Genomic DNA, 56224 nt, shown 5'->3' with positions numbered 1-56224 from the left:
AAACATGATTATACATTTAGTCTTACTTTACGAATACAATACTCTACTAATAACCAAATGCTGCAGATGAAACAAGTCTGGATATAGCGTTAATATCATTTTAGTGAATAATGTAGTCTTACATAAATGTGTAGCAACTTGACATCACACAAAACTATTTTTGCAAATCTATTCACCTGTGTAAAGCGCATGTTCTCGCATATTTCTTTAAGCGTACACATATTTTCCGGTTTGCGGTAATTTTTGTATTTTTTACACGTTTGCGCATTCCAAAGCTTGCACGCCGCATCGATTCTACAACACCCCGTAAATCATTTTTTTTTTTTTTTTGGGGGGGGGGGAACTACCGACGTATGACAGCTTTTGTAAATGGTCAACAAACTTTGGTTCAACCAATCATTTTAAGTCAAGGTCTGGCTTGATTTGCCCTACTTCTTCTCGTGATCTCGAGGAGTAAACTTGTTGATTGCATGACGTAGGATATACATGTAAATAACTAACCTCGTGGTTTACACACTATATACTGGATTTTCATATTTGGAGTTCTAACGTTACTTCTATCTTGGATGTTACATATTCTGGAATAGCATCTGTGGACACATAATGTGGATTATTTCATTCGTTCATTGTGTACCATGGTAAAATATTCGTTCGTTATTTATCACGGACAAGATAACATCGACAAGTTTCATTTTCATGGGATTTGTGCAATAACTTTGGACTTCACTTTCGCTGCGATTCATAGATCATCCGCCAGTTAACAAGAGCGTGAAGAACTAGCTTTAAGTTGATCGCTTCCTCCTTTGTTTAGTAACTTTAGTTAAATATCTACTGGATAATTTCGCTCCGAACTTCAGTGGAGTTTTGACTTTTGTGGACACATTGCGGATAAAATTGAAGCATGAGGCACCTGCGTCGGTGAGTAGACCAAGTAGGGAATTAATTTTACACCACAGAACACACAATAATGATAATCAATATCCTAAACATAAATTTCATTACATTTTGGAGAAATCAAGTTCGTTCAATTGAAAACCAAAAGTAATACACCTATTGTAGCAGTATTGACATGATAGACGAAAACGTCTAGATTAATCAACATTTTTTTTTTTTTTGGGGGGGGGGCATACAACGCTGATAATATTTGAAATAAATTTGAACATAATGGCGCCGCTTAAACAAACTATATATATGTATACAATAAGACATGTTATCATTAAACACAGCGTTTCAAGATTAATACCCCAGTCACATTTGCTCTACGGCAGCCGTATGGCGAGTCGAAAACAGCCGGTTATTTTTTTATATTCAAACCACCTATGTATATAGCTGGTACAAAAATGTATTAATTAGGTATTTTCACATATGTAATAGAAATGGGGAGCCCAAATGCAACGCTTGATTATATTATGTGAAATACGGTAGGTTATGAAATACATTTCTGAGTATGATTGTAATATTACAAAATCATAAAATCAATATTGACTCAAATGCTATCGTGAACATCTATACTAGTAATATCTGCAGATCGAGATGAGACATGCTAACAGCTATCCCTCGTTTGGCATCTTTTCTGTGACCGAATCCAACTGTATAAAAAAGAGAAAAAAGTATAGATTCACCTTTCATATAAACTGTGTAATTTATCTATACACACATTGTAATAAGAAACGGGGTGAAAGTGGGCCCATTGTCATATCCCGCTCGTGTTTACAATGATCTTTGGAAAGCGGGCTTTTTAATGAATGACAATTTTTGTCAAAAAAAAATGCTGCCAACTATTAAATCTAACACTACTGACAATCTTTTACTTTTATTGATAATCAATAAAGGTGCTGGGAACTTTCTGCCACTTTGGAAAGCGGGCTTTTAAATCAATGACGATTTTTATCGTCTAACAAATTTGCCAACTCTTTAATCAAACACTGATGATAATGTTTTACTTAACAAAAAAAATTGAATGTGCTGGAAAATTTCTGCCATTCATGCTCTTGTAGAATGAATCTCGTTTAACTTGGAATTTCTACCAAAATTAATAATTATGAAGTAACACATGCAAGTGTCATAAAAAGCTACCACATCACTCATTTTACCTAAATTGATTATTTTGCACAAATAATAATTAATTCGAATTTGCTACTAAAACGACTTACTAGAGAGCCTGCATCATTAGCGGTGAAGTCGTACAACTTTTTAAGGGTTGCTACTCGACTGAACAGACCAGAAAAATCCTACGAGATGGAATGGAAACAATTTCTTTTTACAATGCTTACACAAGGATGAAAACACACATAGGGTAGCCCTATATTCCTTTGGAATATTACTAGAAAAATAGTCAGGCTGAAAGTAAAAAAAATATTTTTCACATATTTCTATGGAAATATGATTTATATCTCTATTATTCTTTCTCATGTATACTCGAAAATTAATACAAGTAACAAAATATTGATTAGATAGATTCCGGTAATTTCAGATTTCATTAAACACAATGACACCCACAATAAGGAAGTAATTAATAATGTCACAATTTTCATTGTAATTTATTATTATTGCCAAGTGTATCATTGTCAGTTATTTCATCACATTATCATTAAAAATATTTGTTACTGATATCGCTGTTGTTATTTTTTCATCGAATTGTCATTATCCCCAATTACCAATTTAACATGATTATAGAATCGGATGACTCGTGTTTGTTATTATTAGTCGATAACTCTGCGTATCTTCTTTACATATTGAAACCAAAGCAAAACTGGATACGAAAATTAGACTTTAATTCTAGTTCTTCTTTCGATAGCGGATGAACCATTTTCGTGTTTGCAAAGTCATTTTCCATTTTAGTTTCAGTATTAGGGATTATAAGAGAACACTAATAAATGTAAAATTACATTTGCTATGGTTTGGAATTCCTCTTGGAGTTCTTCTGCCGTTGGTTGCGTCAGTCCTTTAATGCTCTCATAGTAATCGCCAATGGTAGCGATGTATCCAGGTAGATCCTTGTAAAACAGTACTCGATTGAGTGCAGAATCCTGAAAAAAAAATCAAAATCAAATAGTGATATAAATTAACAACAATTCGATTTGATTTGATCTGCTCACCTGATCCTCATCGGAAGAGCAGTCCAGAAAGAGGGAGAATAGGCTTACTTTTGTCCTAGATTTGAATTAGTCGTTTACTTAGTACAACTTAAGCTGTTTATTACTGGAGCAACAAGTTTGGTAATGGTCAAATGAACGGTGGAGAAGAGCCTCTTCGAAATAATAATAATATTGTAGGAAATTCGAGTTCCTTCTATTTGAAACAATCACATCATCGACTTTCTATTATCATTCCAAACAATCTAATAAGTAAATTAACTAATTCATGTCACTTCCAAGTTATTTAGACTTATTTTTCTTGACGCCAAATGTCTTTCCATGCTCAAGTTTATTTTCATTCGATTTTATGCAATCGACGCCCGAAACTTCATTTTGAGTATTGATGTAGCATTACCTTTCTCTCTTCTCTAAGTACTGACCTTGGTATTTTCAGATCGGATCTTCTTGCATGCATTGTCCAGCATGTTAGCCAGGACCGATACACTCTGATCAGCAGACCTTGACTGACGCATGTCGAAGACGTAAGATGGGTGGGTCAAAGTGGTCATCCAGTAGTGCAGTGGTAGACTGGAATTAGAGATATAACATGAAATATATTATGATCATGTACAATAGTCAATAAAGAGTCATTCTTGCTAAGAACGTTACTTTAACAGTTCTCTCGGAATGATTAAAATATCGCATATATATCCAATAGCTGACGTATAACGAAACACGTAGCCTGCATTTTCAACAAACATGACTAGTATTGCAGCAGCCAGCAGGAATATCAAAGCTAAGAATTAAAACTACCGTCACCCTCTAGTCCAAAATGATTACCCCTAGAGTAGTCTTCTAACTGATTATTAAGTTGCCTTGTTATGTAGGACAAGACATAGTGAAATGTCAAGGAATTTTTTTTTATTAGTTTCTGACGTCTGACGTCACAAATGGATGGGAATAAAATCAACATACCCTCTATAACCTCTATAAAGCTTTGTCAAATTGAAATTGTGGACTGGGAGAAGAAAATAAGAGGTATGCCCTTGATTGCAATTGCAATTGACCTGTAACAATTTGTCCTGTGTGCAACCGAAGGAGCACGAGACCGTGATAATCCTTATTACCTGCTGCTCTTCCAAGCTTCTGCAATCTCCTCTTGCTTCTCGTCGCAGTACTTGTCCGCCATCTTATCAAAGAAGTCAAAGAGATGCTTGATGGTGCGTCGTGTTTCGGCCGGCTTTATGAAGACGCATGTCAGGAACCCGTCAAGGCGCGGTTGGATTGTTTTCTAGTCAATAAACGTTATACAAAAGTAATAATGATGATGATAATAATAATGGTAATAACAACGATTACAAAAAATAATAACAATGATGAAAAATAATAACAATGATGAAAAATAATAGTAATGATAATACTACTACTACTACTAATAATAATAGTAACAACAACAACAACAGTAATTAAATTATCTCCTATTTACTAAGGGTAGCCACTCTCAGCTGTAAGGTGTTCTTCCAGCAGGCCCTCCATAACATAGTTTGTAATTACTACCCTTTTCCATTCTCATACGTCAAGCGCCAGACAAGTAGGCAGAAGGTCCCATTTTTAAAGTCTTTGGTATATGACTCGGTCGGGTTTGAACCCAAGACGGGTTCATGAGGCGGGCGCTCTGCCACTGAGCCACCACATGTAATTTTATTAGAATTCATTTGGGCCGTTATGTTTTCGTTGTGTCATATAAAGGTATTCCTATGTCATTGACTATTGGACGGTTAATATCAATGCCACTCTAACAGTTCTCAATAAGATTTCAGATGGTACATGTACACTTAATACAATGTGACATGTGCATGCATATTTTAGGTAAGGAAATAAGGACGGCACAATATGTTTTGGGAAAATGTAGTAATAAATGATTATTGCTAACCTTGGTGACAAGCAAACGAGGTGCCAAGAATTCACGATCAAGTTTAGTCTTGTATTTACTGCTGCTGTCCGTAGGAACTTGGTTCTCAGGAACCTAGAATGTAAATAATCAAAAACAATGAAAAAAAAATCGTGTTTTCTCTGACAGAGTCCTTATACAGCATATGCGAAACTATGATTGGCGAAAAGGGGGAGGGTAGTTTAACGGATCATTTTTTACGAAAAGGGGGATAGAATGATGATTTCATCTTTTGAGTTACACTAGGCGATTTTGATGATTAATTTGATTGATGTCGCAAACATTTTTTTACCTGTTCAGATAGAACTGTTTCTGAGCTAGTGTCAAAGGCTAGTCTGGCCGCCGATGAGAGCGATCTGTACCGTACTATTATTATTACAAAATCTGTATAAACAGTTATCTTAATTGTTATTAAAACAAATTCCTTACTAAGTGGATGAGTCGTTGTCCGCTGGCATCCATCGTACGGACTCGTACGTAGTCTCTGCTGGGAATATCATCGGTTCCTGTTTCCTCAACATCTTGGTAAAACAATATTTAAAGGAGATTAATGATTAAGAATACAATTTTGATTAATATACGTGGTGAATGTGTAATATTTTTATTAGATAGTTTATAAGCAAACAGTTGACTTCTCGATGGATTTAAATGAAATTTTTTGTTGGTTTGTCCACCTAAAAATCGCATTATGCAATTGAATAATGACTAAATGATTAATCTCTTTATTATTTAAATTTTTAACCTTAATCTGAAAAAGAAAAACATCGAGAAAGTTAAATAGCGGAGTCTGCGATGTTGTCTCAGATGCCCAAACCCCGTGTATTTATCGTCATTTTTCTATTATAGTTAACCCTTTGACATAAGTTATAAAGACGATGTTCATATATTTTTTTTCCTTGTGACCCCTCGGACCCATATCTTACATTGTTGGAAGAGTTGCACCCCTGGGGTCACAGGCTCGTATACCCGTGCGTCATTGGTGGATGACTTGGTAATAAGGGCCACTCTGCTACTGTCTGGAACCTGCACAAATTGATAATATCAAAGGAACGATTTATTTCCATGATACTATGAAGAGCAAAATGAACAACATACATATAAGAGCGATAACAATTAGGCCTACTAAAAAAAAATGAATGACCATTCGTAATAATAAAATGAGAGAAACATACCTACCTTTCAAGTATATTCCAGGCAATTAGGAATATCTCGTATCACAAAATCTATTTGCTTCAACCACAACCAACGGTAATTTCATGGAGCTATTAGCTCTATGGTAATTTCTTAATGATATTTGTTTTAAGGCCACACAAATTTTTTTAAGGAAGTGATTGCTGTTTTTTTTTTGTGTGTGGTCAAGCCGATAAGCCTTAAACTATTACAACATATCGACAGAATATTTAGAACGCATTGTGGAGATTATTTATACTACAGTATCCCGGCAGGGGGGGGGGGGCACTTACATTTACGAGTGTATACCATGCGCGACCCCCCCCAAAAAAAAAAACACGTAAAAAGGTAGTCTTTTTCAAGAAAGGGCACGTTACGTACGTAACGTAATAAGGGTGTCAAAACACTAAATAATGAAATATGGTATTTATTTTGATAAGAGAGCTACGTGCTTAGGGTCAAATTTGCGGGGGGTTTAAAAAAGACTAAAATGTTTTTATAAAGAATGTACTTTAATTTTGCCCCAACAGTCAACACTACGTGTTTAGAGTCCGATTTGCGCAAGGTGTGAGAGGTGAGACCGTAATGATGTACATGTAGGTAAATGTAAAACCGACGTCCGTGACATATAACAATTAAAATATATCTGTACTTGTTTAGGGGTTCGATTCAAGGAATACTTGCCAAGGGTATCGTTTTGTTTCCAATACTTGTTAAGGGTAGGGTTTCACACGCCAATACTTGTTAAGGGGTGCATTTTTCAGAATATGAAAAATACTTGTATAGGGTACTTTTCGAACCCCATGGTCGTGCATGGTATCCACTCATCAAAGGAAGTGTCCCCCCCCCCCCCGGTACAGTGTATAAAGGTAACCTTTGCATCATTTCCCCTCCCATAGATTCACACTTCTGGATGAAGCAGTGACCCAACCTAGACGGGAATTGCTTGCAGCGATCATGCTTGATGCGAGGGTATAGAGGTAAGTGGTATATACTTTTTTTGTAATACGCGCAACCCTCCCACCACTTAAACTATCGTTATGCATGTCATTACCAACTCACCGCATATGTCTTGATTGTATTGATGTAACATGCGCCTTTGGAGTTCTCTACAAGTTTGTTGAATTCATCTTGATCTTTCAAGACCCTCTCTTCCCCACCAGGATGATACCACACTGACAACAGAGTAAAGGAAGAAAAAGATTGTCAATTGTATGCAAACCAAGGCAAACCACAATTTGCTCCATCTTCTTGATGAATGCCAAAACAACAGCAAAACGTTTACGAAAACTGCAAAGTCGATCAACGTGCGCACTTGCTTTCATTTTCAAACTCGATTTATGTATGTATTTAAAGGTGCACGATCCGCGGCGCCGATGGACGGTTTTGTACATACATAGATCTACGTAACCTAGTTAGCATGCAGCTGTCAATTATCAGCCAGTCGCGTGCACACATGCACAGTACACATACCAGGGGCCGCGGAACGGTTTTCAAAGGGGGGGGGGGCTGAGCAAAAAATGTGTGTGGGGGGGGGGCTGACCATACAAAAAATCACAATCATATGGTCATTTTTACGTTTTTGTACACGGTTTTGGAAAAAAAAAATTGGGGGGGCTGAAGCCCCCAGCCCCCCCCCCCCCCCCCCCGTTTCGCTGCCCCTGCATGCGATGTGTTGATTTTGGCAACATCGGCTATTGCCAAATCATGTGCTGACGTCACTTCACAAATGAGAAGGAAGAGCCAACCAGCCATAAACTTCGAACAGCAGCTGCAGCGTACGATTTGGGCATTTGGAATATGGTATCTGCGTTCGCGTCGTATATTATGCGTAGCTTGCATCGTCCGCACCACTATTACCTGCGCGCTCCGAATCTTTGGATCGTGCACCTTTAAACCAACCGTATTAAGCAGATATAAGTTCTTACGGAGATCCATCTCGTGAGCCCTGTTTTGCTGTACGATGTGGCTGTTTCTGTACGCAGCGTCCAGTATCTTCTGTTTTACTTGAGTCATGCAATCAACATCAAGAACCTTGACGTAGTACAGGTGTATTTTGTCCCTGCCAACAACCGATAAGGTCTGTAAAAATAAGAAAGAGTAATTGCTGCAACCACTGCCACCTTTTTAAATCTTTCTTTTGGCATGAATGATATTAAGTCCATGTTTCCTTTTATAAAGAAAACATAAGAGACTGCATTCATGCTATTTGCATTACTATTTCTTTTCGCAAGTTTCTGTTATTTTAATTCCCATAGGAACTCAGCAAAGCTTGTATCAACGCCAGGCTAGTACATAATCAATTCATATTAAAGATATTACGTTAAGGTTAATCAGTCAGAGTGGCTGACCTTTACAGACAACACAATTACTCTTGTGTGTTTTTTATTTTGGGGGTGGGGTTAAAGTGGAGATAACGGCAGAGCTGAGATTTGAACTCACAACCTTTCAATCATGAGTCCAATGTTCTAACCACTAGACCACACGACTTGCGACTAGACCAAACTATCACAACCGTCTTTATCCATATTATCAACACCAAACACTTTAAATCACTGTATACAAATTTCAGCAAGTTGTTTAAGCCCATCAATCCACCAACAAGTTGTTTAACAGTGTTTAAACTTTTAAATAAGTATTAAAATTTTCTTAAATTAATTTTACAAACTTATTTTAAAAGGACGTGCTTAAATTTAAGAAGGACCTTTTTTCCAAGCAAAGACTGCAATATCTTTCTTTACAAGTGCTCACCATTATACGTAGATTGCTATCATCACATTCCATCTTCATCATTCATTGGTCCAAGTCAACTTTCACGTTGATCATAATCATGATAATGAATATGAAATATCACCATCAATTATACCACTACCAACGTTACCGACACCATAGCTATTGTTCTCTAACATTTTGTAAGGGTCAATTATGACCATGGCCATCCTCACCATCGCCACCTTTGCAATTAGCATCAGTGGCAACTGTTGCTTCACTTATAAACATTGGCTACCTGTTTCTGATAGAATCCATTATCCAATACTTGTTGAAACCTTTTAATCTCTGTCAACCACACTTCCTTCCTCCCGTTATTCATTATTTCGGCAACAAAGGTCTACATACTCTTTTCGTTCTGCAGCTGCTCCTTCCTATGCCATTCCAAAATCCAGGAAAAAAAAAATCCACTTCAACCTTTTTCATCTCTTGCCCCCCCCCCCCCTGTCTCTGGAACAAGCTTCTTCCATCTCTCCAAAACCGCTCTTCTCTTGACCTCTTCAAAAACATCTTAAAACACACCATGAACCTTCACTTGTCTTTTGCCATCGCTTTGTATCCTCCGGAAAAAAGCGCTAAATAAATGCAATTATTGTCATTATTATAATTATATTGGTTGTTCAATCAAATCGGACCTAGCAATACCCCCACTAGAAAAAAAAAAAAGAATGAATACACTAAAATAACGTCTTAAGTTCCCAACTTTAAATTTCATTTTTACGACACCAGACAATAGTTTTTGTTTTTAATGTTTACATATTAACTTGGTCATGGTCCTTCACACGTGCGTACAATGAAACATAAATATTATTCTCGATCATCACAGTTTGCAAGGCACATGAATGGGAATAAAAGTAGAATACCAGTTCGTTGAATTCCACTTCTTCTTCCAAGAGGCATTCAAAGTTCAATGAGAAGACAGACTGTCCTGTAGTGATATCAATCGGTCCTTTCTCAACCTGTATCTTGATGGACTGGTAAAGCAAGTACAGAGGTTCGGCCGCATGACGCTGTTTGGAAAATTAAATGATTGGGGTAATTTGATCATAGTTCGATTACTTAACATGCTTCCGATTATGTAGGTTTATATAAATTATGTAACAATAACAGAAAGGGGGGGGGGGTGGAAGATATCACACAAATGACAGCGCGTGGAATATAAAAGTGAATCAAGGGCGTAGACTGGGGAGGTGCACATGCGCTCTCCCTCTTGGGCAGAAAAGATCCGACAATGGCAAGAAAAACAAAATTTGTACCCCTTCTGCTTTCAACAGCTGATTTTCCAAACGTCAGTTCCACCTCCCCAAGATAAGCACCCCCATACATTTTAGTTCCACCTTCCCAGGATGTACACCTTCCGGTGCTCAAACCAGCCTACTCCCTTATGAATAAATTCTAAACAGTTGCAGTTCTTCGAGAGTAAGTTAAATATCTTTGGTAAATTGCGGGGCAGAACCGCGTGTGCAATGTGGTATTAGAGACGCAAGCAATGGTGGATGTACTAAGCAGTCATCCCATCAACATGAATAATTGTTTAATGCTATAAACTTAATAGGTTCTTAATTCTCATCAGTGAAACGAAAATATTAGCTATGAAATCAATAAATGCGTAAGGGAAACAAAAAGTAAAAACAAAGACATAATCTTTGTGTACTCGATATCTTTATTCTGAATAAAGATATCGCCTACCTTTCTCTTATAATTATGCAGATAGCAATTCAAGGAGGAGTTATTCGTCTTTTTTTTATCACATGGTAGTGTTAACGTAACTTATACAAGCTCTGATATGTGTAAACTGAAGTCTATAACAATGGGGGGGGGGGGGGTAGCGCACTAATATACCACAGTTTCTTGCACATATATTTTTCTCAAGATTTGAAAACGAGAAAGAAGTAGATAATAATTTACGACGTGTCTAAAACTTTTATTTTATCCTCTTCCATCGTTTAGGCCAAGGGCATTAGGCCAAAATAGGCTTAAAAATTGACATTTCTAGTAACAAGCTGATTTTTTTTCAAGATAGGTCCAGGAATATGTTTAGAATAACATACTTAAAGTTCTCATAAATCCTCCTTGGGGGTTTTCCGTAAACCAAGATGGCGTCCAAAAGGCTGCCATTCACATAAAGCCATGGATTAGACACTATAATCATATATCTCGGGCAGGTATCAAATGAATTATGTCCATTTGTAAGTAAAAGCACCCATTTTAGACTCCATTTTTGGAAGCCATCTTGGATTTTTGGACATATTTGCCACTGACTGTCCTTGTAACTTGTCCTTATGTACTACTTGACCATTGAAGAGAAACGAAATTAAAAAGCCATTAAAATAAGTAATAGATGATTTGTTGATTTTTAGGCTTCGGCAGCCATTTTGGACGTAATCTAAGAATTTTAGGTACCCTGGTCTGCTGATTTCGACTCTAACCTGTATCACTAGATCTTTTTACCCCTTTAACCCTAAAAGGACTGGGTTATTTGAGATGTATTGAGGACGGGGGGGGGGGGGGGGCATGATGCCCCCTTCTGATCTCCGCCGCCGTTCGCGCGATCGCGCCGAAATTTGACACGCACATTCTTTACCATATAAACTATAAGCTTGTATAATAAAGAATTCAGAAAATGATTATTTTGTATTTATTATGAATGATATATGCAAATTTATTCATGAAAAACATTATTTGCATATTGAAGACCATATTTCACTTCAAATCTCTATCTTTTTTTGCAGATGTCATCTTTGTAATCTCATTTAAAGGTTTCCACAAAGGAATATTGCGAAAGCCATTTCCCCCCTTATGTATTTATTTGTTTTTAAAATTTCTTATGTATTTCTTTGTTTTTTCAATGGAAATTATTACAGACCATTTAACTAAATCAAACCCTAAATTGATTAAGCAGACCAATTAGAACGAAAAATAATCACCATTTTATGAATTTCATCTCCCATTACATAGTCTTTGTACACAAAGTATAAAAATAAGCAATTTGCGGCATGACATTGCCTCGTAAAAATTCACGTGACGTCCAGATGCTATACCCGTATGTCGCGAACTTGGTCTCAAAAGTTGCGCAATACTTAAAAAAAAAAGTCATAACATTTGCGGCGCTGTCTTCTTGTGTGTCGGAAATATCTTGCGAAGAGTCGTGGGGGGGGGGGGGGGCATCATGCCCCAGTCCTTTTAGGGTTAAACCATGAGATATGCATCGAAATTTGATGTCTAGTGTGAATAATGATTGAGTTATGTCCATTTTCTGTGAATGGCGGCCATTTTAGACGCCATCTCGAATTACGGAAAACCCCCTTAAAAGGATTTTTGAGGACTATTAGTATGTTATTCTTGGCACGTTCCTGGACCTATCCTGAAAAAAAAATCAGCCGGTTACCAGAAATTTCCATGTTAAACCTTATGCTCATTGCCTGGTTTGAAAACGTTAAAAAGACAGTTTATAAACGACCATGTTTAAATTCATTTAATAATGTTGTTCATTGTAACTACCTTGAGGTATCGATACATGCAGATTGCTATCCAGTTGGAGAGGAGTTTTTCAACGATTGTCTCATTCCTGAAAAAAAATCTCAATAAAATGTTTGAGCCAATTCCTTTTTGTAAGATAAGATATTCATGTACATCATCGATTATGTGCTCCTCTGTAAAGATGTTGTTCCTTCTTCTCTTATTTTCACTTTCTAAGTGCATTAGAGACGTAATGTTATTACTGTGATATGCGCTTTAAGCAATGTTTATCATCATCATCATTAGGGAACAGAAAACTCCTTGATGGTAAATCATATTATTATGATTGAAATAGGCGATCTTGCATAACCTTTCAGCTTTACCATCTCTTGATTGAAAATTTTACGAGTTTCGAAATAATAACGCTTACTGTTGGGCAACAGATAAAGGGATTATCTGAGAATTATTATAAAAACACATATTAGTTATATTCAAATTAATGTATTGAGTAAATACCGTTCTATTCATTAAATATAACGCATTGCAATGTTTCAAACCTCCTAAAGAGCGATTTAGCTCTTCCGCTCTCTGCACCTTCCTCGATGCATTCTTCCAACAACTTGAAGAGAGTTCTGAAATGTAATATATATAGGTTATCATTTTGTGTGTAGAAGGAAAATAAACATTCAGTTTAAACAGAAACCGTAAAAGTGTTCCTATTGTATTTCTCACAAGTTATTAAATGATCATGAATTCATATACTCGTCGCAGCAAATACTCTCCCGATTATTGATTGTAGCACGGTTGTTTCTAAATCTTACAAAGTCTTTAAACATCTCTTTGCAATTTATCTGTTAATTCTATTTTTATCACGATTATACGAATGTACGTTGTTCATTAGAGTAAAATTCGAGTAGAAGAAAAATGCAAAACTTTACCTTCATAATGCTTTACGCTATTAGTTGGCAGAACTCGATACACGTTAAATCCTTATTTTTTCGATAGCAATTTTGTTTTCTCATTCTTTATGGGTTAACTACTGGTTAGAACAAAAGTATTGGGAAAAGTGCAATATTCGTTATTTCTTTAAATTTCTAACAGAAATTCCGCAGGGGGGGGGGGGAGAACAGTCACACCCTTTTCAAAGTAATAAGAATGGATTTGATACTTATAACACACTTACTCTGTGAAATATCCAAACTTTCCTTCTGTAATCAATACGGTGGTTATAAGAGAGGCAATGTTGACCCTGCGGTAGATTAAAAGAAAAAAAAAAGGAATATACGTATTTTAATAGACGTTCTACAGTTGTAGCAGTATGTTTGCATCTTTTTTTGTTTTGTATTACTTTGAAGTTTCGTCACAATAAACAACAAATAAATCAGCTGTCGGCCTTACATATCAGCCAATACTTTTGTAGACAATAAATCACATGTATTTGTTAATGTTTTTTTGTGCATATTTGATAAGCAAAGCCTTGTACAAAGTTTGTTGACAAAGGCATGGTCATGGACCAGGACTTTATTTCGAAATTGTTAATCTGCATTGCAATTCGTACCTCGTTATCAGTGTTATGCAGGGTAAACGACGTAACTATGCAATCATTTAGGTTTACATGTGCATATGCCTTCAAATTGACTTCTTTAATTACTATGTTGTACATTTTACTTCCCGAGAGTTTATCCATCAAACGATGTAATTTTTGATAAAACATATTTCGAACCTATCTCTTCGCTGCGTTTTCCTTTGTTCCTCAATATGTTTGATGTAGTTGGTCAAGAAGTCTGGATTACTAAGGTGCCTTGAAAACATGATCATCGCTGTCTCAAGATCAGAGTTCAAATACTATAGAAAGAAAGTGGACATAATCCAATATTATCATGTGAAATCATTTCTTTGAAGAGTTTTGATTACTCTTTTATTTTCATTGTTACGATAAGTTAATCTTCAAAATTGTAAAAATGGAGATTGAGTCATTCGTCACCGTCCATAGCAACAGTTTACTTCAGAATCTGGTGTTGCAAGGACTGCCACTAACATATGATAAATCATCTGCTTATGAGCATGTTAACGTTTAAGATCCATATATGAACTTAACAACGACCAACGTCCCCATGCAACCCCATGACTAAAGGACGATGAAACTTTCTTTTTGTATCCTCACTGTTTTCGTGAGGTAGTCTCTAGACACCTAAACACGTTAAAGACTTCCCTCGCTACTGTTTAATACTTATTAATAAATGATATAATTATTGTTTTTATGAAGTGTTCCACGGCTGACTTAATCCATTTTTTGAAGTTGGAAATCTCACTGCAACGAAAGTCATGTCTACATCAATACTATTAAAATAAATAATAGATTGCCTGACATGTTTTACCTCAGGGTCTGTGGTTGGTGGAAGAATAGCCAAGCCTGCAAAGAGCATATTCTTTAAGTAATCCAGTGCATTCGCAAATGGTACACCAAGATGACCGATTTGCTCCTCTACTTCAGACATGTCAGTCTGTAGTTCATGAAAAGCTAGACATTGAGAATAAACGAATATGATCAATACGAGTATTTGACTCCTATTTTATGCAACTTATCATATTAATTATACAGCCATATTTTTATAGGGGTACCTCAGGTTGAAATGACATGTATTGAATAAAAAGAGGGGGAAAATACTACAAGGTGAAAACCCATGGAACTGGAGGGAGGAAAGGAGACTTTGTTGAATTGAAAAACATTTCCACCATTTTAGAAAAGAAACAGAAATCAAACAACGCTATATATTCTTTAAAGAAGCCTTGTACCTGTTTGCACTCGACCTTGGATCTTCTTCTCTAACATCTCAATCTCACGGACTTGTTTGCTTATATTCTGGTGACTTCGTCTGTAGAGAATGACGCCTACCACGACAAGGACAATGATGACGAACACAGCAACACCAAGTACAATACCGACAATGAGACCAACGTTAATGGTTGTCGTCGAGTAATCTACGTAGCCAGGATAGAATACCAGATTTCCATGGAATACCTGTACTTGATTTGAAAAAAAAAATAATTGTTCTCTTTTAGATTTGATATTTTGTAGTCTTCTAATCTTTGAATCTTGTGATAAATGTATGCATGCATAAACCGGTAAGGTTTATACGTGTCATGCTTACAGCCGAGAATTTTAGGTATGTAACGAGAATTTGGCATGTTTGAGTATTCGTTTTATAAATAAATATATGGTAATAATAATCATGCATGCTTATCTGTCATTCAATGAACTGAGGCAAAACACAATCAGCTTAAAAAGAAAGGACAATAGTGTTGAAGCAGCAATGATATGATAATGATGATATGCTATGCTACAACGCCTCCTACAACATGTACAAGCTACTGATCAGGGCATGAAAGTACTTTTTGCGTTGCATATATACTTTTCTGCATTTGATCATGATGATGATCCACAGCATGTATATTGCGCCATATATCTGTTAAAAGGATTCATAGGCGTACGCTCATCCAACAAGTTAATTACTGCACATCTGCTGAAATAAGTAAGTTTTGAGGGGCGGTTTAAAAAGTTTTGACTGTATTTATCATGATGTTTTGCTATCCAGTCTGTCATCCAGATATGTTTTACAGGTCAATTTCAGTTGAGTATGTGGTCTGAGGGAAAGCTCTGAATTGTTACATTCAGAACATTAGAAATATAAAGTCAGTAGCGCAACGTGACATTATAGGGTAAACTGCCTTTTGAGTGCAAACGTGTAACATGTGGGACTGCCTATAAGTAACGACATACCGTGACAGCTGGTAACCCTTGAGTAGGTCCGGGTTCAACTGTTCCATTGATGTTACCAGGTTGAGGCTTCTTCTCCGGTAGCTGACATCGTAACACATCAGTCTCAAGATCATCTACATCACAGACATCATCAGGACCTATCAAAACTGTGACATCATCTTCCGTGCTGGCTAAGTTAAGGTTCATTCCCTAAAAAAAAGGAATAAAATATGTGAATAGTGCGTTGATGATCAATTTATGTTATCCGTCGCTGATCAATTTCTAATATAAACGCATTGAGTAAAATGTCGCACAGATAGATGTACATAAAGTAATAGGAAAATAAGCGATTTTGGATCATAATATTCAAATAGTTATGTGTATCCAAGTTTGGTCCGGCAATAACTTTTTTCGCGTGGGGCGAAGCCCAAACATGCCCAATGGAAAAGTGGTCGCATTCACGTCACTGAGGGCCCATAGTTTCACCAAGCCTCTGATCGAAGACCGTGTATATTTGGTTAATATTCGTCATCGGTATTATCATAAATACAACAGATAGTAAATATTATAGAATGGGTGTCATGCATAGTATTGACGCATGACCAGCCATACATCCGGTAAAATTGCCATGGTCCGGTAATTACTTATGCATAGTAAATTTACCGGATGCTTGGCTAGCCATGTGTCGGTAAATACTTGATATGCATGTTGTCAAAAAAAATTTAGCCTTAAAAAATTGTATAAAACAAATGATACATAGGTTCGTTTGTGCATCGGTATATGACTAGTGAGCATGCGGTAACTATAGAAACTAGTCTAAATCCAATCGGCTGCGCCTCGTTGGTTTTAACAGTTCCATAGTTACCTCATGCTTACAAAACCTACCGATGAACTCACACCTGTGTATCGCTTGTATAATAAAAAAAAGGGTGATCCCGGCCTTCGAGTGTGATATTATTAATGGAATTTAATAAAGTTAGTAGCTCACTGCGTGTACGCGGACACTGTTACAAGATCTCCATGCGATTGAGTTTTAATAAGCCACGCCCACCAAGCCGTAAAAGTTTTTTTTAAATTATTATTATTTAATACGGCTCGGGTACTTTTCCTGTATGCTTTACGGCAAGAAGTCGCGATTCTTGGCATTTTGTGCAAATTTTGTGACATTTGTTGGAACTGCATGTATCGCAGGGGGGGGGGGGGGGTACTCGACCAAAAAAGTAGTAGGTCTGTGCCGCGGGCGAGACAAAAAACGGATCGCCTGCGTGTGAGTGCGTATTCATCCTTATGGAACGTATATACGTGCATGCAGCTAGCCCGCCGGCGGCGAAATTATTTTTCCCACCGAGTTCTGGACCAACATATGAATATTCATGACTTGCGTCTTCGGATTACGAGTACGCATGCGCGTTTGACCGAAGGAGTGTGTTTGAGCGTGTGTGTATATTTGAGGGTGGGTGCGTGTGTGCGTATGATAAAAGAAAATCGGACAATAAACTAATCTTCCTAACTTCAGTTTTCGCATTATTTTAGAACATACAGTGACTGTATTACAGTCTCACGCATTGTTTTGTCATAATATTTAAGATTATGCATGATGACACCCCGGGGGCGAAATTATTTTTCCCACCGAGTTCTGGACCAACATATGAATATTCATGACTTGCGTCTTCGGATTACGAGTACGCATGCGCGTGGACTCTGCCTCGACCAGTGCTGGTCGTTTAAAGCATTCACGTTCAGTTGCTCAGAATGAATATTAGCATCGTCAAATTACCGGTACTCTTACATAGTTACATATGCCTTATATATATCCAATTCTTAAACACTTTTCAAACTAGCTGCCATTAATGGCAAGACATGTGCTAGGCTAGGGCTCGCTTAGGCTAGCGCATTAACTTTACCTCAAATCTGGACCTGTCTAATGCCTAGTACTAATCAGTGTTGTAGTGTCTTGGCCTTGAACATTCAAGCCTTGGCCTTGGCCTTGAGGATTTTGAGCCTTGACATTTCAAGGCATTTTCAAGGCATTTTGTATTATGTACTTTCATTTGTTTTATAAGTAATTATAAATGTTTCAGTTGTTTTTTTTATATTTAATGACACTATAATGGTCAATACTACCAGTCACCAGTAACATTAGCAGCAGCAGCAGTAGTAAGTGTACTAGCAGTGTCATCGATTGTAATTGTCACCATTATCAAGAATTTTCAAACAAAGAATACATCAGTTATGAAAATTAGCATTATGTATTGGTAATGTGTTGTAATCATGACTAATGATGATAATGACAGTAAATAATAATGATCAAGATCAAGATAATAGTGCTTTGATGACAATAATAAATTTGACATCTGACTGCAATTTTGACAACAATTTTCGTACTTTAAACATAGCTAACTCTAAAGCACGATAACAAGGTTGATTTCTATTCCATTATGATTTTCCTTGTATTATTTTCTTTGGCCAACAAGAATGTTTTAAGTCTTCATGATATTCTGAAAAGATTTGGTAAACTTGAACACAGTCTTCAATTTTGTCATATCCAAATGGGTTATGTCAATGGCATGATGAGCCAGAAACTTTGAGGGGCCAAGCATGGCATATAGAGCAAAATTTCTGTCAAAAAAAAGAAGAAAGCGATTGAAGCGAGCGAGTGAACAAAATTTGTCCCCCTCTTTCTATAGGAAAAGCTAATTTTGCGATAGATTGTTTAAAAAATAATATCACATTTACTCCATCTTTTCCTTTCCCTTCCCCCCTTATCTAAGTGTATTCTTGGTGGTGGAACTTCTTCTTCTCTCTATCTCTTTTCTAAATTGTATATTTGTTTTGGGTCAGATTGACAAAACAAAGGGGGAAAATGTTTACCCCTTTTTAATCATATATCGTTCAACAGTGAATTTAATTTCTCTACAGTTTCAAGGAAATAAACAACGTATTTGTTTTTGTGTCAATATGGTTTCAAGAAATAATGATTAATAAAAAAAAAGTAATTGAATAATTAATTATTATTAATATTATCAACAAGTATTAATGATGGCAAGACATGTCCTAGGCCGCATACATTCGTAATTCCGAAGCTTCGTTATTCCGAAGGTTCGGATATTCCGAAGGTTCGTTATTCCGAAGGTTCGTATTTCCGAAGGTTCGTAATTCCGAAGGTTCGTTAGTCCGAAAAAGAAATGAGGTTCGTAATTCCGAAGGTTCCTTAGTCCGAAAACGAAGTGAGGTTCGTAATTCCGAAGGTTCGTTAATCCGAAAACGAAATGAGATTCGTAATTCCGAAGGTTTGTTAGTCCGAAAACGAAATGATTAACGAACCTTATTTCGTTTTCGGACGAACAAACCTTCGGAACAACGAACCTTATTTCGTTTTCGGATTAACGAACCTTCGGAATAACGCCACAAATGTTCGGATTAACGAACCCTTTTACGTTTTCGGATTAACGAACATCGAGGTAAAGGCAATTTTCGTGTTTCGGAATTACGAACCTTCGGAATAAAGAACCTTCGGAATTGCGAAGTGTAACCGTGCTAGGCTAGGGCTAGCTTAGGCTAACGCATTAACTTTACCTCAAATCTGGACCTGTCTAATGCCTAATACTAATAGTAATAGCCGACTAATGCCATGGTTTAAAACTTCGAACCAAATTCCGAACTTTACGTTTGATTTTATTTAACATGGTTTAATATTTCTAGTCCGTATACAGAACCAGTCCTAGATCTAAAAAATATCTTTTTTTTTTGCTTGTCAATTTTTTTTCAGCTAAGAAATCCTTAATTTGGGGGGGGGGGGAAGACGGGGATCAAGATCACTGACGTTAGTTTGTGCCTGACGTTATAATACGTTCCATGCAATGCAGTGGCGTAGCTAGGATTTTGTTATGGGGGGGGGGGCACTGGGGGTCCTTGCTTTTTCGGGGGGGGGGGGGCCACCGGCCATTTTTTCCGGTGTGTGTGTATGTGTCACGAGGGCGGATCGGACTTTCGCCAATAGGGGACGGGGCCCGAAATTATTTCACCTATGTTTTCCCCGATCAGTCACTTCTTAGTTTTATTTTCATAAAACAACATAAACATGAAATAATCTCATAAGCCTTATAAAAAGTGTGAGCGCAAAGCGCGAGCTCAAAAATTTGTGATATTCCAACCTGAAAACTGGACACTCTAAGCATTTTTTTTTGTGAACGGGAAGAGAACGAGTACAATAATTGATGCGAGTGCAGGAAGCCAGCCAAAAATTTGTGATATTCCAACCATTAAGCAACATTCTATACATTTTTGTAACCATGAGCAGGATTAGTACTGTACTAAACAATAATTGATGCAAGCACGATTCAAAATCTGTGATTTTCGAACCTAAAATTTATTATGTTTTATTATTAAAGAAGGTATATTTCTTTTTTAAAAAGGGCATATTGCATTTAATTTTTTTTTTTTGGGGGGGGGGCTAGAGAGCACAAAACGCAAGTTAAAATTTTTAAATGCTTAAACTGAAAATGAGTCATTTTTAGGACTCTTGTCAGCTTTCTTTTTTTTTTCTGCTTACAACCACTTTTAAATTTCAATTCTCATTTCTTGTATCTTCTATACTTATTTTACCTTAAAAAAACAGAATTAAGAATACTAACAAAATAAAGTTATATTCAAAGGATATAAAGTAAACAGGGCGCACCCCATACCCTTAGTTGGGAGAGGGTAAATCTTAATTATTTCTTTAAACAGTTAATCAATCATTAATTATTAATACTTGTTGATAATATTAATAATAATTAATTATTCAATTACTTTGTTTTTATTAATCATTATTTCTTGAAACCATATTGACACAAAAACAAATACGTTGTTTATTTCCTTGAAACTGTAGAGAAATGAAATTCACTGTTGAACGATATATGATTAAAAAGAAGTAAACATTTTCCCCCTTTGTTTTGTCAATCTGACCCAAAACAAATATACAATTTAGAAAAGAGATAGAGAGAAGAAGAAGTTCCACCACCAAGAATACACTTAGATAAGGGGGAAGGGAAATGAAAAGATAGAGTAAATGTGATATTATTTTTTAAACAATCTATCGCAAAATTAGCTTTTCCTATAGAAAGAGGGGGACAAATTTTGTTCACTCGCTCGCTTCAATCGCTTTCTTCTTTTTTTTGACAGAAATTTTGCTCTATATGCCATGCTTGGCCCCTCAAAGTTTCTGGCTCATCATGCCATTCACATAACCCATTTGGATATGACAAAATTGAAGACTGTGTTCAAGTTTACCAAATCTTTTCATTCTTGTTGGCCAAAGAAAATAATACAAGGAAAATCCTAATGGAATAGAAATCAACCTTGTTATCGTGCGTTAGAGTTAGCTATGTTTAAAGTATGAATATTGTTGTCAAAATTGCAGTCAGATGTCAAATTTATTCTTGTCATCAAAGCACTATTATCTTGATCTTGATCATTATTATTTACTGTCATTAACATCATTAGTCATGATTACAACACATTACCAATACATAATGCTATTTTTCATAACTGATGTATTCTTTGTTTGAAAATTCTTGATAATGGTGACAATTACAATTGATGACACTGCTAGTACACATACTTCTGCTGCTGCTGATGTTACTGGTGACTGGTAGTATTGACCATTAGTGTCATTAAATAAAAAAAAATGAAACATTTATAATTACTTATAAAACAAATGAAAGTACATAATACAAAATGCCTTGAAAATGCCTTGAAAATGCCTTGAAATTTCAAGGCTCAAAATCCTCAAGGCCAAGGCCAAGGCTTGAATGTTCAAGGCCAAGGCACTACAACACTGATTAGTACTAGGCATTAGACAGGTCCAGATTTGAGGTAAAGTTAATGCGCTAGCCTAAGCGAGACCTAACCTAGCACATGTCTTGCCATTAATGGCAGCTAGTTTGAAAAGTGTTTAAGAATTGGATATATATAAGGCATATGTAACTATGTAAGAGTACCGGTAATTTGACGATGCTAATATTCATTTTGAGCAACTGAACGTGAATGCTTACGACCATCACTGGTCGAGGCAGAGTCCACGCGCATGCGTACTCTTAATCCGAAGACGCAAGTCATGAATATTCATATGTTGGTCCAGAACTCCGTGGGAAAAATAATTTCGCAGCCCGGCGGCACGGCCGCCGGGTGCGCTAGCGCAGAGGCGATGGTCGGACAGCGCTTTGCGGCCGCTTTTCACCAATATTGCGGCTCATTGTAGCAGATCAATACGGCCGGAACGGCGTAACGGAAAACATGCGAAGCTTTGGAGCGGATTTCTTTCTTCTTTTTCCTCGATAAGAAGAAAATGCTATGCTTTGCAGCAGCTTTCTTTGTTCTTTTTCTCAATAAGACAAAAATGCTATGCCTTGGAACGGAAATTTGAGTGTAAAAATGGGGGTCCCCTCCGCGGCACATACCCACCATGCATTATATACCGAGTGCCCCCCCCCCCCCGGCATGTATCTTTGCTGACATGACGAGGTTTAGACCAATCACCGGTTTAGATTATTATTATGACGGATACAACAAAAAATATATAGAGGTCTGACGTCACGCAACAGCATAGTTAAAATATATTTGGTCACATGATTCGATTTAAACCAATCACTATAATATGATAGGATATATGTAGGATGTAATGTACTATATCGAGCAGTCGGCCTAGATTCCAGTCAATTAGCTTGTAAATAGTCGCTGTTCATTTGGGACAATTTTTATTTCTGTAGCATAGTGGCATATTTGCCATACATCGTGCTATCTATCTGTCTTTAATAATATATCTTTCAATATTTCATATTCTTATGCCTTGCTATCTCTCTGCATTTGTCTTTATTTTCATTTTTCTATGCTATTTCAATCATCTCTTCATACTCACATGTAGTCATGTTGAGACAGTATAAGCTCTTCAACAGGTACCAATATTAATCCATCATAGTCATCCCCAACAAGTCCCCATTTTGTTTACAAATAAACCCCTTTGTTATGATCTTATTCTTTACTATAGGCCTTAAAGCTCCCCAATTTCTGGTAAACCTTAGTTCAAAAAGTGCCCTCTTTGTTCCCCTACACCAATTGCCCACACTATGAACAAAGTACTTTAAGACATAAATATTGGTTACTGGTACCAATGAAGCTTTACCTAGAACCTATATTAATGAGCCTTAACTAGACAATCTAATTGAAACATGCACCCCAGCCTTCCTTAAACTTGACCAATGAAAAGTGTAGTTTTATTTAAGTCACGCCCTTCAGCAGATATCCCTGTCCAATTAGATTTGAGTTTAGTGAATATGTAATTAGGTATAAAAGATGACCCCAAGCTAGTTTTCCTCACTTGGACACCCCCACCTGGACCCCTCACTTGGCGACCCCCTTTACTACCCCCTCCTTGATGCCCCTCTCTTGGACCCCGATCTAGCCAACCACCCTGCACCTTCGCCCATCATCGTCATCATCATCAAATATTCTCTATATTTTAACTAACTACTAATATATTTGGATCGAAGAAGTTCGTCAGACCGACAGAATATTATTTCGTGCAACATAAAGCGGACTGCAACAAAGAAAAGTACATTCCAAGTATTTCAAACAGTTGGCAACTGGAAATCTTCATTCCTATTGCTATAACCTATCAAGTTCTTCAAAGTTTGCATCAACGTCTTCATTTATTAAGCTCCGGTCCTCGTCCTTGTCCTTCACTGCTCCTGTCGTCGTCGTCGCCCCATCGTCCCCGCTCTTGTCGTCACCTCATCAATCCAGTCCTTGTCACCTCAACGATCCAGTCACCTCATCGGTCCAGTCATCGTCATCGCCATCGTTCAAGTCATCGTCATCGAATCGTCCCTGTCCTCGTCATCACCCCCGTCAGGAAAGTCCCCGTCAACAACTGAACTGTTTTGTAAACTTGCGATCGCGTATGTAAGTGGCCACTTAATTTACTAACATTTCCTCCATTACTAATTCCTCTCCTCCCCATCTCCCTCGTAAAATTTGAACGCTCATTCTAGTTGAGTTTGGATAATATGTCATAAAATATATACAGTGAGAAGATAGATGAAATATAATAGTTATTCGTCGTTATAAGTTTTGTTTGATTCAGTGACAGTTCTGAGGTCAGAGAATTAATTATAAGTATATGACATCTTATTTCTATTGTGTTCCAGCGCTTATGTTTGTTGCATTACTTTATAATTTGAAATATATATTCTTATTTGGTGGTCATTGAACTAGCCCCTAATCCAAGTTGGAACTCAGCGCTAACAGACCTAAATCCTGGTTCCGTCTCGGTATCCCAAACTCACTGCATTTCCAGTGAGGGACAGGTGCGTAGGGGTTAGATTTCTTTATGTATGTGTTTGACCTGTTACCTAATATACCGCGCAGAGCGATTGCATGGTTGTGTCGAGTATCTGCAAACTGTTGAAGTACCCCAATTCTCTGTAAAGTGGTGTGCAGATTGATGACCGAAATAATTTGGCAATCCTCAAGAAACTTTTCATTTTAATACCTTTTATATATTTAACCGAACATCAAAGAACATGGATGCGGGACAGTTCTCATAAGAGGTCTCCAAGTTTAGAGCCATCGAAACTAATCTTTAGTGGAAAGAGCATTATCAGTGTTTTGTGAACAGTGTGACTTCAATGGATCAATGGGAAACTCGGTACAACCAAAAACAGTGGCAATTTTATTAGAAATTCGTAACGATCTATTGATATTGGCTTATACATGTTATAGAAAATTCCCGAGAAGGTCAGACTCACTTCGATCTCAAGTCGACTGTTTCCGCTTTCATAGATTCTGTCTGATCCACCAAAGCTGTAATAGAGAGGGTCTGAGTAGTATTCAATGAGGCCGCCATCGATAATGTATCCATCGAAGTCAAAGGCCAGATTTGCCTCTATTGTGTCATTTACTGCTCGTCTTCTTCTGTTAGGTATGACGTCATCAGGGAAACTTGGAGTAGGACAAATAAGAAGAGTATCCGTTCCATTGCACTCCTGTGTGATTCAACAAAACAACAGCATCAAAACTCCATAGAGCTTGATTGATAACCGGAGCAAATTGCCATGATCTAATTAATGTTTCGCAATCGTTCACTGATTGATCGCGATTGTCATAAAACAGGAAAGTTTGAATCGTTATAGAAACCTCAACAATTATGGCAACAACATACACACATGTCCAAAAATAGAGTCATTCAATGAACATTACGAAATGTGGACGTACTGCGAGAAAACAAGAGCATGGAGAAGTCTGAATTGTAGAATAATATGAACGTTTTTTAGTTTTCCTTTATACTTTTATTTCTTGACTTATACTGGGAGTTGAGACGTGTGGATCACAGTGATTTCTCTTCAAGCACATGAGCTGTGAAGCTTAACAAAATATTAACACACACACTCAAATCTATTTTATGATTGTTTGCGTAATATACCTCGGATCTGGTGGCATTCGTCGTGAGTGAAGTAACGAGAACCCTAGGCTCCTGGATCAGATCAAATCTTTCTCCCGTTACTTTGATATCAATGCCTCCTCTGTATTAAACCAAAGGAGGGGGAGAGAGAAAATAAAACACAAATCACCTACAAATCTTTGTAAAAAGGAAACTTACATCAGTAAAAAAAAATTAAAAAAAATCCAATGTCTTCATTTTTTGTATTAACGAAATTAATGGATTTTTAAAGTTCGTGTGTCATAATTTCTTATTTTATCATTTCAATCTAGGTATCACACGTTCATTTCTAAAATTATTCTTTATAATACGTGTAATCATTTTTTCAAATCTTCGTTTTGAATGTTGTATATTTTACTAATGGTCGGATATATGAATGATGGAGAAACAACTCTAAAATAAAATCGTATCAAATGAAAATATAATAATTTTTATTATCAATCTATTTTTATTGCTAGTGTAATGTGTTATCAAATGTAATCATTATTAGTATTATTTTCATCATTATTTTCATATAATAATAATAATAATGGTAATAGTCAGTTCTTGTATAGCGCATAACACATTATGAATAACGTCTCTATTCGCTTCCAAAGGACTTGAATATTATTACTCTGGCTGTAGCTCAAGCAGCCTCTCCAGCGCTCGGCATTTCAAGGAATAAATTCCTGTCAGGTACCCATTCATTATTACTAAAATCATTATTGCGAAAAATATATAAAAAGACCACGGAATATATACTTACGACAGAATGGATTTGTGCGTGCCTATATTCATTATTACCGGGTTTACTTTGTAGGTAAAGCTGTAATCCTCAAACATTCTTTCCACTTCATCAAATGACATGATCAATTTTGCAGAGGTTTCTTCAGTATTGGTTATGCCGCTTGTAATACAAGTCATCGTCGAATTTTCGAACTTCCTGAAAGATTGGAGCAAATCGGTTAGGTAAGTTAAAGTCGTAAAAATTACTTTGTTCCAATCTGAAAAGTAATGTATTAAGTATTTGACTGGTAAGAGGTAAAGGTTATTGAATTTCCGATAATTTCAACTTCACTATCCAAGAAAGCAATTTTGTTGATCAACTTTGGAATGCCAGAGTGCCTACGGTTCTTTCAGCTTGGTGAGCGTGGAAGAGGGGTTAGTCTGAAGTTTGACCGAAGGAGTGTGTTTGAGCGTGTGTGTATATTTGAGGGTGGGTGCGTGTGTGCGTATGATAAAAGAAAATCGGACAATAAACTAATCTTCCTAACTTCAGTTTTCGCATTATTTTAGAACATACAGTGACTGTATTACAGTCTCACGCATTGTTTTGTCATAATATTTAAGATTATGCATGATGACACCCCGGGGGCGAAATTATTTTTCCCACCGAGTTCTGGACCAACATATGAATATTCATGACTTGCGTCTTCGGATTACGAGTACGCATGCGCGTGGACTCTGCCTCGACCAGTGCTGGTCGTTTAAAGCATTCACGTTCAGTTGCTCAGAATGAATATTAGCATCGTCAAATTACCGGTACTCTTACATAGTTACATATGCCTTATATATATCCAATTCTTAAACACTTTTCAAACTAGCTGCCATTAATGGCAAGACATGTGCTAGGCTAGGGCTCGCTTAGGCTAGCGCATTAACTTTACCTCAAATCTGGACCTGTCTAATGCCTAGTACTAATCAGTGTTGTAGTGTCTTGGCCTTGAACATTCAAGCCTTGGCCTTGGCCTTGAGGATTTTGAGCCTTGACATTTCAAGGCATTTTCAAGGCATTTTCAAGGCATTTTGTATTATGTACTTTCATTTGTTTTATAAGTAATTATAAATGTTTCAGTTGTTTTTTTTTATATTTAATGACACTATAATGGTCAATACTACCAGTCACCAGTAACATTAGCAGCAGCAGCAGTAGTAAGTGTACTAGCAGTGTCATCGATTGTAATTGTCACCATTATCAAGAATTTTCAAACAAAGAATACATCAGTTATGAAAATTAGCATTATGTATTGGTAATGTGTTGTAATCATGACTAATGATGATAATGACAGTAAATAATAATGATCAAGATCAAGATAATAGTGCTTTGATGACAATAATAAATTTGACATCTGACTGCAATTTTGACAACAATTTTCGTACTTTAAACATAGCTAACTCTAAAGCACGATAACAAGGTTGATTTCTATTCCATTAGGATTTTCCTTGTATTATTTTCTTTGGCCAACAAGAATGTTTTAAGTCTTCATGATATTCTGAAAAGATTTGGTAAACTTGAACACAGTCTTCAATTTTGTCATATCCAAATGGGTTATGTGAATGGCATGATGAGCCAGAAACTTTGAGGGGCCAAGCATGGCATATAGAGCAAAATTTCTGTCAAAAAAAAGAAGAAAGCGATTGAAGCGAGCGAGTGAACAAAATTTGTCCCCCTCTTTCTATAGGAAAAGCTAATTTTGCGATAGATTGTTTAAAAAATAATATCACATTTACTCCATCTTTTCCTTTCCCTTCCCCCCTTATCTAAGTGTATTCTTGGTGGTGGAACTTCTTCTTCTCTCTATCTCTTTTCTAAATTGTATATTTGTTTTGGGTCAGATTGACAAAACAAAGGGGGAAAATGTTTACTTCTTTTTAATCATATATCGTTCAACAGTGAATTTAATTTCTCTACAGTTTCAAGGAAATAAACAACGTATTTGTTTTTGTGTCAATATGGTTTCAAGAAATAATGATTAATAAAAAAAAAGTAATTGAATAATTAATTATTATTAATATTATCAACAAGTATTAATGATGGCAAGACATGTCCTAGGCCGCATACATTCGTAATTCCGAAGCTTCGTTATTCCGAAGGTTCGGATATTCCGAAGGTTCGTTATTCCGAAGGTTCGTATTTCCGAAGGTTCGTAATTCCGAAGGTTCGTTAGTCCGAAAAAGAAATGAGGTTCGTAATTCCGAAGGTTCCTTAGTCCGAAAACGAAGTGAGGTTCGTAATTCCGAAGGTTCGTTAATCCGAAAACGAAATGAGATTCGTAATTCCGAAGGTTTGTTAGTCCGAAAACGAAATGATTAACGAACCTTATTTCGTTTTCGGACTAACAAACCTTCGGAACAACGAACCTTATTTCGTTTTCGGATTAACGAACCTTCGGAATAACGCCACAAATGTTCGGATTAACGAACCCTTTTACGTTTTCGGATTAACGAACATCGAGGTAAAGGCAATTTTCGTGTTTCGGAATTACGAACCTTCGGAATAAAGAACCTTCGGAATTGCGAAGTGTAACCGTGCTAGGCTAGGGCTAGCTTAGGCTAACGCATTAACTTTACCTCAAATCTGGACCTGTCTAATGCCTAATACTAATAGTAATAGCCGACTAATGCCATGGTTTAAAACTTCGAACCAAATTCCGAACTTTACGTTTGATTTTATTTAACATGGTTTAATATTTCTAGTCCGTATACAGAACCAGTCCTAGATCTAAAAAATATCTTTTTTTTTTGCTTGTCAATTTTTTTTCAGCTAAGAAATCCTTAATTTGGGGGGGGGGGGAAGACGGGGATCAAGATCACTGACGTTAGTTTGTGCCTGACGTTATAATACGTTCCATGCAATGCAGTGGCGTAGCTAGGATTTTGTTATGGGGGGGGGGGCACTGGGGGTCCTTGCTTTTTCGGGGGGGGGGGGCCACCGGCCATTTTTTCCGGTGTGTGTGTATGTGTCACGAGGGCGGATCGGACTTTCGCCAATAGGGGACGGGGCCCGAAATTATTTCACCTATGTTTTCCCCGATCAGTCACTTCTTAGTTTTATTTTCATAAAACAACATAAACATGAAATAATCTCATAAGCCTTATAAAAAGTGTGAGCGCAAAGCGCGAGCTCAAAAATTTGTGATATTCCAACCTGAAAACTGGACACTCTAAGCATTTTTTTTTGTGAACGGGAAGAGAACGAGTACAATAATTGATGCGAGTGCAGGAAGCCAGCCAAAAATTTGTGATATTCCAACCATTAAGCAACATTCTATACATTTTTGTAACCATGAGCAGGATTAGTACTGTACTAAACAATAATTGATGCAAGCACGATTCAAAATCTGTGATTTTCGAACCTAAAATTTATTATGTTTTATTATTAAAGAAGGTATATTTCTTTTTTCAAAAGGGCATATTGCATTTAATTTTTTTTTTTTGGGGGGGGGGGGGCTAGAGAGCACAAAACGCAAGTTAAAATTTTTAAATGCTTAAACTGAAAATGAGTCATTTTTAGGACTCTTGTCAGCTTTCTTTTTTTTTTCTGCTTACAACCACTTTTAAATTTCAATTCTCATTTCTTGTATCTTCTATACTTATTTTACCTTAAAAAAACAGAATTAAGAATACTAACAAAATAAAGTTATATTCAAAGGATATAAAGTAAACAGGGCGCACCCCATACCCTTAGTTGGGAGAGGGTAAATCTTAATTATTTCTTTAAACAGTTAATCAATCATTAATTATTAATACTTGTTGATAATATTAATAATAATTAATTATTCAATTACTTTGTTTTTATTAATCATTATTTCTTGAAACCATATTGACACAAAAACAAATACGTTGTTTATTTCCTTGAAACTGTAGAGAAATGAAATTCACTGTTGAACGATATATGATTAAAAAGAAGTAAACATTTTCCCCCTTTGTTTTGTCAATCTGACCCAAAACAAATATACAATTTAGAAAAGAGATAGAGAGAAGAAGAAGTTCCACCACCAAGAATACACTTAGATAAGGGGGAAGGGAAATGAAAAGATAGAGTAAATGTGATATTATTTTTTAAACAATCTATCGCAAAATTAGCTTTTCCTATAGAAAGAGGGGGACAAATTTTGTTCACTCGCTCGCTTCAATCGCTTTCTTCTTTTTTTTTGACAGAAATTTTGCTCTATATGCCATGCTTGGCCCCTCAAAGTTTCTGGCTCATCATGCCATTCACATAACCCATTTGGATATGACAAAATTGAAGACTGTGTTCAAGTTTACCAAATCTTTTCATTCTTGTTGGCCAAAGAAAATAATACAAGGAAAATCCTAATGGAATAGAAATCAACCTTGTTATCGTGCGTTAGAGTTAGCTATGTTTAAAGTATGAATATTGTTGTCAAAATTGCAGTCAGATGTCAAATTTATTCTTGTCATCAAAGCACTATTATCTTGATCTTGATCATTATTATTTACTGTCATTAACATCATTAGTCATGATTACAACACATTACCAATACATAATGCTATTTTTCATAACTGATGTATTCTTTGTTTGAAAATTCTTGATAATGGTGACAATTACAATTGATGACACTGCTAGTACACATACTTCTGCTGCTGCTGATGTTACTGGTGACTGGTAGTATTGACCATTAGTGTCATTAAATAAAAAAAAAAAATGAAACACTTATAATTACTTATAAAACAAATGAAAGTACATAATACAAAATGCCTTGAAAATGCCTTGAAAATGCCTTGAAATTTCAAGGCTCAAAATCCTCAAGGCCAAGGCCAAGGCTTGAATGTTCAAGGCCAAGGCACTACAACACTGATTAGTACTAGGCATTAGACAGGTCCAGATTTGAGGTAAAGTTAATGCGCTAGCCTAAGCGAGCCCTAGCCTAGCACATGTCTTGCCATTAATGGCAGCTAGTTTGAAAAGTGTTTAAGAATTGGATATATATAAGGCATATGTAACTATGTAAGAGTACCGGTAATTTGACGATGCTAATATTCATTTTGAGCAACTGAACGTGAATGCTTACGACCATCACTGGTCGAGGCAGAGTCCACGCGCATGCGTACTCTTAATCCGAAGACGCAAGTCATGAATATTCATATGTTGGTCCAGAACTCCGTGGGAAAAATAATTTCGCACCCCGCGGGGGGGGGGGGGCACTTACATTGACGAGTGGATACCATGCGCGACCAAAAAACACGTAAAAAGGATGTCTTTTTTTACGATAGGGCACGTTACGTACGTAACGTGATAAGGGTGTCAAAAACACAAAAATAATGAAAAAAGGGTATCTATTTCGCAAGGAAAATTACGTGTTTAGGGTCGAATTCGCGGGGATGATAAAACAAAATTCAAATGTTGTATAAAGGATGTCCTTTTTGCCCCAACACTTCGTGTTTAGAGTCCGATTTGCGCGAGGTGTAGAAGGTGGGGTTGTACTAAACCATATAAGGTAAAGCCGACGACCGAATGACCCGGAACAATAAAACATTCCTGTACTTGTTTAGGGGTTCATTTCAGGGAACATTTGCCAAGAGTATCGTTTTGTTACCAATACTTGTTAAGGGTAGGGTTTCACACGCCAATACTTGTTAAGGGGCGCATTTTCAGAATATGGAAATTACGTGTTTAGGGTGCTTTTCGAGACCCCATGGTCGCGCATGGTATCCACTCGTGAATGGAAGTGCCCCCCCCCCCCGGGATGACACTCACAATTCGTTGCATTGTGCTGCTCCGAATCTCGCTTCGATGATTCTTCCTGTGTTTAGGTACATTCCTGCAATGGTGACCCGGGTCCCTCCCGCTGCCTGTCCCTCAGTGGGGCTAAACCCCGAGATCATGGGATCCTGTAATCAAAAACATTAGTGGAGGTTTAATTACCCATGGGATGCGAACATTTATGTTTAGAAGAACAGAAACAAACAAAACAAAATGGTCTCCAACAACTGTGTTGGAGCAGTAGGACATGTAGGAGATGACCGACGTGTTGTTGCGTCTTTATGCACAGTTAAATAAGTTGGTTATTCCCAAGTGGCGTCCCATAATATTATACCTTATTATTTTTGCATTTTTTACAATGAGCATGAATGGCATTTCCTTAATCCATTGAGGAATTTTGTATGGCACCCCAGATAAAGAATGTAGACCTATTAGGCAATAAAGAAAATGTGCATATTAAGCATGTTTTAAAGTATTGTGTGATTGAACAAAACCTTTATCATCAAATTAGAACGCTATGAATCTAGTTGATTCAATGTTTCATTTTTAGCTCCACCGAATTGTTTTCAATAACTGCCCAACATGTGTATTCGTAAAACAAAATGCTAGGTTTACTAACAAAAATTTATTAAAGCGCTTAGTATGCTTAGTGTTATGAACAAATTACAATATATAGTTCCTTTGAATGCACTGACCCTATAGTGGAACCGTTCAATACTGTTTCCGGTCCTAGTCTCACTACCAGACCATATCTTAATCGCGATGTGTCCTGATGTTACCGCGGGAGATACCCCAGTTAGGCAACTTACACTGAAAAGAGAGACGGTGTGTCATTTGATAACTTATTTACATATGAAACTGATATGTGTACTCAGACAAATAATATTGCATATATTCTTTTATACTATGTTCAATGAATCAAGAATCAGTGAAAGAATTAGAGATGAAACGCACAATGACAATTAACCAATGACGTGCACACATTGAGGACTGAATGACATTAATGCATACTCAACAACTGCCACATACTAGGAAGACTGTAGGAATACGAAAGCCAAATTTAAGTTGAATACGTGCATAGCTGCATGTTCTGGGAGTTTGATGTAATAAAGATATCACAAAAAAAAATCAGGATTATTCAATTTGTTACATTGATGTAAACAATCCTGTCTTCTTGGGCCATTTGCTAGCGGTATGATAGCACCGTAGCTGAGCTCTAAAATCACAAAATCGCAGGCCTTTTATCTTCTGATGATGACGGCGAGCGCTTTTTATTTGTCTGCAATATTGAACATGGTATCCATAGCACTGAAAGGGCCTTGCCCCCCCCCCTTCCCGAAACGACACCGTTACCTCTGCCCTGGTTGATAGTAGGAATCCATGTCAGTCAGGCTACACATCAACTCTCCTACAGTAACCTCTAGTATATCAATAAATGCCACTCCTAAGTCGGTTCCGATGATTTCCAATCTTGTACTGCCATTAATTGGACCTGATATGGGATAAAACTATAGAAAAAAGGGTTTTTGGTCTTCTGATTTTTCACATACAAAGATAACTGATAATTCGTAATTATAGTAAATCACACAAAGGTTATCACTTGACTATGTATTAGTTCTTTATCATTTTTGTTGTGGAAAACAAACGATGAAATCATAATATGATAAAAATATATCAATTTTGCTTGCCGATATCTAAAATTGCTAAATACAAAAAGATAATCTAAAGACACACTGTCAAAAATCAGAACAGCATCTTACCCTAAAGAATCTTGCAAACCGCATTTCATCGAAAATCATAACAGTAATCATATTAAAACATTGGGGACTGTAGGAAAGATGCAATGAATAAGCACATACATGTAGCATCCTTACAGCAGGAATTCTGGTATAAAAGACGCGAGGCAGACTATTGACAAGTTGACTCTTAATACTTAAAAAACCATGAACTATAATATCCTCTTACGTCAGTTATGACTGGTGCTGAACAAAGGTTGGTCTCATTCTGATTGAAAAATGGATTGCTCCGACAAACATCACTCTCAATGACATTACAGTCGTTCCCACACCAACCGCAGTTTAGGAACGAAGGTGTTGCTTCCGGAGATAGACACCGGCTACAGCTTCCACCGTTGGCAGAACACTTGTACAGGGTCACTTCAAGGCAAAATAAAGTTTGTTCGTATTACAAGATATTTTGGCAAACCGAAATACAAATCTCTCAAATTCTACGTACGGATTTCTCAAAAATTGGTTCACCAATTTTTTAACATTGCGTGCAATTCATGCTAGTAAAACGTTAAATGAAATAATAAATCGTTACTTTTTTATACTGATAATAAATAATTCAACACTTTAGGTGTTGATCACAGAAGTTGAAATAAAGCACAACTGTTTCCATTGTGCCTAAAGCTACTACACAGAAAATACTTAGTCAATACGTTAATGTATTAAGAAGTTTCAAATGAGAAGATAGATAAAGAAAAATTACTGCAGGTCTATGGTCATACCATATGCATCATTCGGGTCATCTATATAGTGTTGGTAATTCCATTGAACGGAGACGCTCACATTGTTCTGAAGGATGTCGTCAGCATACATGTACTGTAAAAAATGAATATAGTTAAAAGAAAGATCTAGGCTAGAGTATACTTCATGTGTTTGACTTTGAATATTTAGTATTTGCTTCCCCAGAGGATTGGGAGGTGGATGTGTAGGGAAATACTCGTACATAATCTAATTTCTTGTTAGCTTTCTTGTTAGCGCATTCTTTTCGGTCTAATTAAGCATCCCCATTGAACTGTTCATATAAATCCTACTCCATGGTAATGCCATGGAGCTACTAATTGTTAGTAACTCTATGGTAACTAAGTCAAAAGTTCTTCGTGTACCGACCTCACTCTTGTATTGAAGAGATGTGCTAATCGGCAGGGGACGTGGGCGAGATTTGAATGTAATAGGTGTTTATTGATAAAGTAAAGCTAAGACATAATATATATGGGAGTGTCAATGTTCGCATAGTAATAGCTCGACAAGGATGCGGTTGAGAATTACACGTTTACTGAGCGATTCTGTGATTTCAATTTGTCAAAGATATTAAATTTAGTATGCGAAGCATGATATTTGCGCTTTAGATATTAAGAAACCGATGATGTACATCGGCAGGTATGAATTTAGAAATAATTTTGAAAGTAATTTAATACCTTTAGTTAGTAAATTATAGAACATCTGTATTTCGCAGGATAATGATGCTACACGATATGACTTGAATGATGTAAATAGGAAATGTTTACCTCTTTAGCCCCACACATAACATAACTTTCATTGACGAATGCAGTTTCTACTCGTGTCTCATCTCCATCGATAAGAAGAATGCAATCGAATGCCTGGATCTGTGCACAATGAATGAAAAAAGATCATCAAATACACATTTTGTCTTCAACAATATAACAATTAGATTCTTATCAAGAGCAAAGGTTCGCTACGTTCAATACTTAATAACAATGACACGAATAATAAATTGATTATGGTTTTATTCAATCACTGTGATTTAAAGTCTACATGCTAATTAGTCTAGCCGTGTCAGTATAGCAGTAGGTATATAGGCCTAAGTGTAGAATCATTTGTGATTATGCAGTAAAATAAAACCATTCAGCTGAACTAAGTGTTGCAGCAACAACAGCCGTATCAGCAATTTTAACTGCAGTAGAGGTAACTATGGGTAGTCTAGCCAAAAGAGTACTACTAGTACGTACAGCAGCAGCAGCGGATCCGGCAGTAGGCCCTACCCTTATGTTATAGCAGTAACATTACTAACTAGATAATGGAGGTATGGTATTGTGGCGGCCCTCCATCTTTGAACGGGTCCTGGATGCTGGGGGGCCGGCCTGTTTTTGTTTTTGAAGTGTATTGCAATGAGTGACAATGAGCCAAATGTTGTGAATATAAGGGTAAATTTAAACGTTTAAGTTACAACTGTCATTACAACACATCAATACCTTTGTTTTATCTGTAGGAATATTTCTCGCCACAAGTGAGAAACTTGAATTAATATTCACTGGTATGAAGAAGGTTTCTGATGTACCAATCAGCTGAGGACAGTACATCTGTCCTTTGTCTCCAGACCCTATGGGATTCTAAATGTCGGAGCGGGTATAATCAGTTATGTGACATTTCTTAACGGAAATTTAAATGAAGAGCTTAATATGTTTTCAAATATGAAATGTTGAATCATAAGGGTAATATTGGTTATTATAATATTCTTGACATGATAAAATTGGACCTAACTACATTATACTAGATGCTTTGATAGTAGTCGTAGTAGTAGTAGCCAAGTATTATTATTGTAAACGGTTAATATTACTACTAATAACACCAGCAAAGCAAACATAGTAGAAATAATTATAACGAACTATGATACATAATGATCAATTAAAAAAATGAAGATGATAATTAGTTATGCCAATAAAATCATGATGAAGGTACTAGTATATCAAAGATGTTGAACATGATACTACATGTATTACAATGCTGAAAAGGATCAATCAAATAGGGTACATTTACGTTCTAAGTTTTAAAATTCAATTCGCCTGAAGTAACTTGAATAAAACCAACAATTAAACTATAAATCTTAAAGTAATTCTGATTAATTAAAACTACGAACATTTTAATTAAAAATCAAGATTAAATTTAGGACGGAGAAGAAAGAATTAAGATTAATTTCATTCAGCGATATTATTTTTATAATATACCTGCATCGTATTTGATTCAGCGACTTGCAGAAGTATTACATTAAACCTCTTTCGATACAAAAACTAAATAAATCACGTATCCCGGGGTCATAGGTGGAAAGTGTTAAGGCAGGCCTATGTTTTCACTGATGAAATGCTTACATTTTCTCCAATCACCACTGTTTCACCGTCCTGGCATGAGCTGCTAACATGCGTACACATGTTGTCATAAACACACCAGTCACATGGCCATGGACTCGAGACACAAGACGAACAACTGAAAAATAAAACTCAGTTATATTCCTTTTAATACTACAGTGATTTTTTTTCAAAAGACACTTTACTTATTTTATACCGGTCCAGATCCAGTGGGCTATCCAGCATTCGCCTGTAGGGGATGGAGACGATTTTTTTCCAACCCACTTTTCGCCGATCGGCCGCTCAAAGTTGGTTTTTGTTTGTTGCTTTGAAGGGATAGTCCTAACAGTTACTTATTACTTGTATTCTTTTAGAACAACATGAATATGTAATAATCTCATAAACAACATTTAAATAGTGCGAAAGCGAAGCGCGATAATTTCTTTGAAATTTCATTTGTTTTTTGGTCCTGAATATTAAACTTTCAAGACAATGTTTGTAATCCTGTTCAAGATGCGTATGTAACTAGATAATTACTGCGAGCGCGAAACGCAAGCATAAATTCTTAATATACGTTTTGGCCTGATCGGAAAGGGACATGTAAGGAGTGTTTGCAGTTAGCCATTAAAACGATACATATTTCAACAATTCAATAATGCGAGCACGAAGTGCGAACTGAAAATATTTGACATTCCGACCTAAAATATGGACATTCTGAGCACTTTTTTAAATCATGAAGGGAATGTAACTAATTGATGCGAGCACGAAGTGCAAGCGAAAAAAATACCGAGATTTCAGATAAAAAAAAGAAGGACACTTTATTCATGTTTTTATATCATGAAAAGGATGGTTATCTACCTGCATTAATAATGCGAGTGCGAAGCCCCAGCAGAAAAAATGATATTCTGATCTGAAAGTGGATCATTTAAGCACGTTTTGAATAAATTACAAGCTACGAATCTTAATAAACATGCCTGCGCGTATTTTAAATTTAGACCTAGATTCTAGGCATTCTGAATAATTCAGTTTTATCATGAAAATTAAAAATGCGAGCGCGAGCTGTAAGTATTTGATGTTCCAATCAGAAAAAGGGTCAATTTAATATTTTTTTAAGCACTGAGTAGGAAAATTACGGAGCGGATGTGTATTGCACTTAATGAAGTATGCGAACGCGAAGCGCGAGGTAATATTTTTAAATTATTATTTTGACCTAGGACTGGGACATGCTACGGGCATTTTGTCATTATATGGAAATGATGACCATCTTCCTATTCCTCTTCCTAGGCGTGATATGAAACTTGTCGATATTCCATTCTGAAAAAGGGGATAATTGAGTTATTATGGATTGATGAAAAGATATTGTGATTAATCTAATAAGCCAAATGAGAGCGTGACATTTGTTGATATTAAAGCTTGAAACTGGTCATTTCAAGCATTTTTGTAATTATGAATAGGATGCATTGGTTAATATATTTTAAAAATTAATGCGAGTGCAAATCGCGAGCCAGAATTTTTGATAACTTTCATGAAAAGTCGATTTCAAGTAGTTTTGTTATAGAATTAATATAGAACTATGCGAGCGCTTAACACTTGCTGATAGGCCTACGTTTTTACAATCATACCTGAAAAGGGATATTTTGCGAAATTTATGGAATGCATGAAGACAGTAAGTATTTAGGCAAATAAAATAATTCCAGCGCAAGTTGAAAATGTTTAAATTCTGACCATAAAATTGACATTTTACCGAGCACTTAAAAAAAAATTAATTTGTAAATCAAACAAAAGAAAGTTCGATTTTTGTACTGAAATATAATGTGTATACTGACTTCAAAACTTGATTTAAAAAAGCCCCATATCAGCCTACTGAGCAAGAAATGCAATGCTAGCGCGAGGCGCGAGAGAAAATTGTATAGTTACATGAAAGATTAAAAAAATATATATTTTCTAATTCTTTCCGTCAACTTATTTCATTTACTCGTCTTCTTCCTCTTATTTTTCTTTTCCTTTTTTTCCTCCTCTCTTTCCCTTTTTTTTTCTTTCTCCGCCCTTTTTTTGCTCCACCAACGGAGGGGGGGGGGGGCCTTAGGCCCCTGGATGCGCCAATTCAGATCTAGAAAATTCCCAAATTCATACACATGTTCAGAGATAAACTTTGGTTTAATATTATTATACCTTAAACTTAATAATAATACCACTGACTGGCCGATAAATTTCAGATAAGACAAGTTTTAGTCGAAAGCAATCATAACGTGATTAGGATAGCCATTGTAATTGCAATAATGAAATACTAATAGATATAGTGAGGATCTGGGTGGGTGTGCGTGTGGGTGTCCGATGTGTCTGTTTAAGCATTAGAAGCATTATGCTAGATATGATCAAGCCTGGATATTATAATAAGTCTACGTTCAATAGTTAAGATATTCTTCTAAGCTTGGACTGGCAAGAGTCTCACATAATTACCATCAATAAACGTTGGAAAAACATTGAGGGGCCTGATACCAATTTATGATCTGAAGCATTTACTCGTTCATTAATTGAAGTTAAAGTCCGCACCGTGTTACATTTTCTTTGGCATTAGAGAGATCTGAAACTCATTTCAGTTTATATTTTAAGTCAACAATGAAAACAAATTTGATCAATAGACGTGTGTATAAGTATATACTAGAGACTTGTCTCTAGATAAGTTGAGTCATATTGGAACGACTTAAACAGCTGAATATTCCTCCGAAAAAATACCTTATGGACCATGATTACCTGTACAGTCAATGGTGAATGTGTCTTGCTTGACAACCTCACCTGCACAATTTCCTTAAAATATAATCGCGATTACATTTTCTTTTAATAAATCAAACATAATATGTAACATGTGTAATGTGTTATTATTATGTATCAGTATAATCAAGAATCGACTCAGAGAAATGTAAAGCATAGAACCAGAATAACATTATGTTTGTAATGCAAATTAAGTGAGTTACTTGCAAGTTCTTATTCGTAACGAAGTGGCAGATTCTTTAAGGAAATACACGATAGGTGCCAGAACGTATAAGTACGTATTTCCAAGATGCTCCTTAAATTTCTCTAAGCAAATGGGGCATGGCAAAATTTATCACAAAAAACAACATTATACATAGACAGTAAAATGTGCAAATATTACATTCATACAATATCATAAAGCGCTGTGTTAAAATATCCAGTGAAATTTATTACTTACGATTTATGATGGGTGCAGTCAAACAGGATTAAATCCGTGCTTACGAAGTAAACTATGGTCTCCGTTGAGACAATGGAAAGAATCAAGTTCTTATGGTCATCTGGTGGTTGAAACAAAATAAAAACAAATAACAACAACAAACAAAAAGAATCAACAATATCTTCCAAGGGACGTCAACGATATGGTTAGTGAAAAAAAAATCGTTTCCAGTACTAGTATATTGTATTAAGTGTAAAGGATCCTCATTCGTAAGTTGCAAAAGAATGGGTGATTTTCATTTTCAGATTCTTAAAATACCTATGTATAATGAAAGTTCAATACGTGCGTTTAATAAAAGTTCCAGTCATTAATCTGGGGGAAACACTGAGGTCTTCAAGTTCTTATAGATATAGAAAATAACTATAAATGTAATAATGGCAAAGCCATACGAGCCTCGATGAAACTAACATTTCTCGCCTCACCTTCTTCAGGAATTGTAGGCAATTCGTCCACAGGAGGAGTTGTACAAACTACTGTGTCGGACGTTGTAACAGCACTGACCACGTAAGAGTCGAATGCACACCGGTATTGGTGGTTAGCTTTGAGGGTTGGAAGCTGCTGTACAGTAATGATGATCTAAAGTCGTTAAAGAGAAAGGATAACCTTTGATAGCAAATTATTTTAGATAACTGAATTACCTCTAGTTACCTATTGATGATGTTTTAAAATATTTTTCCGATTTGGTTGTAAAAGCGGACTTTTCAATGTTTTATACTTAAACGTAGACATGCAAGATGACTATAAAATGCACCTAAAATGAAAACAAAATTCTTTCATTTTTATTGAAAAGAATATATTAATCCTTATTATTTTGTTTTATTAAACACATTTATAAGGCCAATAATCAGTAGGCCCAGACGTTTGTCACTTGTCTTACAGCTTGAACAAGGTGTATTAGTGCGATGAGTTCGTTCCCAATGGATAGCTTAATACAGCTTACGTTTCTACTGCAGATTCTAAACAAGTTTTGTTTTACGTTATTTTCGATGTAAAATCTGGCTGGATTGTCCTCTTTTTTACCGTAAATTTCCAGTAAAGTATACAGAAACTTTCTGTTAAAAAAGTGCCATAATCCCCTCACTATATAGGAAACTATAAGGCCATGGCCGAACTTGAGATCACTAATAAGCATTCTACTCCAAAATCTTACTGTCAAGAACACCACATACCTCTTGTTCTGTAATTTGATATGGTAGTCTATGATCGGGCTGAACATCTGAGATGGATACACACTGGATGGCATTGTAAGACAGCCACCGAGTAGATTCATCAGAGGAATGACATTCTTCGTATCGGGTACACCTTGTGGTGGAAAGGATATACGTGAAAGTGCATTTGGAAGCTTATCAATTATTTGAGAAACATAAAAAATCGGGGACTATTTCATTTTGGAACTAAAAAGGCATTTGATAGGGTTTATATAAATTTTCTTTATAGAAACCCTTGCAACTCTTTATTTTGGTAAAAATTCATTAATTATATAAAAGCTTGATATGCTGAGGCAGAGAGGAGCAAAATGAAATTAAATTGGCAGTAAGTTTATTTCCCTCATACTAGACGAGTGAGACGAGGTTGTCCAATGTCTGCCCTGTTATTCTTAGTAGTTGTAGATTTTTTGAATCAATTTATTTGAATAAGTATACAATTTAAGGCATAAGTTTGACGGATGATGTGAAGTTGAGGGCAAGATTAGTTAATTCGCTTATGACACAACAGTATTTGTAGCAGATGAACTGTCATTAAAAAATGTAATCGAAAGAAATATTTCAAAAAGGTTTTAGTTTTGGAAATTCTATTAATAATCTGTTAAAAACATTGATTGGAAAATTATATTAATAAAAACGCCATGGTGTAATTAGTAAGAACATATATTTGATGCTTATGAAAAAAATTTGGAATGAAAAAGTAAAAAATGAAAAATGAAAACCAGCTACTATTGCCGAAATTCCGATATTTAACCTTTTTCGGAAAAAAGTTAATGTTTGAAAATCTTTAATTCTATTAAATCAAAATATAATCTATTTAATGACTGTATTTCACATACTTGATCATGTTAACAAAAAGGATGAACAGATTATATTCAAATTTATATGGAAAGGGCAAAATAACATATAAAAAAGAAAATCATTGATTGGTAAAACTTAAAAAAAAGGAGGAATAAATATGCCTGACTTGTCTTTCAATGCAACACCCTAAAACTTTTTGGCTAAAAGATCTATTTAAAAACAAAGATTAAAATTTTCGATGGAAATTCCTTCCTAAACTACACCTCAATTACTTTGCACCGAATTCACTTGTTATTAAAATGTCTTTTGAAAATTGAATGTCAAGCGCCTGAGATTGGACAACATTCATTATTTCACCGTCAATGTATAATAGCTTGGAAATTGTGAAATTCCAAATCTTCTCTTGATAATACAGGTAAAGATATTAGGCAGCAGTTGTCATGGGGTAATAAAAACATTCTATTTAGGAATAAGATTTTGTTTTGGAAGCATTGGGTGTGCTGAAACATTTCTGTTTATTACAGATATTGTGAACAACGATGGATCGTTGGTTATACTGTGTATTCATGCTAACCTAAAGAAAAAAATATATACATGTACATGTATTTATGTGAATCGTAATTAATCCGGAGTTGAAAATAAAAACATTTTGGTTAAAAATGAACATTGCTCAAATTATTCATTTGTTTGCCACTTCAAATTAAAGGACCATGATCCTGTTTTACATAGTACAAAGTAAAAATTTATCTGTTAAAATTTCTAAAACGTTAAACAATTATTTAGTGGAGAAAGAGTTTATAGCTCTAAATGTTTAACAATAATGGTGACTTTATTTTAAAAAAAATTTGATTGTAACAATATTTGGAAATAAAAAGTTACTTTCATTGAAGAATTTTGTTTAGCTGAATTCAACTTGTATTTTTGTATATAAAGCTTTTGATGTCAATTGGATATCTGTTTCAATTTACTAGAAAAATCTCCACTTAGTTTTACGTGTAAATCTGTTGGTAATTGTTATCACTTATTTTAAGATTGTCATAATTTTTTTTTTTTTTTTTTTTTTTTTTGGGGGGGGGGGTAAAATTCAGTGAATTTTTTAAACATTAAAATGAGCATTAAAATTGTTGATACAAGAATATAAAGCCAGTATGATTGGTAGACACGGTGGTGATGGACACAATATCATACCATTTATAATGGAGAGCAAAGAGTGTGTTTTGGAAAACTTGGAAAAAAGAAGATTGAAAAAATAAATTACGCATTATGTTTGCTTATAGTATTCAATAAATATCTAATATTTTATCTTCTTATAACTATAAAATATATATATTTTATGTTAAATTTATTGTACATCATGCCGTTCTTTGGTTCATTGCACAGTGACGATGTAAATAAGAACAATAAAAAGAGAGAGATACTGAAAAAAGTATAACCAAATAACAATCGGGAAAAGGTGATATGGAATTAATTTAAGTTCATTATTATCATATAGGCCTATTTCAATTATGGATGAAGGGGGGGGGGGCGAAAGTACATACATGTACACTGCAAACTTACCTTGCCTCTAGAGTACACCATCCACAGTAAGGATCTCCATCATTTCCACCATCCTCACCAATGCACTCCTCACAGGTCTGGTACTGTCCACAGCTGACTATATCGATTGTAACAACCCGATTCTTCACATTTATGTAAAAGAGGGAAACAATTATTGTACAGGGGTTCCTTTTATGAATTACAATAATGGCTTATTCCACAACTCATAATGGTATACAAAAGTCTATTTCACGCTGATAACACGCGATGTCCGTTTCCATATCAGAAAAAAAATCTTCTCAAAGCTTTAGGAAACAAAGATTACCACTTTCGTGTGATGCCAACGCTAAAATTTACCACGTTATTCATTTTTCCTCATTTATTTCATTAAATTTTACCAAGTGCATTTCAATGCTAGATTTAGCTTCTCTCACACAGGTACTATTGGGTAATTAAAGTCTTATTTCCATTTATTTCCAATAACTTCCATTAATTTCAAATAAAGCTTGCACAAGAAAATTCTCACCTGAGTCGAGTTTCGGTCTGAACTTGTAGCAAGTGTAAGTTGCTCCTTTGATTCATCAAGGAACATCTCTTGTAAGACAGATCCACCTCCAAGAGAGACATCTTCATAAACGTACCCAAAAGAACTGTTCACTATGTTAATCTATTTTGACAAACACACCAAGTGATAATCAGCCTTTTAAAATATCGAATATATTAGGCCTACGTTGGAATACATATATATCCAACAATAAACAGTTTATAGAAGAAATTACAAAGAAAAAAGACGACCACATAACCGAGATGTGTCGATGGCTCTCGTCTATTCATGGATAAGAGGCTTCACAACTACTTCCAAGTGATATTTTGAAACCGTTTTTAACCCATTATCTGTCTATATTGTTGTTGCAATATATATTATTTAAACGATAAGCTGAACGAATTTGTTCTTAAAACGTTTGATAAAACGTTAGATAATTTATTTCAGAGAATTATTTTGTTTGAGAAAATTAGAGATGACACCCCAGAAGGAAAAACCAGTTCCACTGGACCAGTTAGACCAGTAGAATTTTAACTGGTAACTCTGGAAATTGGAACATCGGTTTACTGGTCTAACTGGACCAGTTAAAATTTTACTGGTCCAGTTAAAAATTAAACTGGTCTTGAATTACTGGAATTTTGTACTGGTGTTGTTTCTGGTGGTTGTTACTGGTCTTTATACTGGTATACAGTTATTTACAGTCAGACCGCAGGTCCCTATGCTAATGAGCAAAAAGGCCAGATTCATCCAAATCATCTCGTGGCTGAATCCTCCTCCTTGCAAAATCTCGTGATTCGTGAGATTTTCTTTCTCTAAGAATTTACCTGTTTTAACCTCAAGTTAAATGAAATATTATTGCACCATCAGATAGAGTAAAAGTTACTCTTTCATATTGGTCATTTATTTTGTATACAATATTTTGTTAAATAAGTAAATTTCTGGCCTGAAATTGTGCCTCAAAACTGAATTTTCTCCCTCTGTTTTCTTTTGCAAATTGTGCAAAACTTTTTATTTTGAGCCTCAATGATATCTATATCACCATAAAGCTGAACTTATGTACTTTCTCACAATGCCACTCTTGATATGCGGCACCTTTTAATCGGGTCAAGATCACACTTTTCCCACCAAGGTACAAGACGAGATTTCTGAAATTTTGTACTTGCATGAAATCCAGAGTTCTGATTGGCTGGATAAGGTTCACATAACAACAGGCGCGGGGTATTTGAGGAGATTACCACATGGGAAGTGTGACCTTCCCACGAACCCAGGCACTGGAACCGTTGGAATTTGCCATTGTGTGGTCTTTTTGACCAATCAGAGTGCAGTATACTTGTTTTCAAGCTGCTTTATGTACTTGGCAAATGAAAAGTGTGATCTTGACCCGATTAAACCAATTCTTATTTTGAAACCTATATCATTTCAAAGCATACATATTCAGCTTTATCATGATATAAAAATCATTTGGGCTCAAACAAAAATAAAGTGTGAAAATAGCAGCTTTTGTCAGGTGAAAATATTTATTTTGTAGCATATTTTAGATCAAAATTTTAACCTATATTACAAAATCGTTGAATAAATCCAAACACATAACCTGAAATAATGATTCTTCTTCTTTACAATGGTACCAAATTCATGAAATTCGATGCATAATTAGAGCAGCAATGACCGAATGAAAAGAGGTGTTTTGGTCCGAATCAAGCTCATTAAATATGCAAAACATCTCAAGTCATGAATATCACTTGGATGAAAGAAGCCACTTTCTTGGGACCTGCAGTCTGACTGTTTACTGGTATTTTCTACTGGTCTGACTGGTCCTCAAACTGGTCGAACTGGTCCTCGTACTGGTCTTACTGGATCAATTTATTACACGCATTTGGCTTGTTATATACCATGGTCAGTGAAATGTGATGGAAAAGATGGTTAGTAAATTAATCTTTCTGATGTTATTTTAAATGTGATATATGAAATTACACATTTTCATTGTGAATTAGTTCACACACTTATTTGGAAAGTTTTTAAACAACAATGAGTGCCATTGCAAGGATATTCCATTCTATATCCTGATTTTTCTTTTTAAAATAGGAAATATGCAAATGAGGTAAACCACGTGATCAGCATCATCAGAATTACTGGTATTACTGGTCTTGACCAGTTTAATTTCAAACAATGAATTACTTAAGACCAGTTGACTATATCAGAGGAATATATCTTGCTTTGATCTTAATCATAATTAAAGGAAATAATTATTTTAATGATAATGTTAATACTTGATAATTATGATAATATTAATAATAATAATTACAATATAAATAACAATGATAACAGTAATAAGAATGATAACAACAATGATCATAATAATCATAATAATAATAATTATAATTATAAGAAGAATGATGATAACAATGATAACGATAACTCTCTCTGAATTGCAAGATTCATATTCCATAATTCGTCAAATGATCTGACTTGAAATAAAGTCATTATTTATTGGACCAGTAACACCAGTTTGATGAAAACAATGTAACTGGTATTACTACTTTGCTTCAACTGGAATGCAATTGTTTGAACTGGTCTCCAGTTGATTTTTACTGGTCCAGTTAAAAATCAACTGGTCCAGTAAACATACTGGAAACCAGTAAAAATCTACTGGAAACCATTTATTGGACCAGAAACACCAGTTTGATGAAAAAAAAATTAACTGGTATTGCTAATTGCTTCAACTGGAATGAAAATTGTTGGAACTGGTCTCCAGTTGATTTTTACTGGTCCAGTTAAAAATCAACTGGCCCAGTAAAAATATACTGGAAACCAGTAAAATTCTACTGGAAACCAGTAAAAATTCTTACTGGTCTTACTGGTTTTTCCTTCTGGGACGGTCCTGGTAGATTTGAGATAAAACAAAAACGACTTCAATTAAACAGTCTTCATTTTTTAAAATTTTCAAGCCAACTCAAAAGCAAGGGATAAGAAGAAAATGAAGAACTTTTTGAAAATATTATAGAGCATTCATATAAGATTAATCATCTTTCCTCATTCCTCAAGAAACATTTTTATCAATATTGGCGACACTAATCAGATAAAAAAACTAAAATCAAATATTGTACAATTTGGTGAAATTAATGTTGCGGTTACTTCATTTCTGTAAATTTCAAAAAAAGAGAAGATAATCCGTAACGAAAACTTCATGCATACGAAACAAATATATATTTACCAATAAAAAAGAGTGCCTATAAGCCCACAGATATTGCAACATAAGATAATTAGGTGATCACCCTGCTCAGCTGACCCATGGCAACAAAAGTGTTCGGCACAGGGTCTACATGTAGTTTACACATTAAACAAACAAAACGAAACTCCGCTACCAAATAATATGTCAATGCTAAGGAATAAACCAGTTATATATCCACGCATATTCACCATTGTACATGTGTATGAACTTGAGGATTTTTTTTTCAAACAAAACCTTTCTGTAGTTTTCTTCTGTTAAAAATTCGCAATAGGGAATATGATCGTTTGCAAATACAATATTTAATTTCCTAAAATATTCATCAAACTTTTCCTAAAATAACCCCCCCCCCTCCCCCCCCCCCAAAAAAAAAAATGGCTTAATGGGTGTGCAGGTTGGTGTGTGTGTGTAAAATGTTTGGATGTGTGTGGAGGGGGGCGGGGAGGTAGTCCTGGGCCCCGTCTTACAAAGAGTTATGATTGATCCGATCAATCGTAAATATGGGAAGCCAGCAATGTAAACATCTAAAATACATGTTTGTTCAAAATATTTTCTAGAAGTGATGCATTCACTGTTTTCTTGACAATTCAGTGTACTTCTCTTTGTTTCCAAAGGACATTGAGCAAATTTCCTAAAGAAAAAAATTGACATTGATGGATGTCCATATACTTGAGATTGATTGGATCAATCGTAATTCTTTGTAAGGGCCCTGGTGCACGTACCTTATGTAGGCTTCCTTCTGTATCTCCTATGAATGCCATAGTGTGATGTCTTTCTATGGTGGTCACAACTGAGGTTGAAATCACATCATGGATGATGATGATATGTGAGGCAGAGAGGGGATTTGTTGCACTGACATACCTGTACAATACGTAGCCATCTGGAAATATACCTCTACACTGGTACCAATCCGGGGGTGTGGCAGTATACTGTCAGGTAAAAGCAGAAAGCATGTAATGCATTTGGTGGGCAGAAATAGATGACTTAGTGTGTAGTGAATATATTCAGCATAATCGATTTATGTCGTGTTGACGTGTAGGTATAAAACAAAAATTAATCTATTGTCAGGATCAAGTGAGGAAGAATGCATTACTACTGTGTTCTTTTGGGTTATGGAAAGACACTTTTTAAATTTTACTATTTTTTGTATATTTTAAACATGGATGTTAATGCGGAGGATTATCCATTGTTTATGGGGGGGGGGGATTATATTGTTGCGCCCCCACCCCCGCCAACACAAGAGATAATTCTCTGCAATGGCCTATCTTTATAACTCACATAGTAATGTAAAAAAAAAAACATATTTTGATTGTTCAAACGTCATTCTTTGCCGAGCCAGAGCTGCAGATCGAATTGCGAAAGATATTGCAATCATTTTCCAGGCTTCCTTCTACCTGGTTCTAAATATTATCTTGACTTAAGGCCCCGGCTAATCTGAATAAAGACTAACGTGAAATTTCGTTTGAAAAAAATGAAACAATAATACTTTCCTTTATGCTTTCTGTCTGTATTTATTGCATCGACGGGGGGAGGGGGGGGGGGGTGAGCATGATGGATCCTACATGGAGCGGGGCAACAACTTTGCAGAGTTGCTTTTTACTGTCAGGGCCTTTTTGTTTACACTTTCCCTCATTTTTTGCGCGGGTGTGTTTGTGTGTGGAGATGGGAGGCGGGGATGCATGTCAATTCGTCACGGCACCTCCCTTGCACTATATTTATTATTTTGTGATATTTTTGTTGTCTGTTGTATATCCGTTCATCTCCTATTTCCCTCTCCCCTGTTTTCCTTTTCTCCCCTTTTAGTTTGCACTGGGCTAGCCCCCTTCCCCTGGGTCATCGCAGGGTTTATCGTTTCACGTACACAGAGTTATGAAACCAACATCTCAAATTTTGACACCTCACGTCTCGTAGGAATGGAGCTACATTCATCTTAAATCCTTCTCTGATTTCAAATTTCACAAGTTCCAGAATCTCGTCAGATTTCAATGTTGCAATGATTTTTTTAAATCATTCATTCATTTGTTAAGGTTAGAGTGCAAGGAAACCGAGGACACGAATGCTTGGTTCTGGTTCTTTTCATTAACAAATCATTGTAGGGATGCATGTGGGGGAAAAGGAAACCTACCAGTCTGCTCTAATCGCGAGAAGGAAAAACTTTACAAACCTTTGCTAATTTAAATACGATTTTAATTTGATCATAGACACATTTACTCCAAAAAGAAAAAAAGAACAATCAATTATCATGTTCATGGTCATCGAATTAAAACAACTTACTTTTCTACATTCACTTCCCTCTATGAACATATTCTCGGTGCCGGTGTCCGTCCCTAAAATACACCCTAAGATGGCATCTTCGAACCTCTGCTGGACATCGATCATCTTATACACACAAAGAGAAGACGAAGGTGTAGATGAAAATACCGCGTACAATAAGTCATCCGTGGTGTTGATATTCATCGACTCAGCTAACTGGGATCCTGCAGGTCCAATGTAAGCTGATTGAATAACATTCTGAGACCCACCATGTCCACACTGCAGCTCTATCTCCGTGTAAGATGCATAGTCGACGTCGGGAGAATCACGACAAATACGTCCTAAATAAGATTTCTCATATCTCGATAAGAAATAGTATAGATAATCATTGTAAGAAATAAGATGCTTAAACATCGCTGATTCATCAGATAGCCTATTCTTGGGAACATGCTGCTGTGATTGGAGGTATTCTAAATTGAGCTTTGAGATGAAACTGTTATCTGAAGGCCCACCACTGGCCCCAATAAAAAAGTTAAATGATCCATTACGTTTACCCACATGAGCAAGTACCCCGACAGTAGGTAGGTCTTCTGGAGCTAGAACACCTTCAGTATTAACTACATATCCCAGAAAAACGGATATATTAGCCAAGTTTCTTGTCTGGCAATTGCCACCACAGCCTCCGAAACTAACAAGGGTATTGTTCTGAGGTGTTACCACAGAAATTAAGAGTTTGTTATCATTAACACGGTCTTCATTCGGAGAAGAACACTTTCCAGTGTTCACAGTCTCTTTGAGATTCAGGTCTGAGTCGAGTTGGTAGAGCCGCTCTCGTGCTCCTATGTAGATATCTCCAGTGATGCTGCTGATCGCTATGTGGTTGAATGGTAGGTTGAAGTCAGAATAAGGAGGTGTAAATGAAGATACCAAGTAGGAGGAGAGAGGAGCTGATTGGATTGATCCGACCTGACATGATATCAGAATCTGGATTAGAATTATTCCCAATACACTGTGAGTCATGATCCTGGATGCTTCCTACAAAGTAGGCTTGTATTTTCAGATCAAAGCTGTAAAAATAAAGATATCAGAATACGACATTTCAGGCAGCTCTTTTTATAAAATCAGAAAACACGAAAAAGCTTAGTCTTATAGCAAGTTTGTTTGTTAAACATGTCTGCATGGAATTAAGACAAGTTACTTTTTTATACTGACATTTGGCTAAATAAATGGTGAGTAATAGCTGTTAGGTCTGTTTTTTCCCGAAATATTGTTATCAAAACCTTTTCCAGCGAGCCATTACCAATATAATAATTCCAACTCAACATTATGACCCCTCTCTCTCTACACACTTAAAAATAGGTAGTCAAAATTTGACTAGTTTGGGTGGTCATTTCAAAATAACCCTGGATGTAGTCAAATTTGACTGCATATGGGGTCAACCTTTCACTGTTTACTTTGCCTTTTGGCTTTTTGACTGCGCCGGAAGTTAAAAATGACTAGGTGTATGAAGTGGAAAAATAACTTGCCTAAAGAGTCATCATCAAAATGACTGCAATGCAAGTTGAACGGCGGAGGGATATATTACTGTGTGCAGTGTTCAATAATCAATACTTATTTTGCTAATACTTGTAATGTTGTAATAGCAAACAAATTTAATCAGTGTGAAAGAAACAACATTTTAAAACTTTCCATGTATTTCACTTCATTTGCGTTGTGATATATATTATTTTTATCAAAGAACTATTTTACTTCAGGTCGAATCACTCAATGTATGGTGAGTATGATTTCGAATTTCCCGCCGCGTCGCGTCTCGATCGATCAATTCAAGTTGCGAATTTTTTACTGCAGTCTGCATGCGACCGCTTAGTTGGTGTTGATGATGGAGAGGCTCCTAAATAAGTGGGGATTAGGTGGTTTAGTTGCTGTGTTTGAAGGTAAGAAATTTGTCTTGGGTGTCAAACATATTTGTGTCTTTACTATGTAAACTTACATGATTGTAGTATTTCGTTAAGCTTAAGTAATTTCACAAAATAACACGTTGACATTGGCATTGCCATTGCAGTGCATGGCATCATGTAACCCAGAGAGCTCCCGCCCGCGCAGCGGGCGGGAGCCCAGAATCTAAGACTTAGTTAGACAAGTAACACTTAACATAACAGACATTAATGCTAAGTCAATCGTATTTCAACACTGATTACTCTGAAGTAAAGCGTTCCTGAATAAAAGAAACTGCTGAGAATTATACTTATTCATATGAAGATGAAATAGAGGGGACGGACTAGGCCTAAACTTCAACTTTCAAGCTTGAAGTTTGGGCCTAGTCCGTCCCCGCTATTCATACCCCATGACTACATCGACAATCTCGCTAGCCGGCTAGCACCGGCGATATCAAAGGCCGGATCCCGCTCTGACCATATCCCTACATTGACCTAAATTTGAATAGGCCTAAAATCGACAGTTTGTCGTTACTAAAAAACAGGAGGTCGGAAACAAGTCCACATCTACCCCTGATAATTGTCTAATCACAATAAAACTGAAATAAAGGTTTACTTTGGACCTACATGAAGCATTTCGATGAATGTCTAGATCTACGACAAACTATATAGACCCCTAGATATAGTATTTTTTGAGAAACTCAATGATCGCACTTATTTGGAAGTCAGGCAAAAGAAATATTGAAATTGAGGTTTACATAGTGCGTAACTAATACAGGATGAGCCCCGAACCCCGGCAAACACATTACAATTTGCAAGTGAGATCAAAACATGAAAATGACCGTAACTTACTTTTATTCCTATGGAATGTCATTAGAATAGTATTGATGTTCCCTCCAAGATTTTCCGCTCCAATGAAGTTCACTCAGAAACCATGATTTCGAACATCAATTCTATAAACAGATAATTAGTCTAGCTATTTCGTTTCAGAAACTTCAAATTCGCAGAGTCCAAAAGAACGACACTTTGCACAGATATCGTAGGGAATTGTGGGACGGAAAAAAATGTTTAATGCATGAGTACATGAATAAAACATTAGCGTTTAATCCAATCATACAAGTGCATTATGCGTATTTTAACGTCATTCTCATGAATAAAACATTGACCCTCCAAAATCATCCTTCAAATTGTCCGCCGGCAGCCATGTTGGCTATGTACAAAACCTATGGGAAATAAAAACACGCGGAAAGAGTTCCCTCTCTAGTATACGTAAGATCGTATCTCTGTGCCTACAACACACAGTACAATGTCCCATGCAATGTCTATGTGCTTGTGTGCTTTACGCATACACACAACCCAGTGTGTAAGCACTGCGCGCATATTATGTAAAATGTAAATTGTGGGTTACAGATGATGTGATGGCACGAGATACGATACGTTACGATGGCGAGTGGTTAATTAATTACAAGTACAACACTGACAATGGTTAGGACTCACTAATAAACGAATGGGTTACCGACGGTACGAGACAGTGACAACAACTAACACTCACCTGACACTTGTACTAAGGATTCCACACGGTAGATAACAACATAAACGACTTCTAGATTGCTTCTCAATCAATTGTAGACCATGGCGCCGGGTGGGGAGCAGCTATGTTGGTGCGTCCACACTCGTTGGCGTCTCTGGGTCTTCTCTCTCTGGTGTCTAGTCTGGATCTAATCTCTTGCACCAGCTTGTGTACGTGCTGTGCAACGCACACACGTAGCATGCGTAGGAGCATACAAAGGCTCCTCCAATCAGGACGCTCCTCGCATGCACACAGCACACACACAGACTTAACATACATGAACATAGGTCAATACATAGACTAATACACAGACTAATACATATACATGTACAGGTACATGGCAAATTTACTACATTCCTCCCGGTTCCATCAGATTGCGACATATATTGACAAATCCATGAATTGGCTATATTGTGCAATCTCAATAGATATATAAACAGATATGAGGAACTCTGACAGAAGAATGTAATATATGCCTATATGATTAAAACTGATTAAATACATGACATCAATAAAATACCTCAAATACATTGAAAATGTGATCTGAGGACATAAACTATACTTAACAACTTGTTCATTAAAAACATTGCTGGTCCAGCAAAATTAAACATATCATCACTTGAGACCAGCAAATATACACTTGGAGAAACAAGAACAGGTTAATGGTAAGTATTAATCCGGCCAGTCTGGCCCAGTCTTGTCTATGTATTGATAGTTGAAACAAAGAATATATTCTTATTTAGTGCAAGTCTAAAAGACTGAAAGAAGGTGTGTTCATCCTTCAAAGTGCACTTCTTTACATATAGATTGTTCAGGTTGACTCTTGGTCAGTGCTGTATATCAAGTTGTATATTGTACTATTAATAAGCATAACAATGAAATAAAGCCAATTTGGCTGGAGCTCTGTTACCAATATATAGGCCTGTACAATGTGACCTTTACAAATATGATATATGATTGGTAATATGTTTGAGCTCTTAAAAGCATGTAAAGTAATGATACTTCAACCAGATCTGGTGCAAATAAATATAACAACCTGGACCTGACATACATACATAGTATTTTCTCTTGAGAAAAACTACTACTATTTCAACATCCTGTATGACAATATTTCCAGGGTTGTTTATATTAGCCTTTGCAAACAAGGTAAAGGATCTATGGTTGAAATATCTATATATCTTTTATGAAGTATAAAATATATACAAATATGATAAAAGAATTATCTATTGCATAACCAGTGTTTGCACCAATTACTTCATATGTCACATGAAGAGGTAAAAACTATTGAAAAATAAGAAGTGTGCCTTCACCTTCAGTGACTATTAAAAGGAAATACAATGTATAACAGAAATTTCAATTGCAGGACTTTCAGCAACTGATCAAGGAGATACTACTCCATTCTTGGGGTGGTGGCCAGGGAGGAAGGAGCCAAGGACAAGATATAAGAAATGGGTCATTACTTAAACTACAAACATATCTCTTGTTCCACCAGAGAAGAGAACTGAGGAATTCAAGGATGGACAGCTTAGGAGGGGTACTTCCCCAAAGCATTTGCACAAGATAACTCTGCCCATGCTTGGCATCCTCAGTAGAGGCTCGACTGTCCTCTGACACAGTTACAAAACTTACATTATCTACATCTAAGGTATTAACTGTAACATCACTTACACATGAAGTATCTACAGTTACATCATCTATACATGTGGTATTTACAGTTACAGCATCTACACTAATGACATTATCAGAAACACAAGTATCTACATCTATTGTTAAACGTTCTGGACAGTTCCTCTTGAAGTGTCCAGATTTGTTACATGCAAAACAAACATCACGACAAGACAACTTGGATTCAGTGTCTTCTGTCGAAGGAGAATCTGTATGCCTATTCAGCTCTGGGACAGCAGTTACCGATCCCTGGACTGAGGACTGGAAGGACTTCATCTGTGCCCCTGGAGCAGATTGAATATCAACCTTCTTCTCCAGATTGGGCACTCGGTCCTCCAGACTGTCCTGACGGGAGGACTGCTGAGCATTAGAGGCATGCCCGGAAACGCCCATACGGTTAACTCTGGGATCCTCCTCGACAGTATCGTAAGACCTTTGTCTTGCATACTTTGGCCGATGCTGAAACCACCGAACTAAGTAAATGGCATCATCGAGATTCCGAGGACGTGATTTGATAGCGTATTTTCCCGCTTCATGGTCTAATGAACCCTGACAAAACTTTTGCACTATTTGCCTCTCAAAAATCTCCTTAGGCAATCCGTCAAAGACGCGTGAAGCGTAGGATAGGACACGGTCGGCCCATTCCCCCTTTGTTTCGGTTGTTGCCTGCTGCGCAAAATCAAATTGCAATTGTGCGACAGGAAATTCTTTGGAAGCAAATCTTTGCTCAAGCTTCTTGATAATATCTGTATAGGGAATGTTTAGCTTGGAAGAAACAATAATTGATGCAAAATATTTGATTGCGCTTCCCTCAAGACAAAAGCAAAGTTCATTGAGCTGTTGGGCTTGACCCCAACCGCGATCTTCCGAATATAGCTGGAAATTACGTATAAAAGTGTGCCAACATCCTCTACCATCGAAGGTCACGTACTTGGGCAACGAGGACACTCGCGGACCAGTACACCCACGAGAATAAGATCTCAGGGCATCGCAACCTCGATCTAAGGACGGAAGCCTTGAATCTAGAGTAGATGAATGCCGAGATGATTTCAGTTCTTCTGACAATGATTTCATTTGAACAGCCATACAGTGCATCATCATTGCTATATAAGCATCATCTTTGGAATGATCATTAGAAGTATGACAGGAAGATTGTGGATAAGAATCATGTTTATTTGTACTCTGAACCCTGCTGTTTGATCTGGGTTCACATTGAGTATAA

General features: G+C 36.2%; 1 protein-coding gene across 1 annotated transcript; it reads right to left on the bottom strand.

Annotated features, from left to right (window-relative positions):
- Positions 1-330: 330 nt before the first annotated feature.
- LOC129280175 (plexin-A4-like) lies at positions 331-51145 on the bottom strand. Its single transcript, XM_064112104.1, has 36 exons — positions 49855-51145; positions 48303-48509; positions 44337-44477; positions 43832-43953; positions 41438-41570; positions 40691-40844; positions 40230-40329; positions 37043-37157; positions 36149-36286; positions 35444-35542; positions 34661-34754; positions 34117-34307; positions 33505-33659; positions 32847-32961; positions 32146-32279; positions 26410-26586; positions 25647-25746; positions 24973-25209; positions 16208-16396; positions 15223-15448; positions 14805-14947; positions 14150-14271; positions 13610-13675; positions 12984-13058; positions 12469-12535; positions 9831-9977; positions 8127-8280; positions 7261-7373; positions 5952-6051; positions 5458-5549; positions 5011-5103; positions 4205-4368; positions 3518-3665; positions 2889-3029; positions 2154-2231; positions 331-1589 (listed from the first exon to the last, which is right to left on the bottom strand). Exons 1-36 carry the CDS (start codon positions 50851-50853, stop codon positions 1551-1553), a joined length of 5568 nt encoding a protein of 1855 aa, XP_063968174.1. The 5' UTR covers positions 50854-51145; the 3' UTR covers positions 331-1550.
- Between the last annotated feature and the right edge of the window lie 5079 nt (positions 51146-56224).

This window comes from Lytechinus pictus, chromosome 17 (genome assembly GCF_037042905.1).
Source record: "Lytechinus pictus isolate F3 Inbred chromosome 17, Lp3.0, whole genome shotgun sequence".
NCBI classification, from domain to species: Eukaryota; Metazoa; Echinodermata; class Echinoidea; order Temnopleuroida; family Toxopneustidae; genus Lytechinus; species Lytechinus pictus.
This window is presented reverse-complemented; position numbering and strand designations above follow the sequence as displayed.

Excerpts from the sequence above, each read along its gene's own strand:
- LOC129280175 (XM_064112104.1), bottom strand. The coding sequence starts at position 50,853 with ATGACTCACAGTGTATTGGGAATAATTCTAATCCAGATTCTGATATCA. Across the intron at positions 15,449-16,207 it reads AAGGGTTACCAGCTGTCACG|GTATTCCATGGAAATCTGGT; the intron begins GTATGTCGTTAC and ends AATCAAGTACAG. Across the intron at positions 5,104-5,457 it reads GACAACGACTCATCCACTTA|GTTCCTGAGAACCAAGTTCC; the intron begins GTAAGGAATTTG and ends TTTACATTCTAG.